Source organism: Anomaloglossus baeobatrachus, chromosome 5 (assembly GCF_048569485.1).
Source record: "Anomaloglossus baeobatrachus isolate aAnoBae1 chromosome 5, aAnoBae1.hap1, whole genome shotgun sequence".
Classification (NCBI taxonomy): Eukaryota; Metazoa; Chordata; class Amphibia; order Anura; family Aromobatidae; genus Anomaloglossus; species Anomaloglossus baeobatrachus.
This window is the reverse complement of record NC_134357.1, coordinates 269,663,169-269,724,116: the sequence shown is the minus strand read 5'-3', so window position 1 is coordinate 269,724,116 and position 60,948 is coordinate 269,663,169. Positions and strand designations below refer to the sequence as shown.

Below are 60,948 nucleotides of genomic sequence, written 5' to 3'. Positions count from 1 at the left end.
GAGTCTTGCTATGTTTATTTTGTGTTATTAAATCTGTGCAATTACATTTTTTCCAGCATTGAATAATTTAGAAACTTGCTAAAAAAAAATACAATATCTTTAGAATATACTTGTTGCAAAAGCAAAATGCCCAAATGTTATGTATACGAGGGGCTGCTGATAAGTCTTTGGCTTTGTGATCTTTTTGTTGTTTCTATGGTAACAAATATTACAACACATGAAAGCCTTATGTGTCTAATATATGTTTTCAAAATGTTGTGTTTGTTGCTTATGGCAACAGTGTTCTATGCATGCCACAAAGAATATTCATGGTGATATGTTACAGACATTGGGGGATCAATGCCCTTCATATTCCACAGTTGAGAACTGGGTTGCCAAATTTATAATGGGCCACTTCAGCACCAATGATCAGGAACGTCCTGGACGACCGAGAGTGGTTGTTGTTCTGAAGATCGTCGATGCTGTGCATAACCTCATACTGGAGAATCAATGAATGTAAGATTAAGCAATAGCAGACATCATGGGGATTTCCCGTGAATGTATTTGTGTCATTATCCATGAACATTTGGACATGCGGAAGCTATCTGCAAAGTGGGTCCCCAAATGTTTGACAACAAATCAGAGAAGCATGCGTGTGAAAACTTCCTGGTCCATTTGTCAGCGTTTCCAGACTGATAAGAACTTCTTGGATCCACTGGTCACTATGGATGAGACCTGGATTTATTTGTATGACTGAAAACAAGGAGCAGTCAAAAGAGTGGAGGCACAGTGGTCCTCCTCATCCAAAGAAGTTCAAGGTGCAAAAACCAGCCACTCAGATGATGGCGTCTGTGTTTTGGGATAATGAGGGCATGCTGCTAGTGGATTACCTTCATAAGGGTTCCACCATCAATACAAAGTATTACATTGAACTTTTGGACCAATTGAAGGCAGCTCTGAAGGCCAAAAGGCAGCAAGCTGTCCAAAGGAATCTTGTTCCTGCAAGACAATGCCTCCGCTCACACTGCATAAGCGACCACGGCAAAACTGGCAGAGCTGGACTTCCAGCTGGTTGACCACCAACCTTATTCACCACCAGATGTAGCTCCCTCTAACTATCATCTGTTTCCAAACCTAAAGAAACACCTCAAGGGTACCAAATTTCACACCATTTCTGATGCCATGGCTGCTACGGATGCCTGGTTTGAGGCACAACCGAAATCCTTCTTTTTGCTAAGCTTACAGAACTTTGAATACCGATGTAAGAAGTGTGTTGACATCAATGGAGAGTTAAGGCCCTGTCACACACAGAGATAAATCTGCTGCAGATCTGTGGTTGCAGTAAAATTGTGGACAATCAGTGCCAGGTTTGTGGCTGTGTACAAATGGAACAATATGTCCATGATTTCACTGCAACCACAGATCTGCCAAAGATTTCTCTCTATGTGTAACAGGGCCTTAAGTTTCATCATCCTATCTTGTTTTTTTCTGGGTAAAGCCAAAGACTTATCAGCAGCTCCGCGTATAGTATATATGTATGTATAGTATTCATGAAGATGATACATAAATTGATAATGGGGCAAAATTATATTATATTTGTATTGGTCTGGAATTATCATACTGCATAAATAATATATTTTTTTATCTCCCTGGAGGAAGAGAATAATGGATCTACACACCATTCCCACCTATGGACCTGCTCTTATGACCCAGCAACAACGCAATGTTTTTCCTGTGGTTCCTCAAGGTAACCAACAATTCTACAGGTCCATTCGGAATGTTCAACCAAAAGCTTTAGGGGTAAGTACTGATATTCTGAAACAATGAAGACAATACTACAGATATCAGGGTTCATTTAAACAATCAAATTTTTTTCTGCCAGCTAGCATACTGCACATATGGGGCGTTAAAGAGATTATCTGACAATATCATATTGATGGCCAATATAATAGGTCATCAATATGACATCAACAGGGGTGTGATGCCGGGCATCCCAATGTAAAAAAAAACTGTTAGTGGCCAGATGTAAATATATTGAAAAGAGTATCAGGGCACATCTCCATTCAATATGTGGCAATCACTGATGGGTACTACAGAACAGCTTCAATTCTTTTGAATAAGAGTTTCTACACATTGAATGGAGTTGCACTCTGTAATTTCATTCCATGTGCATAGATCTGTTCTTCTTTGGATGGAGCAAAGAACAGCAGTGGGTCATCAATAGGGTAAGACTAGACAATTCCTTTAAATATTGGTTTCCCAAAGTTATCAATATGCTGAATAGTATATCTGAATATGTTTTTATAGCATAGTTTTTATAATGAATTTCCCTTGGTTAGAAATATACCAAACATACAAATGGCTAGAATTGCAATCAAAAGTATCTAGGCATAGTAAAATGTCTCCATTGGACTATTGACCTTGACGGAGGAACCCTGGTGTGGTCAACTTTGCTACAATACTATTTAGATTTACACACACCTACTGAGATATGAGACTATAGTGTAGTTTAGAATAAATAATTGTTGCTTGGAAATACTTGACCACACTATGATTTTTTTTATAGCAAACAATCATATGGCAAATAGTAATGAGCAGACTCGTGGAAGTTCCGATTGTTTGCTGAGTTTGGCCAAACTTTAATTAAAATGTCAGTTCAGGACCCGAACTTGACCCCAAACCCCATGTAAATCAATATGGACCCAAACTTTGGTGCTGTAAAATGGTTATAGTAAGGCCTAGGGGGCTGCAAAAGGAAGCAAAATGTGGGTAAGACCTGGACGATTGCCCTGAAAGCAAATGTAGATAGGGAATAAAAAAAATGATGTGGAATTCCCCCTATTTTTGATAACCAACATAAGTAAAGCAGACAGCTGTGGGCTTAAGCCCTCCACTGTCTGCTTTACCTTAACTGGTTATCAAAAATAGAGGGGATTTAACAGTTTTTTTTAAATTGTTTATTTAAAAAAAAATTTAAAAATGGCGTGGGGTAGCCCCTATTTTTGATAACCAGCCAACATAAAGCAGGCAGCTGAGGGCTGGTATTATCAGACTGGGAAGACTCATAGTTATTTAGCCCTTCCCAGCTTATAAATAGCAGTCCACAAGCTCCCCAGAAGTGGCGCATGCATTAAAGGCGTCAATTCTGGTGCTTTGCCTGGCTGTTCCCAATTGCTCTGGTGCAGTGTAATTCGGGGTAATACTTTTGGAGTTGATGTCAGTTGTTAATTGACAGCTCACATCATGCCCAGGGGTTAGTAATGTATAGGTGTCTATCATACACTTCCATTTCTAACCTGTCAAGTGTAAAAACACTCACATAGGAAAAAAATGGATTATTTTACTACTCCCACTCCCATGTATCAGATCGTCTACACAGACTACAGAAAGTTGTGAGCTCCATCTTCTTACTATGAATTCCCTGTAAACAAACACCAAGGCCCCACTTCATCAAAGTGTTTTTAAAAAGTAGCAAACTTTTATATCATGGCCTTTGAGTTGGGAGAACTTTATAAACTTTGGCCACAATACAACAAGACCAGCACTGTTCTCACCATTGGTGACATAAGTAAGATTTGTGGCCATAGCTTGTCTTAAATTAGAAGAGCGGGCATTGTCACGGCCGTTCCTTGCCCCTTATGACCCCAACTCTGCCAAATGTGGTGGAGCTGGATGAAACTGTCATGAAAACACCAATATTTGCAACCTTGCATTGAGCAATAACTTCTCAACTTTTCTTTTTTCACTTTATCTAAACTTGTTGATGGATCAGTGCCTTTGGGATTAAAAATGATAACTCTTAAGGTACTGTCACACTTAGCGATGCTCCAGCAATCCCACCAGCAATCTGACCTGGCAGGGATCGCTGGAGCGTCGCTACTTGGTCGCTGGTGAGCTGTGAATCAGGCAGATCTCCACAGAGTTCAGAGATCAGCCACCAGCCCCCAGCGACCCGTGTAACAATGCTGTGCTTGGTAACCATAGTACACATCGGGTTACTAAGCAAAGCGCTTTGCTTATAGTTACCCCATGTGTACCTTGGCTACGTGAGCAGGGAGCCGGCTTCTAGAAGCTGTGGACGCTGGTAACCAAGGTAAATATCGGGTATCCAAGCAAAGCGCTTTGCTTGGTTACCCGATGAGCACCTTGGTTACAAGCGTCCACAGAAGCCGGCTCCCTGCACATTCAGATTGTTGCTGTCTCGCTGTCAAACACAGTGATGTGTGCTTCACAGCAGGAGAGCAAAGACCAAAAAATGGTCCAGGACATTCAGCAATGACCGGCGACCTCACAGCAGGGGCCAGGTTGTTGCTGGATGTCACACACAGCGATAGCGACGGGACGTCGCTGCAATGTCACAAAAGTCGTACCTCAGCAGCGATGTTGCTTAGTGAGACGTGGCCTTAAGTAGTAAAAAAAACATCAATTAAGATTAGAACAGTCCATTATAGGTTAATAACAGGACAAAGATATTACATAGTATGTCTTTATATTTCAGATTGTGCAGATTGCCTTGGTGAGCTTACAGATCTCACTGGGAGCTATACTGACATCGACCATAGGATACCATGACTATGTGACAGCGCTCAGTGGAATTAACTACTGGGGATCATTATTCGTGAGTACACGGTTTTACCTAATTTTTTTGCATACTTCTTAACAGAGATGGTTAAATTCCACTTTCATTCTAAGTGAGATTTGGCACCGCGATGGCCACTACTATAGTAATCTCACAAAACACCACTCATTTTACTAATCTTTGGAAATCTAGGAAATATGTCCTATAATATCAGAAAGGTCAATTTCTAAAGATGTCTTTGGGAAAAACTTTCCTGGTGTGTGTTTGCCGGTTCCAATCCCAAAATGGTTCTAATTATATATTGATGCCACGAGCCATCTCATGAATAGCAATGATTTTCTGAAATATGCTGACCACTGTAGAAGATATTGACTAGTTAGTGAGCGTGACACCACCAAGGTATCAAAAAATAGGGTAGACCAGAAGCCAACACTATATAAATATAAAACAATGTAGGCCCCAATTCATCAAGACTAACAATAAACCTTACTCCTTCCAAATCTTACTACTGCATACTGTTAATGCTTTAAAGGGATTATCCCCTTTAAGAGACTATTTCTCTCATTGTGTATTTTGCTATAAAAAAAACCCCACAAACTGTGCTTTACTCATCATCCCTGGGTCCAGCTCTGAGTCTTGACATTGACATCATGGCAGCCAATCAGTGAGCTCAGCAGCTCTGCGCTTATAGCTGGAATGCCCCCTAAGGGATGCTAAGCTCAGGAAAGAATCATTACTGGACACAGGACAATCAGTTTGTTCTTTGTTTCATAGTTACTTAGGTTGAAAAAAGACCTCGGTCCATCTAGTTCAACCTTCCTCCACCAGTTATATATTTTGTCCCCAAGTCATTTATAACCAACAATGTTGTGTGTACTGAGGATATTATTCAGTCTTTTTTTGAAAGCTGTTATAGTATCTGCCATTACTACCTCTTGTGGTAGGGCATTCCACAGTCTGACTGCTCTAACTGTAAAGAACCCTTTCATATTTAGCTGTCGGAATCGCTTTTCTTCCACTCGCAGTGAGTGCCCCCTGGTCCTTAGTATTGTCTTTGGAAGAAATAAGTCATGTGCCAGTCCTTTATATTGACCACACATGTATTAATACATATAAAGGGCATCTCCTCTGAGACGTCTTTTTGCTAAGCTAAACATATCTAACTTTTTCAACCTGTCAGTTTCGTGAAAGGTGAAAACCCCGTCAAAGTAAAAATGAAGAAAATAAAACACGGATTCAGATTGTGAGCCCCAATGGGCACAGTGATGATTATGTCTGTAAATGACCACATAAACCTTACAAGCTTATTTCCATGTTATAAAGTGATGACATGTCACTAGCATACACCATCATGACATGGAGCTACAGTTGATCCCGAGAAAGGAGGGTGCATTATTTTTTTTTCTAGACAGCGGCACAAAGCTGTGCAGTGACGTCCAGCTAACCCTTTAATGGCCTAAATGTCATATTAGGATTGGAAATTGTTTCCCAAAAGGGTCACTTTTTCTACTGTAGATTAAGGTTATGTGCTGTCCATAAATTCTTGGGCAGAGGTTGTCTGGTACTTTAACACTGATGGCTTATCCTTAGGATAGGTCATCAACTTCTTATTGGCTGTGGTCAGACACCCCACACCCCCGCCAATCAACTGTTCTCGGTACCGGCGATGGCATCAGCTGACCAGAAATGCTCAGTTCTGGACCTGTCCCATGTACTGATAGTGGCCGCGGCCGGGTCCTGCACATCCGCCTCCTATTCAGAACAATAGGAGGAGGATGTGCAGTACCCGGCCGCAGCCGCTATCAGGAGACGGTTCAGCTCCGGAACTGAGCTGGTCGTCAGGGTGCCTGGTGTCGGACCACGGGAAATTAGAAATTGATAACCTATCTTTAGGATTGGCCATCACTGTTAAAGTAGTGGATAAACGCTTTAAAATTATTGGACTTCTCCTTTCCTTCTGTGTTTTTTTTGTAGAGAATATCGGGGCTGTAATCGCTACCTTTTAAAGTTCATTGTACGTCCAAACGCCAATGTGTGCACATCACATCATCAGCAGTCTAACCTCTGGACACATATTAGTCATAATCCTTATAATACACTATGGCATTACAACATGCCCATAAATAACGTTGAATTTCCTCGTCTAATAAAACTGAGATAGTCCGGTTACAAAGTAATCAAGTTGTAAAAATTGAATTTCGTGTCTTGCGCAAAAAAATGCTTGGCATATCATATGGGCCCTTTAAGTGCATATCAACTCCTTTATGACATAGCATAGTTGACTTTGGCCCTAAACAGCAGTTTAGCTGCATTTACCCTGCTATTTGTTTGTATTGTACATGGCTTAAAGGGAACCTGTCATGTGGAAAATCATATCTGATCTATTGGCAGGATGTTATAAAGCAGGAGGAGCTGATAAGACTAATACACACATTTTATGGGAAAAGTTTCATTATAACTTGCATTTATTCATTGTTTACCCGCAGTGTTTTTATTCACATGAGTCAAGTGGGCGGTCCGACTTAGTAACTGACAACTATATCTGCATGCAAAGTCATACAGGGAGGAAGGTGAATCACTGATTAGGACCGCCTACTGGACTCATGTGCAGACAAGTACCAGGGAATTTAATGATTAAAGTACAAACCTATAAATCATTCAGTTCAGCTTCTCCTTCTCTAAACCATGCTATCCACAGATTGGACTATATGTACAGTGCAACTGGTTCCCTTTACATATTTAGCAGGGATATGGTTAACGAGACCTGATGGATAGCTAAGAAATCAAAGTCCGAGTCCCAACATTAAACCATTGATGGTCTTTGTGCATTAATGATCAATATTTCAGCGATAAAGATACCTCATAACCCCCCCAATATCTTTCTGAACCACTCATAATATGGTTTACTGTCTGATAATACACACACACATTATATTACAAAAGTGAGTACACCCATCATCATTTTCTAAATATTATACTATATCTTTTTATCTTTTCATGATACAACACTGAAGATATGACCCCTTTATGCAATGTAATGTAGTCAGTGTACAGCTTTTATAACAGTGTAAATATGATGTGCTCCCTAAATAACTCACTACACAGCTATTGATGTCTAAATCGGTGGTTAGTAGTACACCTTTAAGTGAAAATAGTCAAATTGTGAGCAAAGTGCCAATATTTAGTGTGGCCACCATTATTTTCAAGCACTGGTTTATCTCTCTTGGGCATGGAGTTCACTAGAGCTTCACAGGAGCCACTGTTTCATCTTCCACTCCTCCATGATGCGCTCCTTCACCTTCCATTTGAGGAGGCCCCACCAATACTCAATAGGGTTTAGGTCTAGAGACATGCTTGACCAGTCCAGCACCTTTACTCTCAGTTTCTTTAGCAAGGCAGTGGTCCTCTTGGAGGTTTATTTGTGGTTGATATCATGTTGGAATACTGCCTGGAGCCTAATTTCCAAAGGCAGGGGATCATGGTATACTTTAGTATGACACAGAACACGTTTGCATTCATGGTTCCCTCAATGAGCTGTATCTCCCCACAGCCGGCAGCCCCAAACAATAACACTCCCACCACCATGCTTGACTGTAGGCAAGATACATTTGTCTTTGTACTCCTTACCTAGCTACTGCAACACATGCTGGAAACCATCTGAACCAAATAAGTTTATCTTAGTCTCACCAGACCACAGGACATGGTTCCAGTAATTCATGTCCTTAGTCTGCTTGTCTTCAGGAACCTGTTTGCGGCCTTTCTTGTGCATTTTTAGAAGAGGCTTACTTCTGAGATGACAGGCATGCAGACCAATTAGATGCAGTGTACGGAGTATGGTCTGAGCACTGACAGGCTGTCCCCCCACCCCTTTAACTTCTTCTGTAATGCTGGCAGCACTCACATGTCTATTTTATAAACACAACCTTTGAATATGACTCTGATTAGGTGCACTCAACTTTTTTGTTTGACCATGTCGAGGTCTATAGTGAGAGGAACCTGTCTTGTTAAACAGTTGTGTGGTCTTGGCCACTGTGCTGCAGCTCAGCTTCAGGGTGTCCGCAATCTTCTTACAGCCCAGGCCATTTCTATGTAGCGCAACAATTTTTTTTAGATCCCCAGAGAATTCTTTACCATGAGGTGCCATCTTAAACTTCCACTTACCAGTATGAGGGAGTGTGTGAGCGATAACACCAAATTTAACATACCTGTTTCCCATTTAGATCTTAGACCCTGTAACACTAATGGGTCACATGACACTGGGGAGGGAAAATGGCTAACTGGGCACAAAATGTCCATTTTGCCTTAGGGGTGTACTCACTTTTATTGCTAGCCTTTTAGAAATGAATGGCTGTGTGCTATTTAGAGGACACACCAAATATACACTGTTATATAAGCACACTACACTTTACATTGTGTTTACAAGTGTCATATCTTTAGTGTTGTTCCCTTGAAAATATATATACTTATGTCACGCTCCCCGGGTCCCCTGTGCTGCCCTCCGGCTCACCTGTCACGCTCCCCGCTCTCCAGCACCCCTTGCCAGCGCGTCCCCAGCGTCCTGGTCCCCGCACCCGGCGTCCGTCGGCTTCACAGCCCCATCCTGGTCCTGCTGCTTCCTCCTCGCAGCTTCCTGCTCTGGCTTCTGGCACTCGGGCCACGCGCATGCGCATTAGGGCGCGCGCGCGGTCATTGACCCTTTCTTAAAGGGCCAGCGTCCATTAACAGGAAATGATGCAAAACAGGTACAGGGTATAAAGGGGGTTTATGTCCAAGGGGGCGGGGCCTGATCTTCGTGTTTCTTAAGCTAGGAGTCAGGTCTCCTGGTGTATATGTGTATATACTCACCTATCTCTCTTGTAGAGCCGTGCCTGCCTCGCCATCCGGTCCAGACCGAATCCCGAACCCCGAACGCAGTCCATCTGCCATCCTGACAGTCCGTACCATCTCAGATCCCTGCGGTGACCTGTCATCTCGCTCCAAAGGTTCCGGACCCCGCCTGACATCTTCTCGGCTTCCGAACCTGAGCTGCGTCACCCGGACTACCACCAGTGACTCCGTAGTCCCAGGGACTTCTCCGTTATACTCCTGTGCACGGACTGTTCTGCTGCCTATAGTGCTCCAGCTACCGGACCCCTTACCACCATCTAGGAGTTCGGCCCAGTGGATCCACCTCCTGGGTCTGCCCGTCCACCTGGCCCTGACAACTTACATAGTTACTTAGGTTGAAAAAAGACCTAGGTCCATCTAGTGCAACCTTCCTCCACCGATTCTACATTTTGTCACTAAATTATTCATAACCAACAATGTTGTGTGTTCTGAGGAAAAAATTCAGCCCTTTTTTAAAAGCTGTTATAGTATCTGCCATTACTACCTCTTGTGGTAGGGCATGCCACAGTCTGACTGCTCTAACTGTAAAGAACCCTTTCCTATTTAGCTGTTGGAATCGCTTTTCTTCCACTCGCAGTGAGTGCCCCCTGGCCCTTAGTATTGTCTTTGGAAGGAATAAGTCATGTGCCAGTCCTTTATATTGACCACACATGTATTTATACATATAAATGAGATCTCCTCTAAGATGTCTTTTTTCAAGTTAAGCAAATCCAACTTTTTCAACCTCTCATCATATGGCAGGCCGTCTACTCCTTGCAATAATCTAGTTGCCCGCCTTTGAACTGATTCTAACTTTTTAATTTCCTTTATAAAATGCGGAGCCCAAAACTGGATCCCATATTCCAGATGTGGCCTTACAAGGGATTTATAGAGGGGTAACAATACATTGGGATCCCGGAATCTAATCTCTCTTTTTATACACCCTAAAATCTTGTTTGCTTTAGCAGCTGCTGCTTGACATTGAGTGCTGCTGCTCAGCTTATTTGTAATGAGAATACCCAAGTCCTTCTGTTCTGTAGTCCCGAGTTTACTTCCATTTAATATATAAGTAGCTATAGGATTACTCCGTCCTAGGTGCATTACTTTATATTTATCAACATTAAATCTCATTTGCCAAGTATCTGCCTATTCTGACATTTTATCCAGGTCATTTTGTAATAATGTACTATCAAGGTCAGTTTTTAACATCCTACATAGTTCATAGTTTGGTGTTGTCAGCAGAGACTGACACTTTACTATCAATCCTATCCACAAGGTCATTAATAAAGAGATTAAAAAGAATCAATCTTAGCACAGATCCCTGCGGCACCCCACTGCTGACTATAGCCCAATTAGATCATGTACTATTTATGACTACTCTTTGTTGCCTTTTAGCCAATTCTTTGCCCATCTGCTTATAGTTTCCCCTAGTCCTTGCTTCTGGAGCTTTAGTATAAGGCTATTATGTGGCACAGAATCAAATGCCTTTACAAAGTCTAAATAAATCACATCAGCTGGATTATCAATGTCCAGATTTGCGCTTACCTCCTCATAGAAATCCAACATGTTGGTTAGACATGACTTTTCTTTTGTGAATCCATGTTGGTTATTAATTATTATATTATTCACTCTAATATATCGCTGGATGTCATCTCTTAAAATGCCCTAAAAATTTTTTCACACCACTGATGTTAGACTTACCGGATGGTAGTTGCCTGGATCCATACTCTTACCTTTCTTATATGTGGGTACTACATCAGCTATTCTCCAATCCTGAGGTACCAACCCTGTTACAAGAGAGTCTAAGGAGATAAGATACAGGGGTCTGTCAATTACTGAGCTCAATTCCCTCAATATCTGTGGATGAATGCCATCTGGCCAAGGGGATTTGTTAATGTTTAATTTACTCAGCCACAGGCATATTTCTTCTTGTGTTACATTAGTTATTTCAGGAGTGGGACTTTGATTTTTGCCTTGTTGAATGATCCCTGGAACAGTGAGTTCCTTGGTGAACATGGATGAAAAGAACCTCTTTAATATCTCAGCCTTTTCCTTGGCTTCTGTATTTAACCTGTTATAATCTTTTATGAGATCAATGCCATCCTTTTTTTTTCCTTTTGGCAGTGATGTATTTATAAAAAATGTTGGGGTTTATTTTAATGTCTTTAGCGAATATTGTTTCAGCAGCTAATTTTGCTTGCTTGATTTCTTTTTTACATTTCCTATTGATATCTTTATACTTCTGAAATGCTATTTCTGTATTCTCAGCCTTTGTTTTTAATTTATTATCCTTTGTACTGTCTAATTTATCCATACTGGTTTCTTTTTATTCCTGGACATTTTATGACCATAGGGTATAAGTTTTTTTACAGGACTCTAGGAGTATATCCTTAAACTTACCCCATTTACGTTTGGTATTCCCAGTTACCATGACTTTGTTCCAATCTACTCAATTAAGCTCTTCTTTTAATTTGTTGAAATCAGCTTTCCCAAAATTCCAGGTTTTAGCATTTCCCCTTTCAAATGTTTTATTGAATATTACTTTGAAACTTACCATATTATGATCGCTGATGCCCAAGTTCTCCCGGACCTGTAGATCTGAAATTGTATCCGGTGTATTTGACAACGACCAGATCTAGCAAATTATCTCCCTTCGTCGGTTCATCTACCATCTGAGAGAGGAAATTGTCTTGAATAGTAGATAAGAACTTACAGCTTTTAGCACAACCAGAAAATTGTCCCACAAAATGTCACCCTCTACCTGTTCAGCTGTTAGGAGGCTTACAGCAAACTCCAATTAGCATTTTTCCATTATTCCCCACCCCATCTACATTTACCTATATTGACTCAACATTGTTGCAGCTCCCCCCAATATCTTCATGTAGCACAGGTCTTAGGTTAGATTTAATAAATATACACACCCATCCACCCTTTTAGTCTTTCCTGACCTTTCTGAATGTGGTGTAACCCTCTATGTTTGTCACTCAGTTATGGCTACCATCCAGCCAGGTTTCCATAATGCCCACCATCATAATCTGTGGTTGACATATTTACAAAAATGTGAGAGGTGTACTCACTTTTGTGATATACTTTAAATAGAAAAAAAATGAAGCAGTACAAAATGAAAAATAATTTAATAAAATCGCACGGTACAAGCCTCCTGGTCTAAAAATCACAAAATTTGTCAGATACATACAGATAAATAAGAAGATCAAAACTTCATTAGTTGGCAAGGCTTGAGAAAAATGCCACCACATGGGCTAATAGGCTAATAAAGTTCACTCTCTTTGCTATTAATGGAGTGCTGCCTCTTCTCTATCTATCTATCTATCATTTGATTATATATATATATATATATATATATATATATATATATATAATGTATATATATGTATGCTTTTAGAAAAACCTGAGTGTGATAATGTCCTATGTGGTTTCTTCCCTCCAGTATCTCACCTCAGGAGCCTTGTCTATGTTATCAGAGATAAAGCCAAGTCACTTTCTGGTGAGTGGATATTAGAAATTGGTTTTGACCTCAGACTTTTTTCTTGCTCTAATTTGTAATTTTTTTATACATTTGTTTGAACAGATGAAAGTCTTTCTGGCTTCCAACATTTTCAGCTGCTTGACCTCATTTATAGAATTTTGCCTAATCTGCAAAGATCTGAACAATGACTTTGTGGAGTATTGTTGTGACTGTTCTTTTATTCTTAAGGTAAGTAAGACATGTAGACGTATAAGAAATTATAGTAAAAGACAATATTATTAAAGGAGGTTTCCATGACTTTGATATTGATTACCTATTGAAAGGATAGGATAATGTGCCAGATCAATGATGGTAGGCTCCTAGGAACCCACCAACCAGCTGAATGAAGGGATTCTCCTTTGAGTGCCATGTTACCTTCATTGTTTACCAGGCACAGATTTGTGTATTGTACAATGGCTATGCTTGGTGTTGTATCCTACTCTTCACTAAATAGGACATAGCAGTGATGAACACAGCTGTGACAATATGTACTGAGCTGGACTTTGTGAAGAAGGAAGAGGCATGGAGCTTACTGGGGCACCACAGCTACATTAATCAGCTGATCGCGGGGATTCTGGGAGTTGGACCTTCATCCCTTTAATATTGCTGGACTATTATAAAGATATTCTGCAATGTCGAAACTCTGATTTGTGCAAGAATGTTGTAACTTTTTGATGCTTTTACGATACATATGTCCAGCTTGAGATCTGGAGTGGCACAAGGCCAAGTAATTCATGATAATTGACCTCACTAAAGATAGCATAAATTACACTAAATACATTATAAGTCCCGTAACCTTTCTGGTGGTGACACACCGCTTAATGATTTGGGTAAATCTTACTGCAGCACAGAGTTCATTCAGTATACAAAATGGATATGGCTCTGTGTCCCAAATTCAATGCGACTATAATTTCATGCACCAGAATTGATGAGACGTGTGCAGGAATAAAATCGCCGAATTCAAGAGCACGCCACTTAACAAAATTTCGCGCTTCTTATCAATGGTGTGCGTCTCTCTACGCCTCTTTAGAAATGTTACTTCATTTAAAGACTAGAGTGTTAAGGTGAACTCTTAACCAGAGATCACTAGTTGCCTACTGCCTGGCCAAATTGGTGTGGATCGAGTGCATGCTTGAAAAATGAGATCAGACACAGTCGGATATTCATCTTTCCTCGACAGAAGTCATCCCATGCTCTGCTTTATTACAACTGAGCTTGCTCTGATATAACCTTGCAAAGGGGCATGTCCGGATGTGTTCATTGGTCAGTGGGTCGAACAATGTGTTAGTCCATGAGCTGATTGGTAGGCGTCATTGTAGGCAGGTCTATGACATCATTGGATGGATCCATGGTGATGGTAATGGGAGGGACGTCATCTGGTGGATCCATGCTGGATGGTTTGGTCTGTGATGTCTTCTAGCTTGACCAGGGGTCTTCCCTTATATGGTATCTTCTTACATCTGGACATTCCTTGCATTCCAGGCAAGGTGTGGAGAAACAGGCAATAGCAGCCATTTTTATATCTGTGTCATGTATATGATCTGAAACCTGAATTATGTAAGGCAAATCGACATATTTCCCACAATCCCTTGTCAAGAAGTTAATTAAGTATTTCATCTTATGGCTCTCCTCAACAGTCCCCCCCTAAATACTTTATTAACCTTCTGACCCTACCGTGGTCCTCTAATGCTTTAACTGCAACCTTTTTTCGTTTTGCTATACAAGCAATACTAAGCCTTTTCCCCCGCTGGTACAGACTGCTGATCAGAGAGTTGATCACATCCCGCACACACAGTTCACAGAGGCACAGGTAACTAGAACAGACTATTTAATGCTGAAGCGCTTACTCAGAATTTGAGATTAATCGATTAGAAAGAGTAAGGCAATTGTAAGTATAAGCTTCTTACTGTTATGCTGCAGCTTTTAGCATTACTGTTTCTGAAAGACTGATTCTCAGTCAATATCCGAGTGCTGTCCGCGTCTTCGAGACTTTTCTACCCGAATACACCTGATTGTATCACAACACTAATGGATCTCTTCTTGTCTCCGGTCTATAATCTACCACCAGGAGGCCTTTAACAAGATTTCCCCTACACATGGATCCGATTACCTTCAGTAACACAGAGTAGCACTTTTACGTCTTCAAATACCAACAAATAAAACAATACCAGTTACCTACAAGTGTATGTTATCCTTAAAAAGTCACTTAAACCCTTAAAATAATTGATTGGTTCAGGTCAGATAATGTTTTTCCCACCATGAGCCCTTATTTGTATAATGTTCCTGTACCCATTGATCCCTTATGGTTATTTCCCATGTATCATCCCCAATCTAGAAATTCTCCATAAGGTTCTATGTGAGATAATCCAGCACTATGTGTGTTGCGACCCTCATTCTGCTGGTACGATGGACTCTTTACAGTGGTTGTTGTCTCCAGATGGGTTTTCCCTTAAGCTTCATGGAAGTTGCTGCGGTTGGGATAAGCTGGATCGGTCCACCTGATTCTGACTCATGGCTCATTCTGACTTGTCTTTTTAGGATCACCCAGTCTCCTGGCTTGAGACCACGTGCCCCTGACACTGATTTAGGTTCTGGAATTGGAGGATACACATGTTTAACACACTATATAGGCAGTTGTATACGGCTCGTACATCACTGGTAAGGACATCACACTGTATCTGCAGTATCTGTGAGAAATATAATCACGTTCTAGGTAGTAAACCAAAAATATCTTATATAAGGTCTAATTATTAAGGAAAACGAACATTTGTTACATGATTTGCAGCGTCCACCATTATCTTGTGGATCGTTACATGTTTATGTTATAATCATTAAAATTCCACACAACATACACCCAGGTGAGTATAGACACAATTAAATATTCCAATAAAGGAGGGGGCAGGGATTGGGGCAATAGCCCTAAACTCTCCCTACCTCGCAGCGGAGGTCGGCACCCTATAAGGCGAATTGGTGCCCCCGCTCACCGACGGCTCACCCTCCCTATCCCTACACTGCTAAGCTAATACGTGCTGCTAATGTCAGTGAGGAAATATAGAAACCGTGAGATACCGGGGATAAAGAGGCGTCAATATGCAATTATATATATCCAATTCATTCCCAAAGATTAAATATTCACACTCTGTATTTTACATAGGTGTTTGGTAGCTTAAATCAATATGATACAGCAAATTGAAGGACCAAACCCTAAAATAAATTAAATATCTCACATGTATAACATGTACCCACTGTATCAATATAATAATAATAAGGCCAGGTAAAGTCATGAGGAGATCTTGTCCGATCACAGACCCTCCACTGTACAATTCACACTCAGGCTAATAAAACAAACGCATATTTGTCAGACATTTAGCTTGAAAGAAGCCCAACGCATTTCTCCCTTCTTCACAACGGCAGATGGGTTCATTAGGTACTGATCTCTATAGTGACCTCTGCTATAGAATATGTTCTTTTACCGCTTTTTAGGAACTCCATCTTTACATACCACCAGCACCATGAGTTTTTCAGCAGTAATGTTTTCCACACTGGATATGTTTCAGAGCAGACCTGAAAAGAAATTCACACAACACTCACAAAACTCATATAAACCTACTCATGGTAGATGTATATGACTAATCTGCAATCACCGGAGCAGTAGAGCGGATGAGGGGGGTGTTTCTACAAGGTCTCTACAGTTTTTTCTACCTTAATAGACACACGTCTTACAAGACTGGATGTGTCTGGCCACCTGGGTACTGAAGCAGTAGTGCCGCCCATATCTTGTCCATCCCAACACCTTTGTCACATGGGTTACCTGGGCCATTATTGAGTAGAACGCTCACGGCAGAGAAAGCTTACCGCCCTTTATCCACAGACCTTCCTCAGTCACTGGCTCCCTGCGTCTCACACTCCGTTCCTTGCTGAATCGCTTGTTCCTGTAAGGATTTAAGAACACAAGGAGTGACCAATGTCACGGACGACGTGACAGGAGCCACCGAGGTACTGGTCTGCATTGTATAAGGACTCTCAACTCTAGGCCCATTCACTGCTTCTTTGTTGTGCACCTGTGCGAGCATCTCCTCCGGCTGCTGCCTATATCCACATTTTGACTATCTTACCCCTTTCCGCTCTACGAACCACAGTGATCGCAAATCTTTATCTCATTCTCCTATTCCGATGAGAGAGGAGTGGTTTGATTTTTATTACCTCATGTTGCGTAACCTCAGCATATCCAGTGCAGAATCAACCAGCATCTTGGTATCTGGATCCATCTACGGAAAAACTCAAAATCTGCATTAGCAATGGGCTCATCTGAGACATGTTCAAAACCTGACAATTCTTGTTACAGCAGAGCCATCATGAGATATATGTCTGTCTGCTGTATCCTCCATTACAGATAAAAATATAAAGAAAACGTAATAGAAAAACTCAATTTATGAACAAATTAAAACCTTAAATAATACGTGTGATTTTCCACACCATCTTTCCCCCCTTTTTGAATCTATTATCCAAAACATAATTAGATTCAAAAACTGTGTGGCCCCGGAGGTATACATTTAGGCATACAAGTCACATTGTGTAGATTGTACCTAATCGGGAACAAAATAAATATTATGTTATGTATAACCTTATAATAGAAAACTATTTCAATGGCTTTTCAACCTTCGCTTGAACCACAGAAATCTGCATTACAAGCATTCTTTCTATAAAAAGGAAACAGATGATTCAATACATTATATATAAAACACAGAATGCCATAAATTATCCACATACATTTAAACCAAATTATTGTAATTATTAATAAATTATTAATAATTATTATTTTTATCATTATTATTAACAACAATAATATTAATAACGTAACAACCTCTGGCTATAGAGGTGTTCATATTTGAAACATTGAGGAGATTATCAGCATCTCTGTGATACTGTCCTATAACTTGAAGGGATAAAAGAATCTAGAACAAATAAACTGGCCATGTGGGAAAACAAAATGTTGATTTGCCATAGAAAAATTATCTAACAGACGTCTATGCTTGAAAAGCTATCAATGAATCTAAACATGTCCACAGTTAACTTTTATTTCTTTGGGATAAAATTAGTAAAATAAAACTATTTTCAATGACCTTTTTCCAATATAAATTGCAATGAATTAAAAGCAGGAAGCCCCTTTTTTTTTCTCTTGGGCTGCTCTCACAATAGATCGAAGGTGAGATGAAAAGCCTGCCCTACAGGTTTTTTTTTTTTTTCTAAAAGTTGCTACTTCCCCCAAAAGTACACTGTTCATTTTCCCTGGACACGAGTGATAGTTCCCTCCTTCTGTTGGATTTTTTTTATTATTATTTATTTATTTATTTTCCTTTCTGCAAGACATGGATATCCCATGGATATATTTATCTATTTATTTTATTTATTTATTTATTTTTTTAACATTCAACTCTCAGGATCAATCTATCAGATCCATAACTGGAATATTTATTTATTTTCATCAGATCTATTTTAAGGTACGTTTATTTTAAGGTTTTTCTCTTATTCTTTTATTGCTTATTAATTAATAAGATATTGCTCCTTGTGACTGTCCTGACTCAATTCAACCTGCACACTGGATCTATATTAAGTGTCTTCCACAACTCCCCAATCATTCAATATTCCATCTTTTAGTACTATAAACTTTTACTAACACTTCATGTTATTCAGTGGCTGCAGTTTTGTCAGCTCCACTGAGGCCTATAGAAAATGGCCCCACAGCATGCGATTTCCTTCTCTTTGTTGGGATTGCAGCATCATGTGGGGGAGGGGAAAGTAAACTTTTTTTTTTTTTTTCCCAACTATTTCCCCCTATATTCTATAGTCTGGATTTTATACATACACACCACACATACATTTATATATCTCATATACACACATTCAGATATCTACAGTCCTGATCCAACTACAGTTAAAAACACTCATGTTTCTATCTAAGTATATAGTACTCCATCCAATTCATTGTTCAAACATTTACAGAGCACATGGTCTTCTTCACACATCCCGACTCACTTCCTTTTCTTTGTCTCAATCATGCTGTAGCCATGTGCTTCGTCCACCATTTTAAAATCTGATCTAAAATGTCTGCCTCCATGATTAGCACATGGTTTATCACAGGATTGCGGCCTAGAGTCCCCACATCCCAACAAAGTCCACTTTCATCCGGATCTTTCCGGCACAACTAGACACCGCTTCATCAATTTTTCCATCTTTCTTTCAAGATAAACAACACCAACCAAACCAACAAACAAAGACAGGAGGAGATGACCCACAACTTGAACACTAAGTAAAGTTTTTGTTAAGTCTGCAGCAGGCGCCTCATCACGGTGTCCCTGCCCAGTTTCTACATGGTCCATAATTCATAAAGACACCAATGGTGTCACCCCTGGCTACAAAGTGCCCGTACCAGCCGATTCACGTCCAGCGCTTTTTCTAGACCCCAAGACACCTCATACCAATTATATCACCCAAGCTTGCGCTAAGCCCCAATGGTATCCGTACCAGCCATTTCACGTCCAGCGTTAGGCCCCAAGACTACCATGTACCAGCCACAATGCGCAACTTAAACGCTATGCCCCAATGGTATCCATACCAGCCATTCCACGCTACACTGCGCTAGGCCCCAAGATTACCACGTACCAGCAGTCCCACGTATTTCCTTACAGAGCCATAAACCGTACCACAGGCGACAACCGTATACTATACCACAAACAAAATCCTTTACCATATCAACAAATTTGAGAGCCCGTGAAAAACACGTGCCTAACCTGACCAATTAAAACCTGCCCTATATCTCTAGGTCTTGTACCAAACTATATTAACTACTTAAGTTTCCACTAGAACCACAAACCATATCACAGGCGACAACTAACAGAACTCATAAACCCACATGCTCTCTTCACAAATACACAACAGGCAGCAGGCAACTGAATATGTGACGGTTCTTCCGAGATTAATATGGCCAATAGCCGTGAGACCCGTCTGCCCGTCAACAGATACCCCAACAAACCGGACACAGTCAGGCAATCAGTGCCACACACCCCACCGAGACCACGGGAAGACTACAGATTATGAAAAATCAGCAGACTTACCATACTCTCGTTAGGAAGTAATCAGTTTCCTGGGGTGTCCAGCACGTCATGCCATTCCAGTTGCCGGTTCATCAGGATTTCAGGTGTCTCCGTCTATTGGCCCCACGTTGGGCGCCAATAATGTTAAGGTGAACTCTTAACCAGAGATCACTAGTTGCCTACTGCCTGGCCAAATTGGTGTGGATCGAGTGCATGCTTGAAAAATGAGATCAGACACAGTCGGATATTCATCTTTCCTCGACAGAAGTCATCCCATGCTCTGCTTTATTACAACTGAGCTTGCTCTGATATAACCTTGCAAAGGGGCATGTCCGGATGTGTTCATTGGTCAGTGGGTCGAACAATGTGTTAGTCCATGAGCTGATTGGTAGGCGTCATTGTAGGCGGGTCTATGACATCATTGGATGGATCCATGGTGATGGTGATGGGAGGGACGTCATCTGGTGGATCCATGCTGGATGGTTTGGTCTGTGATGTCTTCTAGCTTGACCAGGGGTCTTCCCTTATATGGTATCTTCTTACATCTGGACATTCCTTGCATTCCAAGCAAGGTGTGGAGAAACAGGCAATAGCAGCCATTTTTATATCTGTGTCATGTATATGATCTGAAACCTGAATTACGTAAGGCAAATCGACATATTTCCCACAATCCCTTGTCAAGAAGTTAATTAAGTATTTCATCTTATGGCTCTCCTCAACAGTCCCCCCCTAAATACTTTATTAACCTTCTGACCCTACCGTGGTCCTCTAATGCTTTAACTGCAACCTTTTTTCATTTTGCTATACAAGCAATACTAAGCCTTTTCCCCCGCTGGTACAGACTGCTGATCAGAGAGTTGATCACATCCCGCACACACAGTTCACAGAGGCACAGGTAACTAGAACAGACTATTTAATGCTGAAGAGCTTACTCAGAATTTGAGATTAATCGATTAGAAAGAGTAAGGCAATTGTAAGTATAAGTGTTACGGGGGGCTGTCTGATAATAACCGAAAGGAGTATCAGACAGTCAGGGTCCACCGTGCAAAGACTTTGCTGCAGACTATGGCAGAGTGCAATACCTCTGTTAACTCACAGAAGGATATAATAAGAAAGTAAAGCAATTCCTCCCTTACTTGGAGGGTGTGTGGAATGATCTCTGTTAATAATCGCAGACACAAAGGCAATGTGTGCGAAATGGCACCTACCTAGGTCCGCTCTTCTAGTGGTGCAAAAGAGACGAACAGCAGCGTAAGCCGCACAAAGCTCCTACCTGCGTTCGCTCCACTAGTGTGCGAGGACACGAACCACTAGATATGGCACCTGCCTAGGTCCGCTCTTCTAGTGGTGCAAAAGAGACGAACAGCAGCGTAAGCCGCACAAAGCTCCTACCTCTGTTCGCTCCCCTAGTGTGCGAGGATATGAACAACTGCCAGACGCAGTATAAGGAACGTTACCCTAGCGGCAACGTCCACCTACGAGTACAATCACAAGGCCCAGCCAGACCATGTGCCTCAGGCACCTGCCTATGTCCGCTCCCCTAAGAGGTAAGGATACGGACAGCAGCCGAAGCTGTAAGGTATAAGAACGCTACCCTGCCGGTAGCGCTCACCTAGCATAGACAGAGGAATGCCTAGAGGAACGCGCACAGAGCGTCTACTCATATGCATGAACCAAGAGGACTGAGCGCCATGCGGCGTGTGTCAGGGTCTTATATAGACTCTGTGCCTCATCCAAGATGGAGGACACCAGAGCCAATCCGCTTCCAGAACGACAGGAGTGACGTCATGCTGGCCTATCACCGAGCAAGACGTCACAAGCACATGACCAGCGACCAATCGGCATAGAAGGTGTCAGAGACATGTGACCTCGTGTCAGCGATGATGTCACCCGCACATGTGCAATGGCTCCAAGATTGGACTTAGTCTCCGGCGCTCGCACATGTGCAGTAGCAAGAAATCTGGACTTAGTCTCCAGCGCTCGCACATGTGCAGTAGCAAGAAATCTGGACTTAGTCTCCAGCGCTCGCACATGTGCAGTAGCAAGAAATCTGGACATAGTCTCCAGTGCTCGCAGCAACCGTAACAATAAGCTTCTTACTGTTATGCTGCAGCTTTTAGCATTACTGTTTCTGAAAGACTGATTCTCAGTCAATATCCGAGTGCTGTCCGCATCTTCGAGACTTTTCTACCCGAATACACCTGATTGTATCACAACACTAATGGATCTCTTCTTGTCTCCGGTCTATAATCTACCACCAGGAGGCCTTTAACAAGATTTCCCCTACACATGGATCCGATTACCTTCAGTAACACAGAGTAGCACTTTTACGTCTTCAAATACCAACAAATAAAACAATACCAGTTACCTACAAGTGTATGTTATCCTTAAAAAGTCACTTAAACCCTTAAAATAATTGATTGGTTCAGGTCAGATAATGTTTTTCCCACCATGAGCCCTTATTTGTATAATGTTCCTGTACCCATTGATCCCTTATGGTTATTTCCCATGTATCATCCCCAATCTAGAAATTCTCCATAAGGTTCTATGTGAGATAATCCAGCACTATGTGTGTTGCGACCCTCATTCTGCTGGTACGATGGACTCTTTACAGTGGTTGTTGTCTCCAGATGGGTTTTCCCTCAAGCTTCATGGAAGTTGCTGCGGTTGGGATAAGCTGGATCGGTCCACCTGATTCTGACTCATGGCTCATTCTGACTTGTCTTTTTAGGATCACCCAGTCTCCTGGCTTGAGACCACGTGCCCCTGACACTGATTTAGGTTCTGGAATTGGAGGATACACATGTTTAACACACTATATAGGCAGTTGTATACGGCTCGTACATCACTGGTAAGGACATCACACTGTATCTGCAGTATCTGTGAGAAATATAATCACGTTCTAGGTAGTAAACCAAAAATATCTTATATAAGGTCTAATTATTAAGGAAAACGAACATTTGTTACATGATTTGCAGCGTCCACCATTATCTTGTGGATCGTTACATGTTTATGTTATAATCATTAAAATTCCACACAACATACACCCAGGTGAGTATAGACACAATTAAATATTCCAATAAAGGAGGGGGCAGGGATTGGGGCAATAGCCCTAAACTCTCCCTACCTCGCAGCGGAGGTCGGCACCCTATAAGGCGAATTGGTGCCCCCGCTCACCGACGGCTCACCCTCCCTATCCCTACACTGCTAAGCTAATACGTGCTGCTAATGTCAGTGAGGAAATATAGAAACCGTGAGATACCGGGGATAAAGAGGCGTCAATATGCAATTATATATATCCAATTCATTCCCAAAGATTAAATATTCACACTCTGTATTTTACATAGGTGTTTGGTAGCTTAAATCAATATGATACAGCAAATTGAAGGACCAAACCCTAAAATAAATTAAATATCTCACATGTATAACATGTACCCACTGTATCAATATAATAATAATAAGGCCAGGTAAAGTCATGAGGAGATCTTGTCCGATCACAGACCCTCCACTGTACAATTCACACTCAGGCTAATAAAACAAATGCATATTTGTCAGACAATTAGCTTGAAAGAAGCCCAACGCATTTCTCCCTTCTTCACAACGGCAGATGGGTTCATCAGGTACTGATCTCTATAGTGACCTCTGCTATAGAATATGTTCTTTTACCGCTTTTTAGGAACTCCATCTTTACATACCACCAGCACCATGAGTTTTTCAGCAGTAATGTTTTCCACACTGGATATGTTTCAGAGCAGACCTGAAAAGAAATTCACACAACACTCACAAAACTCATATAAACCTACTCATGGTAGATGTATATGACTAATCTGCAATCACCGGAGCAGTAGAGCGGATGAGGGGGGTGTTTCTACAAGGTCTCTACAGTTTTTTCTACCTTAATAGACACACGTCTTACAAGACTGGATGTGTCTGGCCACCTGGGTACTGAAGCAGTAGTGCCGCCCATATCTTGTCCATCCCAACACCTTTGTCACATGGGTTACCTGGGCCATTATTGAGTAGAACGCTCACGGCAGAGAAAGCTTACCGCCCTTTATCCACAGACCTTCCTCAGTCACTGGCTCCCTGCGTCTCACACTCCGTTCCTTGCTGAATCGCTTGTTCCTGTAAGGATTTAAGAACACAAGGAGTGACCAATGTCACGGACGACGTGACAGGAGCCACCGAGGTACTGGTCTGCATTGTATAAGGACTCTCAACTCTAGGCCCATTCACTGCTTCTTTGTTGTGCACCTGTGCGAGCATCTCCTCCGGCTGCTGCCTATATCCAGATTTTGACTATCTTACCCCTTTCCGCTCTACGAACCACAGTGATCGCAAATCTTCATCTCATTCTCCTATTCCGATGAGAGAGGAGTGGTTTGATTTTTATTACCTCATGTTGCGTAACCTCAGCATATCCAGTGCAGAATCAACCAGCATCTTGGTATCTGGATCCATCTACGGAAAAACTCAAAATCTGCATTAGCAATGGGCTCATCTGAGACATGTTCAAAACCTGACAATTCTTGTTACAGCAGAGCAATCATGAGATATATGTCTGTCTGCTGTATCCTCCATTACAGATAAAAATATAAAGAAAACGTAATAGAAAAACTCAATCTATGAACAAATTAAAACCCTAAATAATACGTGTGATTTTCCACACCATCTTTCCCCCCTTTTTGAATCTATTATCCAAAACATAATTAGATTCAAAAACTGTGTGGCCCCGGAGGTATACATTTAGGCATACAAGTCACATTGTGTAGATTGTACCTAATCGGGAACAAAATAAATATTATGTTATGTATAACCTTATAATAGAAAACTATTTCAATGGCTTTTCAACCTTCGCTTGAACCACAGAAATCTGCATTACAAGCATTCTTTCTATAAAAAGGAAACAGATGATTCAATACATTATATATAAAACACAGAATGCCATAAATCATCCACATACATTTAAACCAAATTATTGTAATTATTAATAAATTATTAATAATTATTATTTTTATCATTATTATTAACAACAATAATATTAATAACGTAACACAACCTCTGGCTATAGAGGCGTTCATATTTGAAACATTGAGGAGATTATCAGCATCTCTGTGATACTGTCCTATAACTTGAAGGGATAAAAGAATCTAGAACAAATAAACTGGCCATTGTTCAAAAATTTACAGAGCACATGGTCTTCTTCACACATCCCGACTCACTTCCTTTTCTTTGTCTCAATCATGCTGTAGCCATGTGCTTCGTCCACCATTTTAAAATCTGATCTAAAATGTCTGCCTCCATGATTAGCACATGGTTTATCACAGGATTGCGGCCTAGAGTCCCCACATCCCAACAAAGTCCACTTTCATCCGGATCTTTCCGGCACAACTAGACACCGCTTCATCAATTTTTCCATCTTTCTTTCAAGATAAACAACACCAACCAAACCAACAAACAAAGACAGGAGGAGATGACCCACAACTTGAACACTAAGTAAAGTTTTTGTTAAGTCTGCAGCAGGCGCCTCATCACGGTGTCCCTGCCCAGTTTCTACATGGTCCATAATTCATAAAGACACCAATGGTGTCACCCCTAGCTACAAAGTGCCCGTACCAGCCGATTCACGTCCAGCGCTTTTTCTAGACCCCAAGACACCTCATACCAATTATATCACCCAAGCTTGCGCTAAGCCCCAATGGTATCCGTACCAGCCATTTCACGTCCAGCGTTAGGCCCCAAGACTACCACGTACCAGCCACAATGCGCAACTTAAACGCTATGCCCCAATGGTATCCATACCAGCCATTCCACGCTACACTGCGCTAGGCCCCAAGATTACCACGTACCAGCAGTCCCACGTATTTCCTTACAGAGCCATAAACCGTACCACAGGCGACAACCGTATACTATACCACAGACAAAATCCTTTACCATATCAACAAATTTGAGAGCCCGTGAAAAACACGTGCCTAACCTGACCAATTAAAACCTGCCCTATATCTCTAGGTCTTGTACCAAACTATATTAACTACTTAAGTTTCCACTAGAACCACAAACCATATCACAGGCGACAACTAACAGAACTCATAAACCCACATGCTCTCTTCACAAATACACAACAGGCAGCAGGCAACTGAATATGTGACGGTTCTTCCGAGATTAATATGGCCAATAGCCGTGAGACCCGTCTGCCCGTCAACAGATACCCCAACAAACCGGACACAGTCAGGCAATCAGTGCCACACACCCCACCGAGACCACGGGAAGACTACAGATTATGAAAAATCAGCAGACTTACCATACTCTCGTTAGGAAGTGATCAGTTTCCTGGGGTGTCCAGCACGTCATGCCATTCCAGTTGCCGGTTCATCAGGATTTCAGGTGTCTCCGTCTATTGGCCCCACGTTGGGCGCCAATAATGTTAAGGTGAACTCTTAACCAGAGATCACTAGTTGCCTACTGCCTGGCCAAATTGGTGTGGATCGAGTGCATGCTTGAAAAATGAGATCAGACACAGTCGGATATTCATCTTTCCTCGACAGAAGTCAGCCCATGCTCTGCTTTATTACAACTGAGCTTGCTCTGATATAACCTTGCAAAGGGGCATGTCCGGATGTGTTCATTGGTCAGTGGGTCGAACAATGTGTTAGTCCATGAGCTGATTGGTAGGCGTCATTGTAGGCGGGTCTATGACATCATTGGATGGATCCATGGTGATGGTGATGGGAGGGACGTCATCTGGTGGATCCATGCTGGATGGTTTGGTCTGTGATGTCTTCTAGCTTGACCAGGGGTCTTCCCTTATATGGTATCTTCTTACACCTGGACATTCCTTGCATTCCAGGCAAGGTATGGAGAAACAGGCAATAGCAGCCATCTTTATATCTGTGTCATGTATATGATCTGAAACCTGAATTACGTAAGGCAAATCGACATATTTCCCACAATCCCTTGTCAAGAAGTTAATTAAGTATTTCATCTTATGGCTCTCCTCAACAAGAGTAACATTTCTTTTTTTAAGAAATGCCCTCTATTGATGAATTTGACAGGGCGAGCATACTTACACTCTAACCCACTGTGGCTTTTCACCAATTCTGCTCATTTTGGCAAAGGTACCCATAAGTGGCATCTACGTCATCTTTTTTGTGTGGAAGTCAGCATTGTGCAGTAATGTTGCAACTTTTCAAAGTGTTTTAAGCCAAAATGTAGCAATTTTGACGAATTTGGACCTATTTCCTTGAATCACATATGGCATTCTCTGTTTAGCTGTGTCTAAACTCTGTTTGACCTCATGTCCACTATGTGACCGTATGTTACGGGGGGACCGGCAGATTAGGACCAGGGGGTATATATCCTAATCGCCAGTCGGGGCCCACCGTGCTCCAGATGACAAAGGAGCTGCTGGCACCTGAGGGTTAGGCGGAGACTATAGAGCTGAATGGCTCTGAGATAACCCCGGAACTCTGGGAACCAGTCACGTGTGTTGGGACACGTCAGACCGGACGACAACCCGATTAGCGTTTTGGTGCACCTAGCGCTACACCAACCACGTGTGCAGGAAACACGTCAGGCCGGGTGGTAACCAGGTAGCGTTGACCGGAAGACCGCCACGAAAGCGCCCTGTCGGCCACGTGTGTAGGACACGTCAGGCCGAGCGGTCCTCCGATTAGCGTTTCTGGCCACCTCTTGACTGGCCACGTGTGTGTGTAGGACACGTCAGGCCAGATGGGTACACCAGTAGCGTTGACCGGGAAGCCGAGGAGGATAAGGAACACCCTGTTAACTCCACAGGGGTCCTGGGGTATGCTGTCCGTGCGCGTAGGGGGCACAACCGGACAGGTGGCGCAGCAGGTGCGTTGTCCGTGTGCGTAGGGGGCACAATCGGACAGGTGGCGCAGCAGGTGCGTTGTCCGTGTGCGTAGAAGGCACAATCGGACAGGTGGCGCAGCAGGTGCGTTGTCCGTGTGCGTAGGGGGCACAATCGGACAGGAAGCACAGCAGCCGCAGCCCAGTTAACGCCACTGGGCTGCTATAGCAAGACTGGAATGGCAGGAGGGAAGCACGGCGCCTGACCCTGATGTGCCGAGCCACGAATCTTGGCGTGACAGGCACCGTTCGCCTAACCCTACCTACCGCTTCCCAACATAGGCTTATGCCGCAATGAGGCTCTCACATGGAGGTGTGCTCTGACTGAGCAAAAGTGAAGACTGCGCCCCTCCATGTTGTCTCCAGCCCCTTTTATAACCTGGGTCCGCCCCAAACCCAGGGTGGAACCACCAAGGTCCAATAGCAGAGTGCCATGTCATCAGTGACGTCACATGCGACCTATCCGGAACTGCCACGTCATTGATGACCTCATGGCAGCCACGCCCCAAACACTTCACCAGTCATCGTCTGATGACCAATACTGAGGTGCCAGATAATAGGGGCGGGCCTCTGCGAGCCAGTCCGGAGTTGCCACGTCATCAGGACACCTGACACCCTCTGCCCTATCAGGGCCTGCCACCTCACGGACATGCTCAGTGAGGTCCTTACCGGACCTAGCCTCTGATGCACTAAGTGCCTGAGCAACAGGCTCAGAAAGCAGACTATCAGTTTGAGCATGCTCAGTAAGCACATCCCAGAACTTAGACACAGCACGAAGTCCAAGTACCTGTGCAAAGAGGCTGTTAGGGTTAATTGTGGGAGCATGCTCAGTAGCCTGAACTGAGGACTTAGTCTCAGACATAACACAATCAGGCTGAGCATGCTCACTAGGCAAAACACTGGGCTTAAACTCTGGCTGGGGTAAATCGGCGCACGCATGCACACTAGCCGCCTCTCCACACTTAGACGTGGTGGAAGGAACAGCCCACTGGACGACCCGAGGCACGGCCAAGAACGGCAGCCGGCGCCTGGGCGAAACAGGAACCGCAGCAGGCTGCTTGCGGCTATGGCGGCGCCGGTTCGTAACAGTACCCCCCCCCTAGCAGCCCTCCCACTCGAATGGTCTATAGTCGCCACAGATACCACTGAGCGACGGGCGGAAGATGGAGACATGCAGTGGGAGCTACAAGACTCGCTCCACCGCGTAATCACCCCAGACGACCAGTCGATATGTGGGGAATGTTGCTTCAACCAAGGAATACCCAGCAGAATATCATCTGCACCCTTAGGGAGAACCAGAAATGAAATGGTCTCCCTATGCCCAGATGACATGGCAAGGGTAATGGGCACTGTCCGCTGGTGAATTGCCTTGGGCAACAAGGACCCATCCAATACACGGACTCTCACTGGCCTTGGCATTTGCACCAGTGGGATGGCATGCCGCCGGGCAAAAGAGGAGGAGATGAAACTATCCCCAGCACCTGTGTCCACACTTGCCCTTGTGGACCATGTTGACCCCCTTAAAGGAAATGGACGCGGGAAACGTCACCCTAATGGATGACGCAGAGTCCAGTCTACCTTCAGCTATGGTCACCAATCGCGGTTGCTTACCCTGACGCTTTGGGCAACGGTTGGCATAATGACCATACTGTCCACAAGCGAAACAGGAAATGCCCTTGCGACTCGAAGACCTAGCAACACCAACCCTAGCGATGTCCATAGGGACAGAGATGTCCTCTAAGGGAGGTGCAGTAGGAGAGACCACTACAGTGGCTGAACGACCCTCTGACCTGCGCTCCAGCTGACGTTCGGAGGTCCGCAGGTCAATGAGGGTAGCCAGAGTCATGAGGCCCTCAAGGGTAGTTGGTACCTCACGTGACGCTAATGCGTCCTTCACGTGCGAGGCTAATCCCCTCCAGAACAGTGGAATGAGAGTCCTCTCTGACCACCCCAGTTCTGCAGCAAGTGTCCTGAAACTCACAGCATATTGACTTGAGGAGGTACGCCCCTGCTCCAAAGTCAGTAGCTGTAGGGCCGAGTCGTGAGTGACCTGAGGCCCCAGGAACACTTGTCGCAAGGACTCCAAAAACTCCTTAGAGTCCTATACTACGAGGTCATTCCTCTCCCACAATGGTGTAGCCCACTCCAGTGCTCTATCAGAGAGCAAGGAGATGATAAACCCCACCTTCGACCTCTCTGTAGGAAACCGTGCAGCCAACAGCTCTAGATGGACTGAGCACTGGTTCACGAATCCCCTACATGCCTTGCTGTTCCCTGTAAACTTGTTGGGCAGCGAGAGGTGAGGGAGGGTTGGAGTAGGCTTGGTGACTGACACCATTGCAGCCGCTTGAGCCACCACATCATCCATATCAGCAGCAAGAGCAGACTTCTCCAGAGACCTCACTCTGGCATCAAGCTGCAGCATGAACTAACGTAGCTGCTCCATCTCCGCCATGCCAGCCAGACCCTGGCGCAGTCTTACTGTTACGGGGGGACCGGCAGATTAGGACCAGGGGGTATATATCCTAATCGCCAGTCGGGGCCCACCGTGCTCCAGATGACAAAGGAGCTGCTGGCACCTGAGGGTTAGGCGGAGACTATAGAGCTGGATGGCTCTGAGATAACCCAGGAACTCTGGGAACCAGTCACGTGTGTTGGGACACGTCAGACCGGACGACAACCCGATTAGCGTTTTGGTGCACCTAGTGCTACACCAACCACGTGTGCAGGAAACACGTCAGGCCGGGTGGTAACCAAGTAGCGTTGACCGGAAGACCGCCACGAAAGCGCCCTGTCGGCCACGTGTGTAGGACACGTCAGGCCGAGCGGTCCTCCGATTAGCGTTTCTGGCCACCTCTCGACTGGCCACGTGTATGTAGGACACGTCAGGCCAGATGGGTACACCAGTAGCGTTGACCGGGAAGCCGAGGAGGATAAGGAACACCCTGTTAACTCCACAGGGGTCCTGGGGTACGCTGTCCGTGCGCGTAGGGGCACAACCGGACAGGTGGCGCAGCAGGTGCGTTGTCCGTGTGCGTAGGAGGCACAATCGGACAGGTGGCGCAGCAGGTGCGTTGTCCGTGTGCGTAGGAGGCACAATCGGACAGGTGGCGCAGCAGGTGCGTTGTCCGTGTGCGTAGGGGGCACAATCGGACAGGAAGCACAGCAGCCGCAGCCCAGTTAACGCCACTGGGCTGCTATAGCAAGACTGGAACGGCAGGAGGGAAGCACGGCGCCTGACCCTGATGTGCCGAGCCACGAATCTTGGCATGACAGGCACCGTTCGCCTAACCCTACCTACCGCTTCCCAACATAGGCTTATGCCGCAATGAGGCTCTCACATGGAGGTGTGCTCTGACTGAGCAAAAGTGAAGACTGCGCCCCTCCATGTTGTCTCCAGCCCCTTTTATAACCTGGGTCCGCCCCAAACCCAGGGTGGAACCACCAAGGTCCAATAGCAGAGTGCCATGTCATCAGTGACGTCACATGCGACCTATCCGGAACCGCCACGTCATTGATGACCTCATGGCAGCCATGCCCCAAACACTTCACCAGTCATCGTCGGACGACCAATACTGAGGTGCCAGATCATAGGGGCGGGCCTCTGCGAGCCAGTCCGGAGTTGCCACGTCATCAGGACACCTGACACCCTCTGCCCTATCAGGGCCTGCCACCTCACGGACATGCTCAGTGAGGTCCTTACCGGACCTAGCCTCTGATGCACTAAGTGCCTGAGCATGCTCAGTAGCCTGAGCAACAGGCTCAGAAAGCAGACTATCAGTTTGAGCATGCTCAGTAAGCACATCCCAGAACTTAGACACAGCACGAAGTCCAAGTACCTGTGCAAAGAGGCTGTTAGGGTTAATTGTGGGAGCATGCTCAGTAGCCTGAACTGAGGACTTAGTCTCAGACATAGCACAATCAGGCTGAGCATGCTCACTAGGCAAAACACTGGGCTTAAACTCTGTCTGGGGTAAATCGGCGCACGCATGCGCACTAGCCGCCTCTCCACACTTAGACGTGGTGGAAGGAACAGCCCACTGGACGACCCGAGGCACGGCCAAGAACGGCAGCCGGCGCCTGGGCGAAACAGGAACCGCAGCAGGCTGCTTGCGGCTATGGCTATGCCGGTTCGTAACACCGTATCTGACTCTTTGTGGGTAAAGTAGACTGTAGATCTACTTTGGTGACACATGGTGCTCTCAGAGCACTGACATTGAGGAGTTTATATGACCTTGTGTTGTCAAAATATGGTTCCTTATTAACATTCTTAGCTTTCTATGATCAGTAAACTGCCAGACTCCAGTCTTAAGTTTAACAACTAAAATATGATCTTAATATTATATATTTTATTAAGCCATTCATGTACTGTACTACCCAGCGTTGCCCGGGATAGTAACTAAGTGTCTCTCTGTCTCTCTCCCACCCTCCCTCTCTGTCTTCCTCTCTGTCTGTCTCTCTGTCTGTCTCTCTGTCTGTTCTGTCTCTCTACCTCTCTCTCTCTCTCCCTCTCTGTCTCTCTCTGTCTGTTCTGTCTCTCTACCTCTCTCTCTCCCTCTCTGTCTCTCTCTGTCTGTTCTGTCTCTCTACCTCTCTCTGTCTCTCTCTGTCTGTTCTGTCTCTCTACCTCTCTCTCTCTCCCTCTCTGTCTCTCTCTGTCTGTTCTGTCTCTCTACTTCTCTCTCTCTGTCTCTATCTCTGTCTGTTCTGTCTCTCTACCTCTCTCTCTCTCTGTCTCCCTCTCTGTCTGTCTCTCTGTCTGTTCTGTCTCTCTACCTCTCTCTCTCTCTCAGTCTCTCTCTGTCTGTTCTGTCTCTCTACCTCTCTCTCCCTCTCTGTCTCTCTCTGTCTGTCCTGTCTCTCTACCTCTCTCTCTATCTCTATCTCTGTCTGTTCTGTCTCTCTCCCACTCTCCCTCTCTGTCTCCCTCTCTGTCTGTCTCTCTGTCTGTTCTGTCTCTCTACCTCTCTCTCTCTCCTTCTCTGTCTCTCTCTGTCTGTTCTGTCTCTCTACCTCTCTCTCTCTCTCCCTCTGTGTCTCTCTCTGTCTGTTCTGTCTCTCTACCTCTCTCTCTCTCTCCCTCTCTGTCTCTCTCTGTCTGTTCTGTCTCTCTACCTCTCTCTCTCTCTCCCTCTCTGTCTCTCTCTGTCTGTTCTGTCTCTCTACCTCTCTCTCTCTCTCCCTCTCTGTCTCTCTCTGTCTGTTCTGTCTCTCTACCTCTCTCTCTCTGTCTCTATCTCTGTCTGTTCTGTCTCTCTACCTCTCTCTCTCTCTGTCTCTATCCCTGTCTACCTCTCTCTGTCTCTCTCTCTGTATGTCTCTCTCCCTGTCTACCTCTCTCTGTCTCTCTGTCTTTCTTTATCACTGTCTGTCTCTATCTCTCTCTCTTTTTATCTCTCTGTCTCTCTAGATATATGAAACTATGGATAAAAGCGCAGAATAGGGTCCTACTAGATAAAATGAGCGAGAAAGTAAAGGTGACTGAACTCACCTATTAGGGTTTTGCTAGTCACAACTCATAATCACGCTTTAGAAATGGTGTCCGCCGTTGTCCCGGGTATGTAGAAATCAGACAGAGAGACAGAGAGAAATCAAAGCCAGAGTAGAGAAACTGGGTGCATTCCACGCTGTCACCAGAAAGTCCAGATGTTGATTAATTTAAATTTCTGTCTCCTTCATCAGGACATTCGAGAAAAAATCAACAGACTGTTGATTTGCTCTTAAACGTCCTGATGAAGGAGACAGAGTTCTCTGAAATGCATTGACCTGAATAAAAGAAATTTAAATTATTCAACATCTGGACTTTCTGGTGACAGGGTGGCACACACCCGGTTTCTCCATTCTGGCTTTGATTTCTCATTGTCTCTCTGTCTGTCTCTCCCTCTCTCTGTCTCTCTTTCTGTCTCTCTCTCTCTGTCTCTCTCTCTGTGTCTATTTCTGTCTCTCTCTCTGTCTCTCTCCGTCTCTCTGTCTGTCTCTCTCTCTCTGTCTCTCTCGTTGTCTGTCTCTCTCTGTGTCTCCCTCTATCAATTTCTCTGTGTCTCTCTGTCTCTCACTGTATATCTCCCTGTCTGCCTCTCTTTCTCTGTCTCTCTTTGTATCTCTCTCTATCTCTCTGTCCGGGATAACCGGAGCCTTGATAGGATTGTTAAGAAAGGACAATTAAAAAATTTAGGGGAAAGTCAAAAGAAGTGGACTGCTGCTGGAGTCAGTGTTTCAAGAGCTACCACACACAGATGTATCCAGGACATGGCCTACAACTGTCACATTACTTGTGTCAAGCCACTCATGACCAATAGACAACGGCAGAAGCGTCTTACCTGGTCCAAGGAGAAAAAGAACTAGACTGTTGCTCAGTGGTCCAAGATGTTGTTTTCAGATGAAATTAAATTTTGCATTTTATTTTGAAATCAGGGTCCCAGAGTCTCCGAGGAAGAGTGGAGAGGCCACAATCCAAGCTGCTTGAGGTCTAGTGTGAAGTTTCCACAATCAGTGATGGTTTGGGGAGCCATGTCATCTGCTGGTGTAGGTCCACTGTGTCTTATCAAGGCCAAAGTCAGTGCAGCCAACTACGAGGACATTTTAGAGGTCTTCATGCTTCCCTCTGCTGACAAGCTTTTTGAAAATGGAAATTTCCTTTTACAGCAGGACTTGGCACCTGTCCACACTGCCAAAAGTACCAACACATGGTTTAATAACCACTGTATCACTGTGCTTGATTGGCAAGCAAATTTGCCTGACCTAAACCTCATAGGGAAACTACGGGGTATTGTCAAGAGGAAGATGAGACACCAGACCCAACAATTCAGACGAGCTGAAGGCTGCTATCAAAGCAATCTGGGCTTCCATAACACCTCAGCAGTGCCACAGGCTGATCGCCTCCATGCCACGCCGCATTGATGCAGTCATTTATGCAAAAAGAGCCCCAACCAAGTATTGAGGGCATTTACTGTACAGACTTTTCAGTAGGCACCAACTTTTCTGAGTTAAAAATCACTTTTTTAGTTGGCCTTATATAATAATCTAATTTTCTGGGATAATGGCTTTTGGGTTTTCATTGGCTGTAAGCCATAATCATCAACATTAACAGAAATAAACACTTGAACTAGATCGCTCTGTGTGTAATGACTCTATATAATATATAGGAATAGATCCCTCTGTGTGTAATGACTATATATAATATTTCGGAATAGATCCCTCTGTGTGCAATGACTCTATATAATATATAGGAATAGATCACTCTGTGTGTAATGACTATATATAATATATAGGAATAGATCCCTTTGTGTGTAATGACTCTATATAATATATAGGAATAGATCATTCTGTGTGTAATGACTCTATATAATATATAGGAATAGATCACTCTGTGTGTAATGACTATATAATCTATAGGAATAGATCACGCTGTGTGTAATGACTCTATATAATATATAGGAATAGATCGCTCTGTGTGTAATGACTCTATATAATATATAGGAATAGATCACTCTGTGTGTAATGACTCTATATAATATATAGGAATAGATCACGCTGTGTGTAATGACTCTATATAATATATAGGAATAGATCGCTCTGACTGTAATGACTCTATATAATATATAGGAATAGATCACTCTGTGTGTAATGACTCTATATAATATATAGGAATAGATCACGCTGTGTGTAATGACTCTATATAATATATAGGAATAGATCGCTCTGTGTGTAATGACTCCATATAATATATAGGAATAGATTACTCTGTAATGACTCTATATAATATATAGGAATAGATCACTCTGTGTGTAATGACTCTATATAATATATAGGAATAGATCGCTCTGTGTGTAATGACTCTATATAATATATAGGAATAGATCACTATGTGTGTAATGACTCTATATAATATATAGGAATAGATCGCTCTGTGTGTAATGACTCTATATAATATATAGGAATAGATCACTATGTGTGTAATGACTCTATATAATATATAGGAATAGATCACGCAGTGTGTAATGACTCTATATAATATATAGGAATAGATCACTCTGTGTGTAATGACTCCATATAATATATAGGAATAGATTACTCTGTAATGACTCTATATAATATATAGGAATAGATTACTCTGTAATGACTCCATATAATATATAGGAATAGATTACTCTGTAATGACTCTATATAATATATAGGAATAGATTACTCTGTAATGACTCTATATAATATATAGGAATAGATTACTCTGTAATGACTCTATATAATATATAGGAATAGATTACTCTGTAATGACTCTATATAATTTATGAGTTTCCTTTTTGTATTGATTTACAGAAATAAATTAACGTTTTGATAATATTTTAATTTATTGAGATGCACTTGTATATTAGATTCATATTCTCTATAACAAAAATATTCTATAAGACCATATTTATCTGTAGCTACAAATATGTTAGGATGAAATCCATAAGTGAACAGAAACCAGAACACACATAAAATTGCTTTCTACATTGGTTATTACCCAAAATGTATAATGTCTCCAATTTTGTTTGCAGGTCAATCTCATATCGTTCGCTTTTCTATTTATGGCCACTGTTGTGCAACTGAGTTTTTCAGCTTTATTGGCGGTAATTTGTTGGAAGTCACTGAAATATAACTTTGACTTTGCATCAGAGGTAAACGTTAATAAATAATATGGATTGAAGTATTTCCTATTTCATTATTTGCATTAGTTAAAGAGTACCTATCACTAATTTGTGACTGCCCATTTGTTATAGAAATGATGGAGCAGTCCCAGATTAATTCTTCTAAGTATCACCTATTAACAAAAGTGTCCAGAAGCAACTTTAAGGCCATGTGCGCACATTGCGTTTTTTCATGCGTTTCCGCAGTGTTTTGAACTGCAGCGTTTTTATGCAAAAATGCATGTGTTTTAATTTCCAAGCAAAGTCTATGGGAAATAGGCATATTGTGTGCGCACTATGCGTTCAAAAACGCTGCGATTTTTGTGACAAAAATTTGTCAAAATCTTTGCGTTTGAAGAAGCAACATGTCAATTGTTTGAGCGTTTTGGCTGCGTTTTGGTAACATTGAAGTCAATGAGAATTATCTAAACGCATCCTAAAAGAAATTTCCAGCGTTTTTCATGCATTTTTGATGCTAAACGCATGCTTTTTTGTCAAAATCAAAGCATGCGCTTTTGGCATTATAGTGAGGTCAAGAGGTTTCCAATTGCCCTCACATCCATTCCGACTTTAAAAAAATGAGTCAAACAATACTTGCACTTAATTATGAACATAATTAATAAATCGCATTAATAATTTTCGGTATATTATCATTATAGTGTATGAATTAAAGGTTATTATTTTTTTTTTCTATTTTTTCTTACTGTTTGAATGTTCAAACTTTATTTAGTTGTGTATTTGTATTGAAAACGCAGCTCAATTTAAGCACTGAAAATGCATGTAAAACACGGTCAAAAACGCTTGCGTATTTCCCGCGTTTATGTGGTCAAAACCAAATTTGATAATGACAAATTCTGCCAGAGGATGCGTTCATTTCTGCAAGTTTCTGAATCAACGTGCGCACATAGCCTTAAGGTATCTATCAGTAGGATCAACCCTCCTATGCTGTCTATATCAGCATGTAGGTCATAGAAAGCTAATAAAAATGCTTTAATCCTTTAATTGCTGTTTCTTTGCAGTCACATTTTTTTGTCCTGTTGGACTATACTGTGATTGATGTGGTCTGATGTGACAAGTGGGCTTGGTGGCAAGATTTTATACTAGCTTAGTAATTGTCACAGCCCACCTTGGCACCTGATTGTGTAGCCACCTCTACTTGTGTTGTTTGTATTTTTGTTGTTTGTCATTGGGTACCTTTTAATGGATCATTATTAAAACCTATGTTTTAACCTTATGATGTCTCCTGCCTGCCTGCCTGCTTTGTTCTAGAGTGCTTAACTCCACTGTTGCTGTTGCAGTTGCCATTGATAGCCCTACATGCCCACTGCCTGCCTATCCTAATTCTCTACCGTGTGGCTTCTACTGCTAGCACTGCCTCAGTACAACCCCATCATCCACACATCTATTGGCTCAACACTGTTTTATAGCAATGGATTGTACTGCTGATGCGATCCTTGCTTTTTTGACATGACACAAACATCAAGCTGGTCACAAAATAGAGCTAATTCTTTCGTAGGTTTGTTGACAACAAGCTTTTGCTTCTTCGCTTTGAAAATAGTTTATTACAGTATTGAGATTCATGGCAATTTTTGGGAAAATTAACAAACTCAAATTTCAAACAGTTCGATCATCTCTAGGTCATATGTAAACATAGAACAATAAAGCGGGCTTTACACGAGATGATATATCGTGCGATATGTTGTCGGGGTCACGGTTTTCGTGACGCACATCCGGCATAGCGCACAACGTCGTCTCGTGTGACACCTCCGAGTGACGCAGTATCACTCACAAATCATGATTCTTGTACTCGTCGTTAACTTTCATAATATCATTTATTTTCATGGGTGCAGGTTGTTCATCGTTTCCGTGGCATCACACGTTGCTCCGTGTGACACCACGAGAACGATGAACACAGCGTACCTGCGTCCCACGGCACCTGCTAGCTTAATGGAAGGAAGGAGGTGGGCGGGATAATTACATCCCGCTCATCTCCGCCCCTCCGCTTCTATTGGCTTTCTATTGGCACTTCTATTGGAAGTGGACGTTCGTCACCCACAGCGAGGTCGTCCGTAAAGTAAGTGCGTGTGACGGGGGTTAAATGAATTTGTGCGCCTTGGGCAGCGATTTGCCCGTGACGCAAAAATTACGGGAGCGGGTACGATCGCTCGTGCTATCGCACAATAGATCGACTCGTGTAAAGCAGGCTTAAGGCTTTCCCATTAAACATATAGTCTCAGACTGAATTGGTTCCAAATTTTATTGACACCATTTTGGGGTTTAATAACACTCATTGATTAACTTTTAGTTACTTCTTTATGGAGAGAGAGGAAAAAAATAGCAATTACAACAATTAATTTTAAGTTGCAAACCACATATTAATTCTACTTGTCATTATGTTTATACGAATAGATATGTAGATTTTTTTTGTTTTATTTGACTACTTTTGTACATTAAAAGCATTATTGCATCGACATTGAAAGAACTTGTATTCACGAAATTGTTGAAGTCTCATATATACAAGAGCAGTTTGGCATTTCAATCTTACTATTTGGGGGTCCACAAGTAAGTGACTTGCATTTATGCGTTTCAGAGGGCATTCATGCGATGATGGAGGTTTATGATATATATTAACATTTCTAGTCCTACTGTAGAGCAAAGTGAAGTTAATAGCTAGTCCCTTGGTAATTTGGGTGACTATTATCATAGACAGACAGTAAATATATTGATTATATTTACTATTGTTCCAATAATGTCATATTGTTCACAAATTGTTTTCTCAATTACTTGTCCCTGCAGGTCTGTGTTGTAAACAATGAATATCGATATGCTATGTCTTCAGAATCTTCACAACCTACCTAAGAAATTCCAAAGAAACCCATTAAAGGAGGAGAACACTGTTATCACCTCTACTTTTTGGACAATGTTGAGGGAACTTTTGATTTAATTATTTTTATAAATTTCTCAGAAAACAAATTGACAATAATAAAAATTGCAAGTATAACGCGCTGAAAAAAAAATCATCAAAATGCCCCGTAAGCCTGAAAAAAATTCCGTTTACACCTACAAGGTTAACCAATTCACTGCAGGATGATATATATACTACTCAATGATATATACTACTTAACATCAAAATTGCAATACTTAAGGCCTCGTTACACGCAACAACATCGCTAACGAGATATCGCTGTGGTCATGGAATTTGTGACGCACATCCGGCCTCGATAGCGACGTCGTTGCGTGTGACACCTACGAGCGACCTCTAACGATCCGAATACTTACCAAAATCGTTGATTGTTGACACGTCGTTCATTTCCCAAATATTGTTGCTCGTTTGGTACACAGGTTGTTTGTCGTTCCTGAGGCATCACACATTGCTATGTGTGACACCTCGGGAACAACGAACAACAGCGTTCCTGCGTCCTCCAGCAACGAGGTGGGCGTGATGTTAATGCAGCTGCTCTCTGCCCCTCTGCTTCTATTGGTGGCCCGCTGTGTGACATCGCTGTGACGCCACACGAATCTCCCCCTTAGAAAAGAGTTTGTTCCCTGGCCACAGCGACGTCGCTTCGTGTAAAGTGGCCTTAAGAAAAAAAGGTTGTGGAGTTATGACAATCACAAGATTGATAGAAATGTTTCTAATATGCAAATTATGAAAAATAGAAACATTTTCAAAACAACTTTATTTATTCAGGATCAAGTAGAAGTGTCACTCTCAGAAATCCATGCATGAAATTAAACTTTGTTTATATAATGCGCTTCACGTAATGCATGTAGGAATACAAATCATCAAGAACCACTACTGGCAGCTGCCTTTTACTGTACAATTTCCGACTTATGATGTCACAAATATTGGAGAAAAGGCGGGAATCATGTGCACAACCCGCCCGGAGCAGAGGTGCACACGTCAATCAAAAAGTGGATGAATTTTCAAACTTTATAAACTTGGATTTCACTGCCTAAATATCCAAGCTGCCCACTAATGGTATGTACAGCCTGTGCCTGATAGTGCCAGTACTGCACTGGCTGCACCTTATATACCAAAATCCTGATGTTTGGTTCCCTTTAATCAATTGTGAGTCTTGGAATAATAATAATTCCTGCAATTGGATGTGTTTTCCAAAAATATTACTATGCTGAGTTAATCTTATAAATGTGTCACTGCTACCATATTTCCCTAAAAAATAATACCTATCCCGAAAATAAGCCCTAGCATGATTTTCCCATATAAGCCCTACTCCAAATATAAGCCCTAGTTACAGTTAGGGCTGGCATTTGGTGGAGTAAAACTGCAATTTCTCAGGCTTCTACTCTCTAAGGGACCCCAGCAGTTGTATTCCGAGGTTAAGATTGTTTAAGGACCTTTCATGACTTCACAGTCATGTGACATGATGTAACCAAAAGTCTCTTAATTGCAGGGGTCTAAATGAACTGAACAGGAGTCAGGCTGGTACACAGGACTGGCATTAGGGAGAGGGAAGAGCAAACTAAGCAATTTCACAGGGTCTCCATTCCCCTAGGGGCTCCAGCATTCATATCCTGATGATAAGACTGCTTAAGGACCTGTATAACGTTACATCATGTGACTAGGTTGTCACCAAAAGGTTCATAATTGCAGCAGTCTAAAGCTGAAGAGGAGGCAGGCTGCTATGTATGTGCATTGTGTGTGTTTGTGTGTGTGAGTGTGTATGTGTGCATGTAGATAGAGATAGATCGATCGATAGATAGATAGATAGATAGATAGATACATGGATAGATAGATAGATAGATAGATAGATAGATACATAGATACAGAGTTTGAAGAGTTATGATGATGTTCCAGAATGTGATATGACTATATTTGCATAGATATTGATTTTTTTTTTGTTCAAGAATATCCTCATCATCCTGGTAGACAGCTGCAGAGTTTTATCAAGAATGTTAGCACACTTACCTATTCATCTCTCCTTCAATTATAAGAAGTCTGCCAGTACCGTATGCTAAAAATAGCCCCACAATATGATATTCCCACCTCCAAACTTCGCTGTTGGTATGATGTTTTGGGGGTGATTTCTATGCAGTGCCATTTGACTTCCAGACATGGTGTGTATTATGGCTTCAAAAGATTTCAATTTTGGTCTCATCTGAGAAGACTATATTCTCCCAGTATTTCACAAACTTTTGTAGATATTGTTCAGCAAAGTATTGAACATACTTTTTAATCAGCAATGGAGTTTTGCATGTTGAGCGTGAGTACTGGCCATAGAGGTTGAGGGCATTACTTATTGTTTTCTTTAAAACAGTTGTACCTGCTGATTCCAGGTCTTTGTGTAGCTCTTTATAGGTGGTATTTGGTATTTGGACAACTGTTCTAATAATTCATTTCCCTCCTCTGTCTAAAATTATGTTCTTTCCACTTCTGAATTATGGTCCCAACAGTGCTCATTGGAACCTTCAGTAGTTTAGAAATATTTCTGTAATCAATACCATCAGTATATTTTACAATAATAAGGTTGTGAAGGTCTTGAGACAGCTCACTGGTTTTACCGATCATTAGATGTTCCTTGTGCGGCACCTTGGTAGTGATACACCTTTTTATTGGTCATCAGTTAAACCATTTGCTTACAGCAAATCGAAGGCAGCAGTAATAACCTGCCCAGGCCGAGGAACCTTCCTTGGCCTGGGCAGGTTATAACTACTGCCTTCTATTTGCTTTTAGTAAATGCTGAATTTTTGGAGAAGATTTTATCCCTCATTTTGTTGCTTTTTTTTCATCAGTTAAACCCAGCTGTTATTTTTCACTAAGTGGGAGGATTGCTTTCTAATTATTGATAGATTTCAGCTGGGGTCACAACTTTCAATGGCTTTTGCATTTCTCTTTCTTCAAGAGTTCATTTTTGTTTTTTCCTGTGTTATTTCTCATTATTACACACCAACTTAAATTTGTGAACATCTATGATCTGATTTCTTTGTTTGTGTTGATTGTATGAGTTGTTACTGACATCTGGTGAGAAATTCATGTCAATGACACCTTTATCAGGATGGGGACAAATAAACCAAGATGGAGACATATATACCAGGATGGGCCCAGGATGGGGGCATAAATACCAGGATGTGGCCATATATACCAGGAAGAGGACATATATATCAGGAGGGACCCAGGATGGGGATATATACCAGTAGGGGGACATATATATTTATATAATAACTTGACTTTTAGTGATACAAAATATATAGTGTTGGGGGGGATATTATACAGAGGGGCAGTGTGTGTGTAACGGTCCCCGATAACTGCGTTTCTGTGTGGGTGTGTATGTGTGCATGTAGATAGATAGATAGACAGACAGACAGACAGACAGACAGACAGATAGATAGATAGATAGATAGATAGATAGATAGATACAGAGTTTGAAGAGTTATGATATGACTATATTTGCATAGATATTGATTTTTTTTTTGTTCAAGAATAAAAGTGAATTTTTGTTTATGGAAAAAATAAGACCGCATGAAAAAAAGACCTAGCCCTTCTTTCAGAGCATAAAATAATATAAGACCTCGTCTTATTTTCGGGAAAACACAGTATATACTGTGTAATGGTTATTTCTGACCATATAAGGACATGGTCTGATCATGCCACAGCTCTTGAGCCTGGGAGAAAGTGAAAAAGTATACAAACATTACAGAATAGGATAGCAAACTATTCTTTCTTTGAGTTAAAACATTTATTTCAAAAAGGCAGAGAAATGTTTAACTCACAAAAAGAATCAGCTATGACCCCAATAGACTTTTGAATGGCTCAAAAGAAAATGGTATGATCAGACCATGTCTCTGTACGATCAGACACGGCCATTACACAGTATATAGCAGGGGGACATATATAAGATTATCTCAGCGAAGGAACATTTTTTTTAAACACATCCAATTGTGGCATTTATAATTATTCCAAGAACTATTGATTAATATAAATTTTAAAATTAACTTTGTTCCTGGGAAAACCCCTTTAACCCCTTCACGACCGCGGGCCGTAAAATTACGTCCTATTTTAACGTGACTTAACGACCAGGGACGTAATTTTACGGCCTAAACTTCATTTGATTGCCGTGGCCATAGCAACGGCTTTCAAATGATGTCCCCTGCTGTTTCTTACAGCAGGGGACCTTTGCTTGACCCCAGGGGGGGTGGCATCGCCACCCCCTATCGACGATCGATGTGATTGGCTGTTCAAATCTGAACCGCCAACCACATCGATCGCACTAATTTCGGCAAAAATAATGCCCGAATTAGTGCGATCCTGTGAGATCCAGCTATGAGATGCCGCAGCTGCTGCAGCATATCATAGGTGGACCTCAAACATGCCGCCCCCAGCCCCTGCAGCACTGATTGGAGCGATCGTGCTATGACGCGCAATCGCTCCAATCAGTGTGCAGTGGGGCGGTCTGATCTGCCGGTGGCCGCCCTCCCCAGGCCTGTGCTGCTCTGGGGACCCTCCCCCAACATGGCTGCAGCGTGGAGTGGCTGGTACTTTTGGTACCACGCCACCGCTGCTGCCGCCGCAGACGCCGCCTCTGCTGTCACCGCGCCAGCTCCAAAGGTAAGTATTGCGCTCCGGCGATGGCCCCTGCGCGCTCCCGTGAAGGCCCCTGCGCGCTCCCGTGAAGGCCCCTGCCCGTGCCCCCCCCCGATCTGCCCCCCTACGCCCCGATCTGCCCCCCTACGCCCCGATCTGCCCCCCCCGGCATCCCGATCTGCTACCACCGCTGCTGCTGCAAAGTGAGTACTGTGCTCACTTTGCAGCCCGTGCGCGCTCCCGTGGTGCCCCTGCGCGCTGCCGTGATAGCCCCTGCCGTGCCCCCCCCGCGATCTGCTCCCCCCAACCACCCCCCCCCCCCGACATCCCGATCCGCTCCCCCTGCGATCTGACTGCCTCCCCCATTATTTCTATTCTGCTTCTGCAGCTCCCTCTTCGGTCTCCCCCCCTCCCCCTCTGCTCTCCCCCCCTCTCCCTCTGCTCTCCCCCCCTCCCCCTCTGCTCTCCCCCTCTGCTCTCCCCCCTCCCCCTCTGCTCTCACCCCCCCCTCTCCCCCTCTGCTCTCCCCCGACGTCCTCTTACCTGTCTTCACCGGCCTGATCACATCTGCGTCCATCGCTGGGTCCTTCCTGGGCATTCTGCTGATCTGCCTGCTGCTCCTGTAAAGCTGTCCATCTCTCTGCCATCTGTTCCTCTGCAGCTCTTCTGGTCAGTGATCCTCCTGCTAGTCCTCTGGGTACTGTGAGTATAACTTTTTTTTTTTTTTCCGTATCCCCTGTCCATTTTTACACCTCATCCGTCCGTGCGTCCCGCCAAGCGCTGATCAGGGATGCAGATAACGGATCGGCATCCCTGCTCAATTTTTGGCGTGACTTTTTTTTCCGTATCCCCGACGCTTTTTGTATCGCATCCGTCCGTGCGTCCCGCCGAGCGCTGATTAGGGATGCAGATAACGGATCGGCATCCCTGCTCAATTTTTGGCGTGACTTTTTTCCGTATCCCCGACGCTTTTTGTATCGCGTCTGTCCGTGCGTCCAGCCGAGCGCTGATCAGGGATGCAGATAACGGATCGGCATCCCTGCTCAATTTTTGGCGTGACTTTTTTCCGTATTCGCGACGCTTTTTGTATCGCATCCGTCCGTGCGTCCCGCCGAGCGCAGATCAGGGATGCAGATAACGGATCGGCATCCCTGCTCAATTTTTGGCGTGACTTTTTTTTCCGTATCCCCGACGCTTTTTGTATCGCATCCGTCCGTGCGTCCCGCCGAGCGCAGATCAGGGATGCAGATAACGGATCGGCATCCCTGCTCAATTTTTGGCGTGACTTTTTTTTCCGTATCCCCGACGCTTTTTGTATCGCATCCGTCCGTGCGTCCCGCCGAGCGCTGATTAGGGATGCAGATAACGGATCGGCATCCCTGCTCAATTTTTGGCGTGACTTTTTTCCGTATTTGCGACGCTTTTTGTATCGCATCCGTCCGTGCGTCCCGCCAAGCGCTGATCAGGGATGCACATAACGTATCTGCATCCATGGTCAATTTTTGGCGTGACTTTTTTTTTTTACGTATCCCCGACGCTTTTTTTTATCGCATCCGACCGTGCGTCCTGCAGCGGCCGATCAGTGCACTGCGTTTGAAAAGTCAAATGGCGCTCCTTCTCTTCTGAGCCCCGCCATGCGCTCAAACAATTACTTTCCACCACATATGAGGTATCTGCGTACTCAGGAGAAAATGCACAATACATTTTATGGTGCATTTTTTCCTGTTACCCTTGTGAAAAAAAAAGCTACCTAGTTGAAGCAACCATTTTGTGGTAAAAAAAAAAAAAAATTCTTTTCACGGCTCAACGCTATAAACTTCTGTGAAGCCCCCAGGTGTTCAAAGTGCTCACCAAACATCTAGAAAAAATATTTGAGGGCTCTAGTTTCCAAAATGGTGTCACTTGTGGGGGAGCTCCACTGTTTAGGCACCATAGGGGGTCTCCAAACGTGACATGGCGTCCGCTAATGATTCCAACCAATTTTGCTGTCAAATGGCGCTCCTTCTCTTCTTAGCCCCGCCATGCGCCCAAACAATTACTTTCCACCACATATGAGGTATCTGCGTACTCAGGAGAAAATGCACAATACATTTTATGGTGCATTTTTTCCTGATAGCCTTGTGAAAAAAAAAGCTACCTAGTTGAAGCAACCGTTTTGTGGTAAAAAAATTTTTTTTTCTTTTCACGGCTCAACGCTATAAACTTCTGTGAAGCCCCCAGGTGTTCAAAGTGCTCACCAAACATCTAGAAAAATTATTTGAGGGCTCTAGTTTCCAAAATGGTGTCACTTGTGGGGGAGCTCCACTGTTTAGGCACCATAGGGGGTCTCCAAACGTGACATGGTGTCCGCTAATGATTCCAACCAATTTTGCTGTCAAATGGCGCTCCTTCTCTTCTGAGCCCCGCCATGCGCCCAAACAATTACTTTCCACCACATATGAGGTATCTGCGTACTCAGGAGAAAATGCACAATACATTTTATGGTGCATTTTTTCCTGTTACCCTTGTGAAAAAAAAAGCTACCTAGTTGAAGCAACCGTTTTGTGGTAAAAAAAAATTTTTTTCTTTTCACGGCTCAACGCTATAAACTTTTGTGAAGCCCCCAGGGGTTCAAAGTGCTCACCAAACATCTAGAAAAATTATTTGAGGCCTCTAGTTTCCAAAATGGGGTCACTTGTGGGGGAGCTCCATTGTTTAGGCACCTCAGGGGGTCTTCAAACCCGACATGGCGTCCGCTAACAGGTGCAGCTAATTTTGCACTCAAAAATTCAAATGGCGCTCCTTGCCTTCCGAGCACTGCTGTGTGTCCAAACATTTGATTTCCACCACATATGAGGTATCTGCGTACTCAGGAGAAAATGCACAATACATTTTATGGTGCATTTTTTCCTGTTACCCTTGTGAAAAAAAAAGCTACCTAGTTGAAGCAACCGTTTTGTGGTAAAAAAATTTTTTTTTCTTTTCACGGCTCAACGCTATAAACTTTTGTGAAGCCCCCAGGGGTTCAAAGTGCTCACCAAACATCTAGAAAAATTATTTGAGGCCTCTAGTTTCCAAAATGGGGTCACTTATGGGGGAGCTCCATTGTTTAGGCACCTCAGGGGGTCTTCAAACCCGACATGGCGTCCGCTAATGAGTGCAGCTAATTTTGCGTTCAAAAATTCAAATGGCGCTCCTTCCCTTCCGAGCTCTGCCGTGCGCCCAAACAATTGATTTTTACCACATATGGGGTATCAGCGTACTCAGGAGAACATGCACAATAAATTGTATTGTGTACTTTCTCTTTTCTCCCTTGTAAAAATGAAAATTTTATGGCTAAAGTAACATTTTTGTGTTAAAAAGTAAAATTTTCATTTTTTCCTTCCACATTGCTTTGGTTCCTGTGAAGCACCTAAAGGGTTAATAATCTTATTGGATGTGGTTTTGAGCAGTGTGAGGGGTGTAGTTTTTAGAATGGGGTCACTTTTGGGTATTTTCTGTCACCTCGGCCTCTCAAAGTCACTTCAAATGTGATGTGGTCCCTAAAAAAATTATTTTGTAAATTTTGTTGGAAAAATGAGAATTTGCTGATGACCTTTGACCCCTTCTAACTTCCTAACGGAAAAAAAATTTGTTTCGAAAATTGCGCTGATGTAAAGTAGACATGTGGGAAATGTTATTTAGTAACTATTTTGTGTGACATATCTCTCAGATTTATGGGCATAAATTTTCAAAGTTTGAAATTTGCGAAATTTTCAAAATTTTCGCCAAATTTCCTAAATTTTCACAAATAAACGCAAAAAATATCGGCCTAAATTTACCACTGACATGAAGTACAATATGTCACGAAAAAACAATGTCAGAATCGCCAGGATCCGTTGAAGCGTTCCAGAGTTATAACCTGTCAAAGTGACACTGGTCAGAATTGCAAAAAATGGCCCGGTCATTAGGGTGTTTTAGTGGCCGGGGGTGAAGGGGTTAATGCTAAAGAGGACAGACTATCCAGCGTCCATTGCAATCTTGTGGTGCACTATGATACCCTTTGAAAGCGGAGGCGTGTAGTCAAAGAAAACACCTGTAGCCGTATGTCTGGCTCATAGCCCAATCTCATGAAAATGCATTGTTGTTTGTTATGTGGAGTCTACACAAACCACCAGAAGGTATTTGCATGACATTGGGCTATGAGCCAAACGTCCGGCTACAGGAGTGTCATTTAACAATGTTTGACGCCTTTGGCTTAGTTTGTGACACCATGTCTCTTGCATTACAAAATGGATCACTACGCACTTATTAATTTAGTAGTTGCATAGGTTGGAAAAAGACATAGGTCCATTGAGTTCAATCTTTCTCCACCCATGATACATTTTCTGTTCCTAGCTTATTCTACTCGAATTCAAATTGGTCGACTCTGACGAGAGCACATGGCATTGTCATGAATAGGCCTTCATGAGAGAATGTCATATTAGTCCTAGTATTATTCTTATCATGTTAGGTGACATAATGTATGGTAGCTGGACCCCTCTAATTTTAATTCTTGGTACAATTACAGCTCAGTGTTGTGTTACACTGACTTGGTTGGGGAACCAGTAGTACAGTCATTTCTCTAAAGTATCCCTATTATTGATTTCCAACACAGCATTGCTAGGCTGAATCTTGTCCGTACTACAGTTATCAGCCTGCAAGGCCTAAATGTGCTACCATGGCTGCCGCCATTTCTTCCCTAATGTCTATCAATCCTATGATTTCCATAAATCCACAACTTCTTTCTTGCTGTTGCAATTTCAACATTGATGGAGTTTGAAATTTTCCAGAATACCAAGCATCTACCTTCTTCGATGGATGGGAATTCTGCAAGTGTTTGCTCATCAGTATTTTACCTCTGTGCCCACTCAACCATATAGCACCACGGGACCTGTTTTTTGTCCAGAGCGTCACATTTGCATAGTTTTCGTAAATGTTCAATTAATTGAAAAGTCCTGGAACTCAGGATAACATGACTATACCCATAGTGATTAAAGCCTCAATTCATTAAGACTGGCGTTTTGTAAGCGGGAATAAGATGTGCCGAATTCACTAGGAAGCGCTTAATGAATTTGAAGATTCTTATCCGTGTCGTGCACCTCCTTGAAGCAAAGTTAAAGACTGGAGTAACATTTGTGGCATAAAATATGCCACAACTTTTGAAGCCTCTGACACTTTGAAAATTTGAGGCTTTTCACCAAAAATTTTTAAATCCATTGTCTCAGCATGACAATCTTGTTTTTGAGGACACTTCCAAGAAATGAAAATGCAGAAAAATTGTCCAAAACGAAAATCTCCTATATTGTACAATGCCAGCATTATGCACGGGATTTTTAGAAATAAATTAACGTGAAACGCATGACATTATGACCCAATACTATACTGTATAACTGTATGGACAGTTTTACATGCACTTTGTTTACTTTCTTTCTTGTGTTTTTTTTTCCTGTCAATGTCAACTTTTATCACTAACCATTAATTCATCATTTTTGCTCTAGACTGTATATCGAGACTGTTTTGTTTAACACTCAGGAGTGGTTGGACTTTGGACTACTACACGTTAGCCATTTTAGAGATGTTGAGTATCAGATGTGAATGTATTGTAGTTTATGTTGTCCTTTTCTTTAAATAGCATTTTTAAAATCATTTGAAATAAAAACTTAAATATTGAATTTTATGTATGAGAATTTTTTGTAATCTGTGAACTATGCTACCTTATGTACTCCCCACCACCCTTCACAGTCTTTTAGGCTGTACTGAGAACATTACAATGAAAGCAGAAGGAAGATTGTATTACATTTGTAGGATTATGTACAGTGTATTTCAGAAAAGTGAGTGCACCCCTCATTTTTTTTGGCAAGGCCTGTTCTGAATAGAACCTGTCTTGCTTAACCGCTGTATGGTCTTGGCCTCTGTGCTGCAGCTCAGTTTCAGGGAGTTGGCAATCTTCTTATAGCCTAGGCAATCTTTATATAGAGCAACAATTCTTATTTCAGAGAATTCTATGTCATGAGTTGCCAAGCTGAACTTCCAATTACCAGGTGGAGAGTGTGTGAGCTATAACACCAAATTTAATGCACCTGCTCCCCATTCAGACCTGAGACCTTGTAACACAAATGAGTAACATGACACCAGGGCACAATTTTGGCATTTTCACTTTGGGATGTACTCACTTTTGTTGCTAGCAGTTTTGACATTAATGTCTGTGTGTTGAGTTATTTAGAGGACACCAAATTTACACTGTTATACAAGCGGTACACTGACTACTTTACATTGCATCAAAGTGTCATATCTTCAGCGTTGTCACATAAAAAGATATAATAAAATATTTACAATGATTTGAGGGGTGTACTAATTTTTGTGATATAAATAAATATATATTTACACACATACAAGGGGTGAAATAAGTATTGAACAAGTCACTAATTTTTGAAGTAAATATATTTCTAAAGGTGTTATTGAATTTTTCACCAGACGTTGATAACAACTCATCCACTCTACAGAGACAAAGAAATCAAACCATAGATGTTCATAAATTTAGTGATGTGTAATGATAAGAAATCACACAGGGAAAAAGTATTGAACACACTTAATATAATTTATTTAATACTTCGTATAAAAGCCTTGTTGGTGATGACAGCTTCAATACGCCTCCTGTATGGAGAAACTAGTAGCATGCATTGCTCAGGTGTTATTTTGGCCCATTCTTCCACAAAAACACTCTTCAAATCCTGAAGGTTCCGTGGGCTCCTTCTATGAACTTTAAGTTTTAAGGCCGCTTTACACGCAACAATATCACTAACGAGATATCGCTGGGGTCACGGAATTCGTGACGCACATCTGGCCTCATTAGCGACGTCGTTGTGTGTGACACCTACGAGCGACTGCTCACGATCAAAAATACTCACCAAATGGTTGATCGTTGACACGTCGTTCCTTTTCTAAATATCGTTGCTCTTTTTGAACGCAGGTTGTTCGTCGTTCCTGAGGCAGCACACATCGCTCCATGTGACACCCCGGGAACAACGAACAACAGCGTTCCTGCGTCCTCCGGCAATGATGTGGGCGTGTCGTTAATGCGGCTGCTCTCCGCCCCTCCGCTTCTATTGGTGGCCCGCTGTGTGACGTCGCTGTGACGGCGCACGAACTTCCCCCTTAAAAAAGAGGTTGTTCACCGCCCACAGCGACGTTGCTAGGAAGGTAAGTACGTATGACGCTTACAAGTGATATTATGCGCCACGCACAAACGACGGGGGCGGGTGCGATCGCTAGCAATGTCGCAGCATGTAAAGCGGCCTTTACTTCCTTCTATAAATTTTTTATTAGATTCAGGTCAGGTGATTGGCTGGGCCATTCTAGCAGGAAAACTTTGTTTTCCTTCACTGAATGTTTGTGATAGTTGTCTTGCTGAAATGTCCACCCTCATTTCATCCTCATCATCCTGGTAGACAGCTGCAGAGTTTTATCAAGAATGTTAGCACACTTACCTATTCATCTTTCCTTCAATTATAAGAAGTCTGCCAGTACCGTATGCTAAAAATAGCCCCACAATATGATATTCCCACCTCCAAACTTCGCTGTTGGTATGATGTTTTGGGGGTGATATCTATGCAGTGCCATTTGACTTCCAGACATGGTGTGTATTATGGCTTCAAAAGATTTCATTTTTGGTCTCATCTGAGAAGACTATATTCTCCCAGTATTTCACAAACTTTTGTAGATATTGTTCAGCAAAGTATTGAACATACTTTTTAATCAGCAATGGAGTTTTGCATGTTGAGCGTGCGTACTGGCCATAGAGGTTGAGTGCATTACTTATTGTTTTCTTTAAAACAATTGTACCTGCTGATTCCAGGTCTTTGTGTAGCTCTTTATAGGTGGTATTTGGTACTTGGACAACTGTTCTAATAATTCATTTCCCTCCTCTGTCTAAAATTATGTTCTTTCCACTTCTGAATTATGGTCCCCACAGTGCTCATTGGAACCTTCAGTAGTTTAGAAATATTTCTGTAATCAATACCATCAGTATATTTTATAATAATAAGGTTGTGAAGGTCTTGAGACAGCTCACTGGTTTTACCGATCATTAGATGTTTCTTGTGCGGCACCTTGGTAGTGATACACCTTTTTATAGGTCATCAGTTAAACTATTTACTTACAGCAAATAGAAGGCAGCAGTATAACCTGCCCAGGCCAAGGAACCTTCCTTGGCCTGGGCAGGTTATAACTTCTGCCTTCTATTTGCTGTTAGTAAATGCTGAATGTTTGGAGGAGATTTTATCTTTCACTTTGTTGCTTTTTTTCATTAGTTAAACCAGCTGCTATTTTTCACTAAGTGGCAGGATTGCTTTCTAATTATTGATAGATTTCAGCTGGGGTCACAACTTTCAATGGCTTTTGCATTTCTCTTTCTTCAAGAGTTCATTTTTGTTTTTTCCTGTGTTATTTCTCATTATTACACAACAACTTAATTTGTGAACATCTATGATTTGACTTCTTTGCTTGTGTTGATTGGATGAGTTGTTACTGACATCTGGTGAGAAATTCATGTCAATGACACCTTTACCAGGATGGGGGCAAATAAACCAAGATGGAGACATATATACCAGGATGGGCCCAAGATGGGGACATAAATACAAGGATGTGGCCATATATACGAGGAAGAGGACATATATATATATATATATATATATATATATATATATATATATATATCAGAAGGGGACCCAGGATGAGGATATATACCAGTAGGGGGACATATATATTTATATAATAACTTGACTTTTATTGATACAAAATATAGTGTTTGGGGGGGATATTATACAGAGGGGCAGTGTGTATGTAACGGTCCACGATAACTGCGGGGACCCAGATCCGTTTCAATACAGTGGTGCCACTGACAGGAAAGGCAAGCCTCCAAGTCGGTGGTATAACAATAACAAGATTTATTAAAAAAACTCGCCCCTGTTTTTATGGGGAGGAAGTAAATTAAATACTTAACCTAACACCAGCAACATTTATAGAATGAGAAAATCCATGTCTTTATTTTGTCTTTCCCGTCTAGGAGAATGCCCATGTATCGCTGGTCCCAGTGATAGGGGGTCTTCTCTTGGGCCCAAAATGCCGCTCCCTCCCCTAAATGTGACAGGACCGAAACAGGGCTAGTTTCTACAGGGAAGCTGTCATATGTGTCCTTTCTCCTGGTTCACAATCTTAATTCTACCCCAACCAATTAACCCTCCAGGATCCTGGTGTAGCCTATCTCAGCTGCGCAGCAAGGCCAATTAAACATTAAATTCTCATAACAACTGTAATTCATTCCCAATCACAGAAGTCTGTTTGTTAACACTATTAATTAATCAGCAGTCTCTACAGATGATCTGGATAGTTGGGTGCCTTGAGAGCTTCACCACGAGCTGTGGCCTTTTGCATCTTCGCACCGTGTAATCCGCAGTTGTCAACAGTGAAAACACGGTTCAAGTTTTTCTGACACAGGTCCGCTAAAGAAAATTTATTCAGATTAGTCCAAATACCTATCTACTCCTATCTAACTTGTTGGACCAGTCAAATAGCCTTCAGTACAGGTGGATTGAAACAAGGTACCTTATCCTGGGTTGTAACACAGGGTACTTTACCCTCTACAGGTGCTGCATCACTCTTCACAAGATGGCCGCCTTCTTGCATTGCTAAACCGCTGATGGGCCTCTCCACTCTCTTCACTGAACAGGGGCAGAGGTTGACTGTTACAGGTGTCACAATTTACAGAAGCACAAACTAGGCCGCGAAACGCGCGTCAGGGAGCTTTTCCACCGCTCCACACCTCGGTAATGTTCTGACTACTTAGTGTTTACCTCCTTAATGTTGCCTTTCTGCCTATAATATAATCTTTGGTGCTCCTTTTGGCCCCTGACCCTTGGGTGGTCCCCCTTCTATATACTGTTTTCGGTTTGGTATAGCTGACAATGTTTGGATCATACTTACCGTATTTTTCGGACTATAAGACGCACCGGACTATAAGACGCACCCTGGTTTTAGAGGAGGAAAATGGGAAAATAAAACTTTAAGCAAAAAATGTGGTCATGACACATTGTTATGGGGCGAGGATCTGCTGCTGACACTGTTATGGGGATAACGTCCCCAAATTCTCTACTAAGGTACCCCATCCTGGTAATGATGTAATGATCCTCCTGCCTTGTATATGATCCTGCTATAAACCCCCATCCTGCTCCTATACCAGCATCCTGCTCATATTCCCCCATCCTGCTCATATACTCCCATCCTGTTCATATACCCCATCCTGTTCATATACCCCGATCCTATTGGTATACCCCCCATCCATCCTGCTCATATTCCCCCATCCATCCTGTTCATATACTCCCATCCTGTTCATATACCCCATCCTGCCTGCTCATATACTCCCATCCTGTTCATATACTCCCATCCTGTTCATATACTCCCATCCTGTTCATATACTCCCATCCTGTTCATATACCCCCATCCTGTTCATATACCCCCATCCTGCCTGCTCATATACTCCCATCCTGTTCATATACCCCCATCCTGTTCATATACCCCCATCCTGTTCATATACCCCTATCCTGTTCATATACCCCCCATCCTGTTCATATACCCCCCATCCTGTTCATATACCCCCCATCCTGTTCACATACCCCTTATCCTGTTCATATACCCCCATCCTGCCTGCTCATATACTCCCATCCTGCTATATGCCCCCATCGTGCTCATATACCATCCTGGTATATGGCCTGTATCCTATAGCACAGAGAAAAAAAATAAACGTTTATACTCACCTGTTCCTCACTCCCTGCAGCACCGATCATCTTCCTCTCTGCACCACTGACCTGCGTGTGTGGAGCCGTTCCCCTGCAGCACGTGATGTCTTCCTGTCTGTGCCGATCAGCTGACCAGCTCAGCACAGATCAGCTGACCGGCACAGACAGGAAGACATCGCGTGCTGCCCACTGCTCCACTCACGGGGACGGGTGAGTGTACTGATTCACTGCACCCCGCGCTGGTAATGACGCGCGGGGGGCAGTGAATACAGCCGCACATGATCACTCCAGGCTGTAATTGCCAGGGGTGATCATGTGGACCGGCTCTTTGCTATGCGCGCGTCCCCGCTCGTCCTCCCGCCCACCTGTCAGTGCCGGCTTCAGCGCTGAGAGATGGGCGGGAGGATGGGCGTGCATATGTAATGAGCGGGCACACGTGGTCACGGCAGGCGCTGCTGCTGCCTGCTCGTGCCCCCGATGACCCGCAGCACCCTCATTCCCAGCCGCAGCCCTATAGTCAGACCATAAGACGCACCCCCAACTTTCCCCCAACATTTGGGGGAAAAAAAGTGCATCTTATGGTCCGAAAAATACGGTACCTTACTTGTTAATCTTTTCAGCTATCATATGTTTGATATTGTATTGATCCATATCTATGGGTACACTGTTACCCCTATAATTCTATTAAGATTGCATCATCATCATATTGTCAGCTATTATCTGAGATACCTATTTTCTGACCTCTGGGGGATTCCCTCTTTGCACGTATTAACTTTTTAGAATCTGTGTAGCTGATAAATACTTTTCTAACCTTAATAGGATTGTTTCATTATCCTCTCAGCTACTGTTTTGAGGTACATAATTGTATTTGGGCCATGACCATGCACAAAGTCGCTTTATCAATTTTATAGCAGATTTGCACTTTATTACAATTGTCCAGCCTTTCAGCCTCTTTTTCCTTTTGTCCTCTCATACATTTCATGTACTGTATTTTTATTAAATTTGCACTGTGCACTTTGACTATATAAAATAAAATTTATTATCAGCATTTATGCTCATTTTTTCTTTGTTGCATTCTAATTCCTATCTAGCGTGTTGGACCAGTCAAATAGCCTTCAGTACAGGTGGATTGAAACAAGGTACCTTATCCTGGGTTGTAACACAGGGTACTTTACCCTCTACAGGCGCTGCATCACTCTTCACAAGATGGCCGCCTTCTTGCATTGCGAAACCGCTGATGGGCCTCTCCACTCTCTTCACTGAACAGGGGCAGAGGTTGACTGTTACAGGTGTCACCATTTACAGAAGCACAAACTTGCTGCAGTATGCAAGGGATCAGGATCACTAGTTTAGGTCCTTCCCTTCCTTTTCTTTACATCTTTTCTAGAAGCTCCCCTAACACACGTTCAGTCCCAGCTCCGTCTCTGTGGCAACCACAAACTGCTCCCTTACATCAGTTTAAGTGACAGAGCAATGATACATTAAAAGTATTTTACATATCCCGCAACAAAGTTACATTTTCACTGCACAACTCTTCTGTTAAATACATCATACATCATATATAAAATTATTCAAGCTTTGTTTTTCAACACTTACTAAATTCAGACGAATAGCGAGTGTTACTGACATCCTGAAATGTATAACTCTCTTCCCCCTATTACATGTGTATGGGGGATATTATATAGATGGGCAGTGTGTGGGAGTATAGTATGCAAAAGGGTAGTGTATGTGGGGAATATTACACAGAGGGGAAGTGTGTGTATGGAGGGATATTATATAGAGGGGCAGTGTGTGTGTAGGGATAGTATACAGAGGGGTACTGTTACGGGGGGCTGTCTGATAATAACCTAAAGGAGTATCAGACAGTCAGGGTCCACCGTGCAAAGACTTTGCTGCAGACTATGGCAGAGTGCAATACCTCTGTTAACTCACAGAAGGATATAATAAGTAAGTAAAGCAATTCCTCCCTTACTTGGAGGGTGTGTGGAATAATCTCTGTTAATAATCACAGAGACAAAGGCAATGTGTGCGAAATGGCACCTACCTAGGTCCGCTCTTCTAGTGGTGCAAAGGAGACGAACAGCAGCGTAAGCCGCACAAAGCTCCTACCTGCGTTCGCTCCACTAGTGTGCGAGGACACGAACCACTAGATATGGCACCTGCCTAGGTCCGCTCTTCTAGTGGTGCAAAAGAGACGAACAGTAGCGTAAGCCGCACAAAGCTCCTACCTCTGTTCGCTCCCCTAGTGTGCGAGGATACGAACAACTGCCAGACGCAGTATAAGGAACGTTACCCTAGCGGCAACGTCCACCTACGAGTCGAATCACAAGGCCCAGCCAGACCATGTGCCTCAGGCACCTGCCTATGTCCACTCCCCTAAGAGGTAAGGATACGGACAGCAGCCGAAGCTGTAAGGTATAAGAACGCTACCCTGCCGGTAGCGCTCACCTAGCATAGACAGAGGAATGCCTAGAGGAACGCGCACAGAGCGTCTACTCTTATGCATGAACCAAGAGGACTGAGCACCATGCAGCATGTGTCAGGGTCTTATATAGACTCTGTGCCTCATCCAAGATGGAGGACACCAGAGCCAATCTGCTGCCAGAACGACAGGAGTGACGTCATGCTGGCCTATCACCGAGCAAGGCGTCACAAGCACATGACCAGCGACCAATCGGCATAGAAGGTGTCAGAGACATGTGACCTCGTGTCAGCGATGATGTCACCCGCACATGTGTAATGGCTCCAAGATAGGACTTAGTCTCCGGCGCTCGCACATGTGCAGTAGCAAGAAATCTGGACTTAGTCTCCAGCGCTCGCACATGTGCAGTAGCAAGAAATCTGGACTTAGTCTCCAGCGCTCGCACATGTGCAGTAGCAAGAAATCTGGACATAGTCTCCAGTGCTCGCAGCAACCGTAACAGTACCTCCCCCTCAAGGGCCCCCCTCCCGGCGATGCAGATAATCGGCAACTAAGTCGGGAGCATGGACAGCCTCCTCAGGCTCCCAAGAGCGATGTTCCGGGCCATAGCCCTCCCAATCTATCAAGAAGAACCTGCGCCCTCTAACCATCTTAGAACCAACTATGGCTCGTACCTCATAGCTAGAGCGAGAGGAATCAGAGGCAGGAGAGTGCACTTCACGAGCGTGAGGTAAAATAGCCGGCTTTAGCAGTGAGACATGGAATTTGTCATGAATCCTAAGATGGACAGGTAACTTCAATTGGTAGACTACAGGATTTACCTGTCGAAGAACCTCATAAGGACCCAGGAAGCGAGGTACAAATTCGACAGAGCTCACTCTAAGTTTCACGTGTTTTGCAGAGAGCCACACAAAGTCCCCTGGAGAAAAGACAGGAGCCGGGCGACGAAACCGATCGGACACCGTCTTCATACGGTCCTTAGCTGCTTGGATCGACTCGAGTCCGATCCCAAACCTCTCTGGCATTAGTTGCCCAGTCGGCCACAAGAGGAGGAGGTGCAGCAGCGGGAAACGGTACCGGTACCCTAGGGTGTTGCCCATTATTGAGTACGAACGGTGTCTGCCCAGTGGCCTCAGCCAGCGAATTGTTAAGGGAAAATTCTGCCCAGGGTAGGAGGGAGGACCAGTTATCGTGGTTCTCAGCAACAAAGTGTCGAAGGTATATAATCATAGATTGATTGGTACGTTCAACCAAACCATTGGTCTCCGGATGGTATGCCGAAGAGAGATTCAACTCAATTTGCAGAAGGCTACAAAGATCTCACCAGAAACGGGAAGTAAATTGCGGGCCTCTATCACAAATGATACGATCTGGCATCCTGTGAAGCCTAAAGACATGCTTGAGGAATAGTTTGGCTAGTACCCTGGAAGATGGGATTCTCGATAACGGTACGAGATGAACCATCCGGGAGAAATGGTCCGTAATGACCCACACAAATCTATGTCCCTGTGAACATGGAAGATCACCCACAAAGTCCATGCCTACCACCTCCCATGGTCTATCTGGCACTGGTAAAGGATGCAAGAGCCCAGCCGGTCTCTGCCGTAATGGACGGTTGCGAGCACACGAGTAGCAGGAACCGACATATCTCTTGACGTGGCTGGCTAAGTATGGCCACCAATACCACCTCTCCAGTAACTCTCGTGTCCGCCTAATACCAAAATGCCCACCCACCTTTGAGGTGTGGGCCCATGACAGTATATCATTCTGTCGATCAGGCGGAACAAAGGTCTTGCCCGGTGGGATTTGGTCTAACGTCACAGGGGAGAGCGTATGAAAAACCCTGGAGGGAAGGATAAGACGAGGTTCGTCAATCTCTTCCTGGGTAGAAAGCATAGAGCGAGACAGGGCGTCTGCCTTGTTATTCTTACTCCCAGACAGATAGTTGATGGAGAAGTGAAAGCGGGAGAAAAACAAGGACCAGCGGGCTTGGCGAGGATTCAGACGCTGAGCGGTTTGTAAGTACGTCAGATTCTTATGGTCTGTATAGACCTGGAAAGGATGTTTCGCTCCTTCCAGCAAGTGATGCCACTCCTCCAAGGCTAATCTCAAGGCGAGCAGTTCCCTATCCCCAATGGTATAGTTTCTCTCTGCCGGTGAAAAGGTTTTAGCAAAGAAGAAACACAGCCTTTTTCTACCTGCACCGTTCTTTTGATACAAGACCGCACCAGCACCCACTGAAGAGGCATCAACCTCTAAGAGGAAGGGCTTACTCTCATCGGGTCTTTGAAGAACGGGAGCAGTTGAAAAGTGTCTTTTTACTGCCTCAAAAGCCTGAGATGTCTCAGTAGACCAGGCTTTGGGATTAGCACCTTTCTTAGTCAAGGCCACCAAAGGGGCCACCAAAGTAGAAAAATGGGGTATGAACTGCCTGTAATAATTTATGAATCCTAAGAAGCATTGCACCGCCTTCAAGGAATGAGGTTCGGACCATTGCAGGACAGCAGAGAGCTTCGCAGGATCCATAGCCAGGCCCTCTTGTGAGATAATGTAACCCAAAAAATGCAATGAGGACTGCTCGAATACACATTTCTCGAGTTTAGAAAACAATGAGTGCTCCCTTAAACGGGAAAGGACACGAACGACATCCTGACGATGAGTCTCCAGATCAGGAGAAAAAATCAGGATGTCGTCCAGATACACCACTACTGAGGATAACAGTAAATCCCTGAACACATCGTTTACGAAGTCCTGAAATACTGCGGGTGCATTACATAACCCAAAAATTCATAGTGACCGTCTCGGGTGTTAAAAGCGGTCTTCCATTCGTCACCCTTTCGAATTCGTACCAAGTTATACGCACCCCGCAGATCCAACTTCGTAAAAACTTGAGCTCCTCTCAGTCTGTCAAAGAGCTCCGAAATTAAAGGTAATGGGTATTTGTTCTTTATTGTGATTGCGTTGAGACCCCTGTAATCTATGCAGGGACGCAAATCACCCTCTTTCTTCCGAACAAAGAAAAACCCAGCTCCCGCGGGAGAGACAGACTTACGAATGAACCCCTTCTCTAAACTCTCTCTTATGTAGGTCGACATGGCCTCCGACTCAGGTATCGACAGGGGGTAAACCCTGCCTTTAGGTGGAACCGAACCTGGGATAAGGTCTATGGCACAGTCATACGGCCTATGGGGTGGAAGAACCTCAGCACCCTGTTTGGAGAACACGTCAGCGAAATCCAAATAGGGTGTAGGTATGGGAGAGAGATCAGTTGATGCAACCGCACCGACCTTAGGTGGTAAGGGAAGACATCGGGACTGACATTTCGAACCCCAACTAATAATGCTGTCAGACTCCCAGTCAATGTGAGGAGCATTAGTCCGAAGCCATGGAAGACCCAGAAGGACGTCGTCTATACCCTCAGGCAAAACAAGAAAAGAAATCTCCTCTATGTGACCCTGAGACAGGGAAAGGTGCAAGGGAACTGTCCTCAATGTAATGGAGTCAGACAACATAGTTCCATTAACAACACGGACAGGAATAGGCGCCTCTAACATGATAGAGGGAATATTGTGTCCCTTTACAAATCCTGAGGACACAAAAGTCCCGTCAGC

The 60,948-nt window shown here is 43.3% G+C and overlaps 1 protein-coding gene across 1 annotated transcript; it reads left to right on the top strand.

Moving 5' to 3' along the window:
• The first annotated feature begins 1,645 nt into the window (after window positions 1–1,645).
• Window positions 1,646–39,916, top strand: LOC142309961 (high affinity immunoglobulin epsilon receptor subunit beta-like). The gene is made up of 6 exons (XM_075347434.1): window positions 1,646–1,779; window positions 4,478–4,597; window positions 12,873–12,929; window positions 13,014–13,139; window positions 36,451–36,570; window positions 39,376–39,916. The coding sequence occupies exons 1-6, from the start codon at window positions 1,684–1,686 to the stop codon at window positions 39,436–39,438; spliced, it is 582 nt and encodes a 193-aa protein (XP_075203549.1). The 5' UTR covers window positions 1,646–1,683; the 3' UTR covers window positions 39,439–39,916.
• Window positions 39,917–60,948: the final 21,032 nt, after the last annotated feature.

Excerpts from the sequence above, each read along its gene's own strand:
- LOC142309961 (XM_075347434.1), top strand. The coding sequence starts at position 1,684 with ATGACCCAGCAACAACGCAATGTTTTTCCTGTGGTTCCTCAAGGTAAC. Across the intron at positions 1,780-4,477 it reads TTCAACCAAAAGCTTTAGGG|ATTGTGCAGATTGCCTTGGT; the intron begins GTAAGTACTGAT and ends TTTATATTTCAG. Across the intron at positions 4,598-12,872 it reads ACTACTGGGGATCATTATTC|TATCTCACCTCAGGAGCCTT; the intron begins GTGAGTACACGG and ends TCTTCCCTCCAG.